Source organism: Rhinoderma darwinii, chromosome 2 (genome assembly GCF_050947455.1).
Source record: "Rhinoderma darwinii isolate aRhiDar2 chromosome 2, aRhiDar2.hap1, whole genome shotgun sequence".
In the NCBI taxonomy this organism is placed as follows: domain Eukaryota; kingdom Metazoa; phylum Chordata; class Amphibia; order Anura; family Rhinodermatidae; genus Rhinoderma; species Rhinoderma darwinii.
Window position 1 is genome coordinate 344,748,872 of NC_134688.1, and position 72,089 is coordinate 344,820,960.

The following is a 72,089-nucleotide window of genomic DNA, read 5'->3' on the forward strand; positions in this document are numbered from 1 at the left end:
TTGACCCTTTTTATTGGCAGATGCCTGCCGGGGTTCTTCCATACATAGATGTAAAAGCAACAAAGCAATGGCTTTTGACAAGCACTCCAAAAATTGACCCTTTTTATTGGCAGATGCCTGCCGGGATTCTTCCATACATCGATGTAAAAGCAACAAGTAATGGCTTTTGACAAGCCCTCCAAATTTGACCCTTTTTAGTGGCAGATGCCTGCCGGGGTTCTTCCATAGATAGATGTAAAAGCAACAAGCAATGGCTTTTGATAAGCCCTCCAAGAATTGACCCTTTTTATTGGCAGATGCCTGCCGGGGTTCTTCCATACATGGATGTAAAAGCAACAAGCAATGGCTTTTGACAAGCCCTCCAAAAATGTACCCTTTTTTTGGCAAATGCCTGCCGGGGTTCTTCCATACATAGATGTAAAAGCAACAAGCAATGGCTTTTGACAAGCCCTCCAAAAATTTACCCCTTTTATTGGCAGATGCCTGCCGGGGTTCTTCCATACATGAATGTAAAAGCAACAAGCAATGGCTTTTCACAAGCCCTCCAAAAATTGACCCTTTCTATTGGCAGATGCCTGCCGGGGTTCTTCCATACATGGATGTAAAAGCAACAAGCAATGGCTTTTGACAAGCCCTCCAAAAATTGACCCTTTTTTTGGCAGATGCCTGCCGGGGTTCTTCCATACATAGATGTAAAAGCAACAAGCAATGGCTTTTGACAAGCCCTCCAAAAATGGACCCTTTTTATTGGAAGATGCCTGCCGGGGTTCTTCCATACATGGATGTAAAAGCAACAAGCAATGGCTTTTGACAAGCTCTCCATAAATTGACCCTTTTTATTGGCAGATGCCTGCCGGGGTTCTTCCATACATAGATGTAAAAGCAACAAGCAATGGCTTTTGACAAGCTCTCCATAAATTGACCCTTTTTATTGGCAGATGCCTGCCGGGGTTCTTCCATACATAGATGTAAAAGCAAAAAGCAATGGCTTTTGACAAGCCCTCCAAAAATTGACCCTTTTTATTGGCAGATGCCTGCCGGGGTTCTTCCATACATAGATGTAAAAGCAACAAGCAATGGCTTTTGACAAGCCCTCCAAAAATTGACCCTTTTTAGTGGCAGATGCCTGCCGGGGTTCTTCCATACATGGATTTAAAAGCAACAAGCAATGGCTTTTGACAAGCCCTCCAAAAATGTACCCTTTTTTTGGCAAATGCCTGCCGGGGTTCTTCCATACATAGATGTAAAAGCAACAAGCAATGGCTTTTGACAAGCCCTCCAAAAATGTACCCCTTTTATTGGCAGATGCCTGCCGGGGTTCTTCCATACATGAATGAAAAAGCAACAAGCAATGGCTTTTCACAAGCTCTCCAAAAATTGACCCTTTCTACTGGCAGATGCCTGCCGGGGTTCTTCCATACATAGTTGTAAAAGCAACAAGCAATGGCTTTTGACAAGCCCTCCAAAAATTGACCCTTTTTTTGGCAGATGCCTGCCGGGGTTCTTCCATACATAGATGTAAAAGCAACAAGCAATGGCTTTTGACAAGCCCTCCAAAAATTGACCCTTTTTATTGGCAGATGCCTGCCGGGGTTCTTCCATAGATAGATGTAAAAGCAACAAGCAATGGCTTTTGACAAGCCCTCCAAAAATTGACCCTTTTTATTGGCAGATGCCTGCCGGGGTTCTTCCATACATGGATGTAAAAGCAACAAGCAATGGCTTTTGACAAGCCCTCCAAAAATTGACCCTTTTTATTAGCAGATGCCTGCCGGGGTTCTTCCATACATGGATGTAAAAGCAACAAGCAATGGCTTTTGACAAGCCCTCCAAAAATTTACCCTTTTTATTGGCAGATGCCTGCCGGGGTTCTTCCATACATGGATGTAAAAGCAACAAGCAATGGCTTTTGACAAGCCCTCCAAAAATTGACCCTTTTTATTAGCAGATGCCTGCCGGGGTTCTTCCATACATGGATGTAAAAGCAACAAGCAATGACTTTTGACAAGCCCTCCAAAAATGTACCCTTTTTTTGGCAGATGCCTGCCGGGGTTCTTCCATACATAGATGTAAAAGCAACAAGCAATGGCTTTTGACAAGCCCTCCAAAAATTGACCCTTTTTAGTGGCAGATGCCTGCCGGGGTTCTTCCATACATGGATTTAAAAGCAACAAGCAATGGCTTTTGACAAGCCCTCCAAAAATTTACCCTTTTTTTGGCAAATGCCTGCCGGGGTTCTTCCATACATAGATGTAAAAGCAACAAGCAATGGCTTTTGACAAGCCCTCCAAAAATTTACCCCTTTTATTGGCAGATGCCTGCCGGGGTTCTTCCATACATGAATGAAAAAGCAACAAGCAATGGCTTTTCACAAGCCCTCCAAAAATTGACCCTTTCTACTGGCAGATGCCTGCCGGGGTTCTTCCATACATAGTTGTAAAAGCAACAAGCAATGGCTTTTGACAAGCCCTCCAAAAATTGACCCTTTTTTTGGCAGATGCCTGCCGGGGTTCTTCCATACATAGATGTAAAAGCAACAAGCAATGGCTTTTGACAAGCCCTCCAAAAATTGACCCTTTTTATTGGCAGATGCCTGCCGGGGTTCTTCCATAGATAGATGTAAAAGCAACAAGCAATGGCTTTTGACAAGCCCTCCAAAAATTGACCCTTTTTATTGGCAGATGCCTGCCGGGGTTCTTCCATACATGGATGTAAAAGCAACAAGCAATGGCTTTTGACAAGCCCTCCAAAAATTTACCCTTTTTTTGGCAGATGCCTGCCGGGGTTCTTCCATACATAGATGTAAAAGCAACAAGCAATGGCTTTTGACAAGCCCTCCAAAAATTTACCCTTTTTATTGGCAGATGCCTGCCGGGGTTCTTCCATACATGGATGTAAAAGCAACAAGCAATGGCTTTTGACAAGCCCTCCAAAAATTGACCCTTTTTATTAGCAGATGCCTGCCGGGGTTCTTCCATACATAGATGTAAAAGCAACAAGCAATGACTTTTGACAAGCCCTCCAAAAATGTACCCTTTTTTTGGCAGATGCCTGCCGGGGTTCTTCCATACATAGATGTAAAAGCAACAAGCAATGGCTTTTGACACGCCCTCCAAAAATTTACCCCTTTTATTGGCAGATGCCTGCCGGGGTTCTTCCATACATGAATGAAAAAGCAACAAGCAAAGGCTTTTCACAAGCCCTCCAAAAATTGACCCTTTCTACTGGCAGATGCCTGCCGGGGTTCTTCCATACATGGATGTAAAAGCAACAAGCAATGGCTTTTGACAAGCCCTCCAAAAATTTACCCTTTTTTTGGCAGATGCCTGCCGGGGTTCTTCCATACATAGATGTAAAAGCAACAAGCAATGGCTTTTGACAAGCCCTCCAAAAATTGACCCTTTTTAGTGGCAGATGCCTGCCGGGGTTCTTCCATACATAGATGTAAAAGCAAAAAGCAATGGCTTTTGACAAGCCCTCCAAAAATTGACCCTTTTTATTGGCAGATGCCTGCCGGGGTTCTTCCATACATGGATGTAAAAGCAACAAGCAATGGCTTTTGACAAGCCCTCCAAAAATTGACCCTTTTTTTGGCAGATGCCTGCCGGGGTTCTTCCATAAATTAATGTAAAAGCAACAAGCAATGGCTTTTCACAAGCCCTCCAAAAATTGACCCTTTTTATTGGCAGATGCCTGCCGGGGTTCTTCCATACATGGATGTAAAAGCAACAAGCAATGGCTTTTGACAAGCCCTCCAAAAATTGACCCTTTTTATTGGCAGATGCCTGCCGGGGTTCTTCCATACATGGATGTAAAAGCAACAAGCAATGGCTTTTGACAAGCCCTCCAAAAATGTACCCTTTTTTTGGCAGATGCCTGCCGGGGTTCTTCCATACATAGATGTAAAAGCAACAAGCAATGGATTTTGAGAAGCCCTCCAAAAATGTACCCTTTTTTTGGCAGTTGCCTGCCGGGGTTCTACCATACATGAATGTAAAAGCAACAAGCAATGGCTTTTGACAAGCCCTCCAAAAATGTACCCTTTTTATTGGCAGATGCCTGCCGGGGTTCTTCCATACATGCATGTAAAAGCAACAAGCAATGGCTTTTGACAAGTCCTCCAAAAATGTACCCTTTTTTTTGGCAGATGCCTGCCGGGGTTCTTCCATACATGAATGTAAAAGCAACAAGCAATGGCTTTTCACAAGCCCTCCAAAAATTGACCCTTTTTATTGGCAGATGCCTGCCGGGGTTCTTCCATACATAGATGTAAAAGCAACAAGCAATGGCTTTTGACAAGCCCTCCAAAAATTGACCCTTTTTTTTGGCAGATGCCTGCCGGGGTTCTTCCATACATGGATGTAAAAGCAACAAGCAATGGCTTTTGACAAGCCCTCCAAAAATTTACCCTTTTTATTGGCAGATGCCTGCCGGGGTTCTTCCATACATAGATGTAAAAGCAACAAGCAATGGCTTTTGACAAGCCCTCCAAAAATTGACCCTTTTTATTGGCAGATGCCTGCCGGGGTTCTTCCATACATGGATGTAAAAGCAACAAGCAATGGCTTTTGACAAGCCCTCCAAAAATGTACCCTTTTTATTGGCAGATGCCTGCCGGGGTTCTTCCATACATAGATGTAAAAGCAACAAGCAATGGCTTTTGACAAGCCCTCCAAAAATTTACCCTTTTTATTGGCAGATGCCTGCCGGGGTTCTTCCATACATGGATGTAAAAGCAACAAGCAATGGCTTTTGACAAGCCCTCCAAAAATGTACCCTTTTTTTGGCAGATGCCTGCCGGGGTTCTTCCATACATGGATGTAAAAGCCACAAGCAATGGCTTTTGACAAGCCCTCCAAAAATTGACCCTTTTTATTGGCAGATGCCTGCCGGGGTTCTTCCATACATAGATGTAAAAGCAACAAGCAATGGCTTTTGACAAGCCCTCCAAAAATTGACCCTTTTTTTTGGCAGATGCCTGCCGGGGTTCTTCCATACATAGATGTAAAAGCAACAAGCAATGGCTTTTGACAAGCCCTCCAAAAATTGACCCTTTTTATTGGTAGATGCCTGCCGGGGTTCTTCCATACATGGATGTAAAAGCAACAAGCAATGGCTTTTGACAAGCCCTCCAAAAATTTACCCTTTTTTTGGCAAATGCCTGCCGGGGTTCTTCCATACATAGATGTAAAAGCAACAAGCAATGGCTTTTGACAAGCCCTCCAAAAATGTACCCCTTTTATTGGCAGATGCCTGCCGGGGTTCTTCCATAAATGAATGTAAAAGCAACAAGCAATGGCTTTTCACAAGCCCTCCAAAAATTGACCCTTTCTATTGGCAGATGCCTGCCGGGGTTCTTCCATACATAGTTGTAAAAGCAACAAGCAATGGCTTTTGACAAGCCCTCCAAAAATTGACCCTTTTTTTGGCAGATGCCTGCCGGGGTTCTTCCATACATAGATGTAAAAGCAACAAGCAATGGCTTTTGACAAGTCCTCCAAAAATTGACCCTTTTTATTGGCAGATGCCTGCCGGGGTTCTTCCATACATAGATGTAAAAGCAACAAGCAATGGCTTTTGACAAGCCCTCCAAAAATTGACCCTTTTTAGTGGCAGATGCCTGCCGGGGTTCTTCCATACATGGATGTAAAAGCAACAAGCAATGGCTTTTGACAAGCCCTCCAAAAATTGACCCTTTTTTTTTGGCAGATGCCTGCCGGGGTTCTTCCATACATAGATGTAAAAGCAACAAGCAATGGCTTTTGACAAGCCCTCCAAAACTTGACCCTTTTTAGTGGCAGATGCCTGCCGGGGTTCTTCCATACATGGATGTAAAAGCAACAAGCAATGGCTTTTGACAAGCCCTCCAAAAATGTACCCTTTTTTTGGCAGATGCCTGCCGGGGTTCTACCATACATGAATGTAAAAGCAACAAGCAATGGCTTTTCACAAGCCCTCCAAAAATTTACCCTTTCTTTTGGCAGATGCCTGCCGGGGTTCTTCCATACATAGTTGTAAAAGCAACAAGCAATGGCTTTTGACAAGCCCTCCAAAAATTGACCCTTTTTTTGGCAGATGCCTGCCGGGGTTCTTCCATACATAGATGTAAAAGCAACAAGCAATGGCTTTTGACAAGCCCTCCAAAAATTGACCCTTTTTTTTGGCAAATGCCTGCCGGGGTTCTTCCATACATAGATGTAAAAGCAACAAGCAATGGCTTTTCACAAGCCCTCCAAAAATTGACCCTTTCTTTTGGCAGATGCCTGCCGGGGTTCTTCCATACATAGTTGTAAAAGCAACAAGCAATGGCTTTTCACAAGCCCTCCAAAAATGTACCCTTTTTTTGGCAGATGCCTGCCGGGGTTCTTCCATACATAGATGTAAAAGCAACAAGCAATGGCTTTTGACAAGCCCTCCAAAAATGTACCCCTTTTATTGGCAGATGCCTGCCGGGGTTCTTCCATAAATGAATGTAAAAGCAACAAGCAATGGCTTTTCACAAGCCCTCCAAAAATTGACCCTTTCTATTGGCAGATGCCTGCCGGGGTTCTTCCATACATAGTTGTAAAAGCAACAAGCAATGGCTTTTGACAAGCCCTCCAAAAATTGACCCTTTTTTTGGCAGATGCCTGCCGGGGTTCTTCCATACATAGATGTAAAAGCAACAAGCAATGGCTTTTGACAAGCCCTCCAAAAATTGACCCTTTTTAGTGGCAGATGCCTGCCGGGGTTCTTCCATACATGGATGTAAAAGCAACAAGCAATGGCTTTTGACAAGCCCTCCAAAAATTGACCCTTTTTTTTTGGCAGATGCCTGCCGGGGTTCTTCCATACATAGATGTAAAAGCAACAAGCAATGGCTTTTGACAAGCCCTCCAAAACTTGACCCTTTTTAGTGGCAGATGCCTGCCGGGGTTCTTCCATACATAGATGTAAAAGCAACAAGCAATGGCTTTTGACAAGCCCTCCAAAAATTGACCCTTTTTATTGGCAGATGCCTGCCGGGGTTCTTCCATACATGGATGTAAAAGCAACAAGCAATGGCTTTTGACAAGCCCTCCAAAAATGTACCCTTTTTTTGGCAGATGCCTGCCGGGGTTCTACCATACATGAATGTAAAAGCAACAAGCAATGGCTTTTCACAAGCCCTCCAAAAATTTACCCTTTCTTTTGGCAGATGCCTGCCGGGGTTCTTCCATACATAGTTGTAAAAGCAACAAGCAATGGCTTTTGACAAGCCCTCCAAAAATTGACCCTTTTTTTGGCAGATGCCTGCCGGGGTTCTTCCATACATAGATGTAAAAGCAACAAGCAATGGCTTTTGACAAGCCCTCCAAAAATTGACCCTTTTTTTTGGCAAATGCCTGCCGGGGTTCTTCCATACATAGATGTAAAAGCAACAAGCAATGGCTTTTCACAAGCCCTCCAAAAATTGACCCTTTCTTTTGGCAGATGCCTGCCGGGGTTCTTCCATACATAGTTGTAAAAGCAACAAGCAATGGCTTTTCACAAGCCCTCCAAAAATGTACCCTTTTTTTGGCAGATGCCTGCCGGGGTTCTTCCATACATAGATGTAAAAGCAACAAGCAATGGCTTTTGACAAGCCCTCCAAAAATTGACCCTTTTTAGTGGCAGATGCCTGCCGGGGTTCTTCCATACATGGATGTAAAAGCAACAAGCAATGGCTTTTGACAAGCCCTCCAAAAATTGACCCTTTTTAGTGGCAGATGCCTGCCGGGGTTCTTCCATAGATAGATGTAAAAGCAACAAGCAATGGCTTTTGACAAGCCCTCCAAAAATGGACCCTTTTTATTGGCAGATGCCTGCCGGGGTTCTTCCATACATGGATGTAAAAGCTACAAGCAATGGCTTTTGACAAGCCCTCCAAAAATTTACCCTTTTTTTGGCAAATGCCTGCCGGGGTTCTTCCATACATAGATGTAAAAGCAACAAGCAATGGCTTTTGACAAGCCCTCCAAAAATGTACCCCCTTTATTGGCAGATGCCTGCCGGGGTTCTTCCATACATGAATGTAAAAGCAACAAGCAATGGCTTTTGACAAGCCCTCCAAAAATTTACCCTTTTTTTGGCAGATGCCTGCCGGGGTTCTACCATACATAGATGTAAAAGCAACAAGCAATGGCTTTTGACAAGCCCTCCAAAAATGTACCCTTTTTTTTGGCAGATGCCTGCCGGGGTTCTTCCATACATGAATGTAAAAGCAACAAGCAATGGCTTTTCACAAGCCCTCCAAAAATTGACCCTTTTTATTGGCACATGCCTGCCTGGGTTCTTCCATACATGAATGTAAAAGCAACAAGCAATGGCTTTTGACAAGCCCTCCAAAAATTGACCCTTTTTATTGGCAGATGCCTGCCGGGGTTCTTCCATACATAGATGTAAAAGCAACAAGCAATGGCTTTTGACAAGCCCTCCAAAAATTGACCCTTTTTTTTGGCAGATGCCTGCCGGGGTTCTTCCATACATGGATGTAAAAGCAACAAGCAATGGCTTTTGACAAGCCCTCCAAAAATTGACCGTTTTTATTGGCAGATGCCTGCCGGGGTTCTTCCATACATGGATGTAAAAGCAACAAGCAATGGCTTTTGACAAGCCCTCCAAAAATGTACCCTTTTTTTGGCAGATGCCTGCCGGGGTTCTTCCATACATGGATGTAAAAGCAACAAGCAATGGCTTTTCACAAGCCCTCCAAAAATTGACCCTTTCTATTGGCAGATGCCTGTCGGGGTTCTTCCATACAAAGATGTAAAAGCAACAAGCATTGGCTTTTGACAAGCCCTCCAAAAATTGACCCTTTTTATTGGCAGATGCCTGCCGGGGTTCTTCCATACATGGATGTAAAAGCAACAAGCAATGGCTTTTGACAAGCTCTCCAAAAACTGTCCCTTTTTATTGGAAGATGCCTGCCGGGGTTCTTCCATACATAGATGTAAAAGCAACAAGCAATGGCTTTTGACAAGCCCTCCAAAAATTTACCCTTTTTAGTGGCAGATGCCTGCCGGGGTTCTTCCATACATGGATGTAAAAGCAACAAGCAATGGCTTTTGACAAGCCCTCCAAAAATGTACCCTTTTTTTGGCAGATGCCTGCCGGGGTTCTTCCATACATAGATGTAAAAGCAACAAGCAATGGCTTTTGACAAGCCCTCCAAAAATGTACCCCTTTTATTGGCAGATGCCTGCCGGGGTTCTTCCATACATGAATGTAAAAGCAACAAGCAATGGCTATTCACAAGCCCTCCAAAAATTGACCCTTTCTATTGGCAGATGCCTGCCGGGGTTCTTCCATACATGGATGTAAAAGCAACAAGCAATGGCTTTTGACAAGCCCTCCAAAAATTGACCCTTTTTATTGGCAGATGCCTGCCGGGGTTCTTCCATACATGGATGTAAAAGCAACAAGCAATGGCTTTTGACAAGCCCTCCAAAAATTGACCCTTTTTATTGGCAGATGCCTGCCGGGGTTCTTCCATACATGGATGTAAAAGCAACAAGCAATGGCTTTTGACAAACCCTCCAAAAATTTACCCTTTTTATTGGCAGATGCCTGCCGGGGTTCTTCCATACATGGATGTAAAAGCAATAAGCAATGGCTTTTGACAAGCCCTCCAAAAATTGACCCTTTTTAGCGGCAGATGCCTGCCGGGGTTCTTCCATACATGAATGTAAAAGCAACAAGCAATGGCTTTTGACAAGCCCTCCAAAAATTGACCCTTTTTATTGGCAGATGCCTGCCGGGGTTCTTCCATACATGGATGTAAAAGCAACAAGCAATGGCTTTTGACAAGCCCTCCAAAAATTGACCCTTTTTTTGGCAGATGCCTGCCGGGGTTCTACCATACATGAATGTAAAAGCAACAAGCAATGGCTTTTGACAAGCCCTCCAAAAATTGACCCTTTTTATTGGCAGATGCCTGCCGGGGTTCTTCCATACATGGATGTAAAAGCAACAAGCAATGACTTTTGACAAGCCCTCCAAAAATTGACCCTTTTTTTTGGCAGATGCCTGCCGGGGTTCTTCCATACATGAATGTAAAAGCAACAAGCAATGGCTTTTCACAAGCCCTCCAAAAATTGACCCTTTTTATTGGTAGATGCCTGCCGGGGTTCTTCCATACATGGATGTAAAAGCAACAAGCAATGGCTTTTGACAAGCTCTCCAAAAACTGTCCCTTTTTATTGGAAGATGCCTGCCGGGGTTCTTCCATACATAGATGTAAAAGCAACAAGCAATTGCTTTTGACAAGCCCTCCAAAAATTGACCCTTTTTATTGGCAGATGCCTGCCGGGGTTCTTCCATACATAGATGTAAAAGCAACAAGCAATGGCTTTTGACAAGCCCTCCAAAAATGTACCCTTTTTTTGGCAGATGCCTGCCGGGGTTCTTCCATACATAGATGTAAAAGCAACAAGCAATGGCTTTTGACAAGCCCTCCAAAAATTGACCCTTTTTATTGGCAGATGCCTGCCGGGGTTCTTCCATACATGGATGTAAAAGCAACAAGCAATGGCTTTTGACAAGCCCTCCAAAAATGTACCCTTTTTTTGGCAGATGCCTGCCGGGGTTCTTCCATACATAGATTTATAAGCAACAAGCAATGGCTTTTGACAAGCCCTCCAAAAATGTACCCTTTTTAGTGGCAGATGCCTGCCGGGGTTCTTCCATACATGGATGTAAAAGCAACAAGCAATGGCTTTTGACAAGCCCTCCAAAAATTGACCCTTTTTAGTGCCAGATGCCTGCCGGGGTTCTTCCATAGATAGATGTAAAAGCAACAAGCAATGGCTTTTTACAAGCCCTCCAAAAATTGACCCTTTTTATTGGTAGATGCCTGCCGGGGTTCTTCCATACATGGATGTAAAAGCAACAAGCAATGGCTTTTGACAAGCCCTCCAAAAATTTACCCTTTTTTTGGCAAATGCCTGCCGGGGTTCTTCCATACATAGATGTAAAAGCAACAAGCAATGGCTTTTGACAAGCCCTCCAAAAATTTACCCTTTTTAGTGGCAGATGCCTGCCGGGGTTCTTCCATACATAGATGTAAAAGCAACAAGCAATTGCTTTTGACAAGCCCTCCAAAAATTGACCCTTTTTTTTGGCAGATGCCTGCCGGGGTTCTTCCATACATAGATGTAAAAGCAACAAGCAATGGCTTTTGACAAGCCCTCCAAAAATTGACCCCTTTTAGTGGCAGATGCCTGCCGGGGTTCTTCCATACATGGATGTAAAAGCAACAAGCAATGGCTTTTGACAAGCCCCCCAAAAATGTACCCTTTTTAGTGGCAGATGCCTGCCGGGGTTCTTCCATACATGGATGTAAAAGCAACAAGCAATGGCTTTTGACAAGCCCTCCAAAAATTGACCCTTTTTTTGGCAGATGCCTGCCGGGGTTCTTCCATACATAGATGTAAAAGCAACAAGCAATGGCTTTTGACAAGCCCTCCAAAAATTGACCCTTTTTATTGACAGATGCCTGCCGGGGTTCTTCCATAAATTAATGTAAAAGCAACAAGCAATGGCTTTTCACAAGCCCTCCAAAAATTTACCCTTTTTATTGGCAGATGCCTGCCGGGGTTCTTCCATACATGGATGTAAAAGCAACAAGCAATGGCTTTTGACAAGCCCTCCAAAAATTGACCCTTTTTAGTGGCAGATGCCTGCCGGGGTTCTTCCATACATGGATGTAAAAGCAACAAGCAATGGCTTTGACAAGCCCTCCAAAAATGTACCCTTTTTTTGGCAGATGCCTGCCGGGGTTCTTCCATACATAGATGTAAAAGCAAAAAGCAATGGCTTTTGACAAGCCCTCCAAAAATTGACCCTTTTTATTGGCAGATGCCTGCCGGGGTTCTTCCATACATGGATGTAAAAGCAACAAGCAATGGCTTTTGACAAGCCCTCCAAAAATTTACCCTTTTTTTGGCAGATGCCTGCCGGGGTTCTTCCATACATAGATTTAAAAGCAACAAGCAATGGCTTTTGACAAGCCCTCCAAAAATTGACCCTTTTTATTGGCAGATGCCTGCCGGGGTTCTTCCATAAATTAATGTAAAAGCAACAAGCAATGGCTTTTCACAAGCCCTCCAAAAATGTACCCTTTTTATTGGCAGATGCCTGCCGGGGTTCTTCCATACATAGATGTAAATGCAACAAGCAATGGCTTTTGACAAGCCCTCCAAAAATTGACCCTTTTTAGTGGCAGATGCCTGCCGGGGTTCTTCCATACATGGATGTAAAAGCAACAAGCAATGGCTTTTGACAAGCCCTCCAAAAATTGACCCTTTTTTTTGGCAGATGCCTGCCGGGGTTCTTCCATACATAGATGTAAAAGCAACAAGCAATGGCTTTTGACAAGCCCTCCAAAAATTGACCCTTTTTAGTGGCAGATGCCTGCCGGGGTTCTTCCATACATGAATGTAAAAGCAACAAGCAATGGCTTTTGACAAGCCCTCCAAAAATTGACCCTTTTTATTGGCAGATGCCTGCCGGGGTTCTACCATACATGGATGTAAATGCAACAAGCAATGGCTTTTGACAAGCCCTCCAAAAATTGACCCTTTTTAGTGGCAGATGCCTGCCGGGGTTCTTCCATACATAGATGTAAAAGCAACAAGCAATGGCTTTTGACAAGCCCTCCAAAAATTGACCCTTTTTTTGGCAGATGCCTGCCGGGGTTCTTCCATACATAGATGTAAAAGCAACAAGCAATGGCTTTTGACAAGCCCTCCAAAAATTGACCCTTTTTAGTGGCAGATGCCTGCCGGGGTTCTTCCATACATGAATGTAAAAGCAACAAGCAATGGCTTTTGACAAGCCCTCCAAAAATTGACCCTTTTTATTGGCAGATGCCTGCCGGGGTTCTACCATACATGGATGTAAATGCAACAAGCAATGGCTTTTGACAAGCCCTCCAAAAATTGACCCTTTTTAGTGGCAGATGCCTGCCGGGGTTCTTCCATACATAGATGTAAAAGCAAAAAGCAATGGCTTTTGACAAGCCCTCCAAAAATTGACCCTTTTTATTGGCAGATGCCTGCCGGGGTTCTTCCATACATGAATGTAAAAGCAACAAGCAATGGCTTTTGACAAGCCCTCCAAAAATTGACCCTTTTTATTGGCAGATGCCTGCCGGGGTTCTTCCATACATGGATGTAAAAGCAACAAGCAATGGCTTTTGACAAGCCCTCAAAAAATTTACCCCTTTTATTGGCAGATGCCTGCCGGGGTTCTTCCATACATGAATGTAAAAGCAACAAGCAATGGCTTTTCACAAGCCCTCCAAAAATTTACCCTTTCTATTGGCAGATGCCTGCCGGGGTTCTTCCATACATAGATGTAAAAGCAATAAGCAATGGGTTTTGACAAGCCCTCCAAAAATTTTACCCTTTTTAGTGGCAGATGCCTGCCGGGGTTCTTCCATACATAGATGTAAAAGCAAAAAGCAATGGCTTTTGAAAAGCCCTCCAAAAATTGACCCTTTTTATTGGCAGATGCCTGCCGGGGTTCTTCCATACATAGATGTAAAAGCAACAAGCAATAGCTTTTGACAAGCCCTCCAAAAATTGTCCCTTTTTATTGGCGGATGCCTGCCGGGGTTCTTCCATACATAGATGTAAAAGCAACAAGCAATGGCTTTTGACAAGCCCTCCAAAAATTGACCCTTTTTATTGGCAGATGCCTGCCGGGGTTCTTCCATACATGGATGTAAAAGCAACAAGCAATGGCTTTTGACAAGCCCTCCAAAAATTGACCCTTTTTTTGGCAGATGCCTGCCGGGGTTCTTCCATACATAGATGTAAAAGCAACAAGCAATGACTTTTGACAAGCCCTCCAAAAATGGACCCTTTTTAGTGGCAGATGCCTGCCGGGGTTCTTCCATACATGAATGTAAAAGCAACAAGCAATGGCTTTTGACAAGCCCTCCAAAAATTGACCCTTTTTTTTGGCAGATGCCTGCCGGGGTTCTTCCATACATAGATGTAAAAGCAACAAGCAATGGCTTTTGACAAGCCCTCCAAAAATTGACCCTTTTTATTGGCAGATTCCTGTCGGGGTTCTTCCATACATGGATGTAAAAGCAACAAGCAATGGCTTTTGACAAGCCCTCCAAAAATTGACCCTTTTTATTGGCAGATGCCTGCCGGGGTTCTTCCATACATAGATGTAAAAGCAACAAGCAATGGCTTTTGACAAGCCCTCCAAAAATTGACCCTTTTCAGTGGCAGATGCCTGCCGGGGTTCTTCCATACATGGATGTAAAAGCAACAAGCAATGGCTTTTGACAAGCCCTCCAAAAATTTACCCTTTTTTTTGGCAGATGCCTGCCGGGGTTCTTCCATACATAGATGTAAAAGCAAAAAGCAATGGCTTTTGACAAGCCCTCCAAAAATTGACCCTTTTTATTGGCAGATGCCTGCCGGGGGTTCTTCCATACATGGATGTAAAAGCAACAAGCAATGGCTTTTGACAAGCCATCCAAAAATTTACCCTTTTTTTTGGCAGATGCCTGCCGGGGTTCTTCCATACATAGGTGTAAAAGCAACAAGCAATGGCTTTTGACAAGCCCTCCAAAAATTGACCCTTTTTTTTGGCAGATGCCTGCCGGGGGTTCTTCCATACATGAATGTAAAAGCAACAAGCAATGGCTTTTGACAAGCCCTCCAAAAATTGACCCTTTTTTGGGCAGATGCCTGCCGGGGTTCTTCCATACATGAATGTAAAAGCAACAAGCAATGGCTTTTGACAAGCCCTCCAAAAATTGACCCTTTTTTTTGGCAGATGCCTGCCGGGGTTCTTCCATACATGGATGTAAAAGCAACAAGCAATGGCTTTTGACAAGCCCTCCAAAAATTGACCCTTTTTTTGGCAGATGCCTGCCGGGGTTCTTCCATACATGAATGTAAAAGCAACAAGCAATGGCTTTTGACAAGCCCTCCAAAAATTGACCCTTTTTATTGGCAGATGCCTGTCGGGGTTCTTCCATACATAGATGTAAAAGCAACAAGCAATGGCTTTTGACAAGCCCTCCAAAAATTGACCCTTTATTTGGCAGATGCCTGCCGGGGTTCTTCCATACATAGATGTAAAAGCAACAAGCAATGACTTTTGACAAGCCCTCCAAAAATTGACCCTTTTTAGTGGCAGATGCCTGCCGGGGTTCTTCCATACATGGATGTAAAAGCAACAAGCAATGGCTTTTGACAAGCCCTCCAAAAATTTACCCTTTTTTTTGGCAGATGCCTGCCGGGGTTCTTCCATACATAGATGTAAAAGCAAAAAGCAATGGCTTTTGACAAGCCCTCCAAAAATTGACCCTTTTTATTGGCAGATGCCTGCCGGGGTTCTTCCATACATGGATGTAAAAGCAACAAGCAATGGCTTTTGACAAGCCATCCAAAAATTGACCCTTTTTTTTGGCAGATGCCTGCCGGGGTTCTTCCATACATAGATGTAAAAGCAACAAGCAATGGCTTTTGACAAGCCCTCCAAAAATTGACCCTTTTTTTTGGCAGATGCCTGCCGGGGTTCTTCCATACATAGATTTAAAAGCAACAAGCAATGGCTTTTGACAAGCCCTCCAAAAATTGACCCTTTTTATTGGCAGGTGCCTGTCGGGGTTCTTCCATACATGGATGTAAAAGCAACAAGCAATGGTTTTTGACAAGCCCTCCAAAAATTGACCCTTTTAATTGGCAGATGCCTGCCGGGGTTCTTCCATACATGGATGTAAAAGCAACAAGCAATGGCTTTTGACAAGCCCTCCAAAAATTGACCCTGTTTTTGGCAGATGCCTGCCGGGGTTCTTCCATACATGGATGTAAAAGCAACAAGCAATGGCTTTTGACAAGCCCTCCAAAAATTGACCCTTTTTATTGGCATATGCCTGCCGGGGGTTCTTCCATACATGGATGTAAAAGCAACAAGCAATGGCTTTTGACAAGCCCTCCAAAAATTGACCCTTTTTATTGGCATATGCCTGCCGGGGTTCTTCCATACATGGATGTAAAAGCAACAAGCAATGGCTTTTGACAAGCCCTCCAAAAATTGACCCTTTTTAATGGCAGATGCCTGCCGGGGTTCTTCCATACATGGACGTAAAAGCAACAAGCAATGGCTTTTGACAAGCCCTCCAAAAATTGACCCTTTTTATTGGCAGATGCCTGCCGGGGGTTCTTCCATACATGAATGTAAAAGCAACAAGCAATGGCTTTTGACAAGCCCTCCAAAAATTGACCCTTTTTATTGGCAGATGCCTGCCGGGGTTCTTCCATACATGGATGTAAAAGCAACAAGCAATGGCTTTTGACAAGCCCTCCAAAAATTGACCCTTTTTATTGGCAGATGCCTGCCGGGGTTCTTCCATACATGGATGTAAAAGCAACAAGCAATGGCTTTTGACAAGCCCTCCAAAAATTGACCCTTTTTATTGGCAGATGCCTGCCGGGGTTCTTCCATACATGGATGTAAAAGCAACAAGCAATGGCTTTTGACAAGCCCTCCAAAAATTGACCCTTTTTTTGGCAGATGCCTGCCGGGGTTCTTCCATACATAGATGTAAAAGCAACAAGCAATGGCTTTTGACAAGCCCTCCAAAAATTGACCCTTTTTATTGGCAGATGCCTGCCGGGGTTCTTCCATACATGGATGTAAAAGCAACAAGCAATGGCTTTTCACAAGCCCTCCTAAAATTTACCCTTTTTATTGGTAGATGCCTGCCGGGGTTCTTCCATACATGGAGGTAAAAGCAACAAGTAATGGCTTTTGACAAGCCCTCCCAAAATTGACCCTTTTTATTGGCAGATGCCTGCCGGGGTTCTTCCATACATAGATGTAAAAGCAAAAAGCAATGGCTTTTGACAAGCCCTCCAAAAATTGACCCTTTTTATTGGCAGATGCCTGCCGGGGTTCTTCCATACATGGATGTAAAAGCAACAAGCAATGGCTTTTGACAAGCCATCCAAAAATTGACCCTTTTTTTTGGCAGATGCCTGCCGGGGTTCTTCCATACATAGATGTAAAAGCAACAAGCAATGGCTTTTGACAAGCCCTCCAAAAATTGACCCTTTTTTTTGGCAGATGCCTGCCGGGGTTCTTCCATACATGAATGTAAAAGCAACAAGCAATGGCTTTTGACAAGCCCTCCAAAAATTGACCCTTTTTTTTGGCAGATGCCTGCCGGGGTTCTTCCATACATGAATGTAAAAGCAACAAGCAATGGCTTTTGACAAGCCCTCCAAAAATTGACCCTTTTATTGGCAGATGCCTGCCGGGGTTCTTCCATACATAGATGTAAAAGCAACAAGCAATGGCTTTTGACAAGCCCTCCAAAAATGTACCCTTTTTATTGGCAGATGCCTGTCGGGGTTCTTCCATACATAGATGTAAAAGCAACAAGCAATGGCTTTTGACAAGCCCTCCAAAAATTGACCCTTTTTATTGGCAGATGCCTGTCGGGGTTCTTCCATACATGGATGTAAAAGCAACAAGCAATGGCTTTTGACAAGCCCTCCAAAAATTGACCCTTTTTTTGGCAGATGTGTGCCGGGGTTCTTCCATACATGAATGTAAAAGCCATAAGCAATGGCTTTTGACAAGCCCTCCAAAAATGTACCCTTTTTATTGGCAGATGCCTGCCGGGGTTCTTCCATACATGAATGTAAAAGCAACTAGCAATGGCTTTTGACAAGCCCTCCAAAAATGTACCCTTTTTATTGGCAGATGCCTGCCGGGGTTCTTCCATACATGGATGTAAAACCAACAAGCAATGGCTTTTGACAAGCCCTCCAAAAATTGACCCTGTTTTTGGCAGATGCCTGCCGGGGTTCTTCCATACATGGATGTAAAAGCAACAAGCAATGGCTTTTGACAAGCCCTCCAAAAATTGACCCTTTTTAATGGCAGATGCCTGCCGGGGTTCTTCCATACATGAATGTAAAAGCAACAAGCAATGGCTTTTGACAAGCCCTCCAAAAATTGACCCTTTTTATTGGCAGATGCCTGCCGGGGTTCTTCCATACATGGATGTAAAAGCAACAAGCAATGGCTTTTGACAAGCCCTCCAAAAATTGACCCTGTTTTTGGCAGATGCCTGCCGGGGTTCTTCCATACATAGATGTAAAAGCAACAAGCAATGGCTTTTGACAAGCCCTCCAAAAATTGACCCTTTTTATTGGCAGATGCCTGCCGGGGTTCTTCCATACATGGATGTAAAAGCAACAAGCAATGGCATTTGACAAGCCCTCCAAAAATTGACCCTTTTTTTGGCAGATGCCTGCCGGGGTTCTTCCATACATGGATGTAAAAGCAACAAGCAATGGCTTTTCACAAGCCCTCCAAAAATGTACCCTTTTTATTGGTAGATGCCTGCCGGGGTTCTTCCATACATGGAGGTAAAAGCAACAAGCAATGGCTTTTGACAAGCCCTCCAAAAATTTACCCTTTTTTTTGGCAGATGCATGCCGGGGTTCTTCCATACATGGAGGTAAAAGCAACAAGCAATGGCTTTTGACAAGCCCTCCAAAAATTGACCCTTTTTATTGGCAGATGCCTGCCGGGGTTCTTCCATACATAGATGTAAAAGCAAAAAGCAATGGCTTTTGACAAGCCCTCCAAAAATTTACCCTTTTTATTGGTAGATGCCTGCCGGGGTTCTTCCATACATGGAGGTAAAAGCAACAAGCAATGGCTTTTGACAAGCCCTCCAAAAATTGACCCTTTTTTTTGGCAGATGCCTGCCGGGGTTCTTCCATACATAGATGTAAAAGCAACAAGCAATGGCTTTTGACAAGCCCTCCAAAAATTGACCCTTTTTTTGGCAGATGTGTGCCGGGGTTCTTCCATACATAGATGTAAAAGCAACAAGCAATGGCTTTTGACAAGCCCTCCAAAAATTGACCCTTTTTTTTGGCAGATGCCTGCCGGGGTTCTTCCATACATGGATGTAAAAGCAACAAGCAATGGCTTTTGACAAGCCCCCCAAAAATTGACCCTTTTTTTGGCAGATGCCTGCCGGGGTTCTTCCATACATAGATGTAAAAGCAACAAGCAATGGCTTTTGACAAGCCCTCCAAAAATTGACCCTTTTTATTGGCAGATGCCTGCCGGGGTTCTTCCATACATGGATGTAAAAGCAACAAGCAATGGCTTTTGACAAGCCCTCCAAAAATTTACCCTTTTTATTGGCAGATGCCTGCCGGGGTTCTTCCATACATGGATGTAAAAGCAACAAGCAATGGCTTTTCACAAGCCCTCCAAAAATTTACCCTTTTTATTGGTAGATGCCTGCCGGGGTTCTTCCATACATAGATGTAAAAGCAACAAGCAATGGCTTTTGACAAGCCCTCCAAAAATGTACCCTTTTTAGTGGCAGATGCCTGCCGGGGTTCTTCCATACATGAATGTAAAAGCCACAAGCAATGGCTTTTGACAAGCCCTCCAAAAATGTACCCTTTTTATTGGCAGATGCCTGCCGGGGTTCTTCCATACATGAATGTAAAAGCAACTAGCAATGGCTTTTGACAAGCCCTCCAAAAATTTACCCTGTTTTTGGCAGATGCCTGCCGGGGTTCTTCCATACATGGATGTAAAAGCAACAAGCAATGGCTTTTGACAAGCCCTCCAAAAATTGACCCTTTTTATTGGCAGATGCCTGCCGGGGTTCTTCCATACATGGATGTAAAAGCAACAAGCAATGGCTTTTGACAAGCCCTCCAAAAATTGACCCTTTTTATTGGCAGATGCCTGCCGGGGTTCTTCCATACATGGATGTAAAAGCAACAAGCAATGGCTTTTGACAAGCCCTCCAAAAATTGACCCTTTTTAATGGCATATGCCTGCCGGGGTTCTTCCATACATGGATGTAAAAGCAACAAGCAATGGCTTTTGACAAGCCCTCCAAAAATTGACCCTTTTTATTGGCAGATGCCTGCCGGGGTTCTTCCATACATGGATGTAAAAGCAACAAGCAATGGCTTTTGACAAGCCCTCCAAAAATTGACCCTTTTTATTGGCAGATGCCTGCCGGGGTTCTTCCATACATGGATGTAAAAGCAACAAGCAATGGCTTTTGACAAGCCCTCCAAAAATTGACCCTTTTTATTGGCAGATGCCTGCCGGGGTTCTTCCATACATGGATGTAAAAGCAACAAGCAATGGCTTTTGACAAGCCCTCCAAAAATTGACCCTTTTTATTGGCAGATGCCTGCCGGGGTTCTTCCATACATGGATGTAAAAGCAACAAGCAATGGCTTTTGACAAGCCCTCCAAAAATTGACCCTTTTTATTGGCAGATGCCTGCCGGGGTTCTTCCATACATAGATGTAAAAGCAACAAGCAATGGCTTTTGACAAGCCCTCCAAAAATTGACCCTTTTTATTGGCAGATGCCTGCCGGGGTTCTTCCATACATAGATGTAAAAGCAACAAGCAATGGCTTTTGACAAGCCCTCCAAAAATTGACCCTTTTTTTGGCAGATGCCTGCCGGGGTTCTTCCATACATGAATGTAAAAGCAACAAGCAATGGCTTTTGACAAGCCCTCCAAAAATTGACCCTTTTTTTTGGCAGATGCCTGCCGGGGTTCTTCCATACATGGATGTAAAAGCAACAAGCAATGGCTTTTGACAAGCCCTCCAAAAAATTACCCTTTTTATTGGCATATGCCTGCCGGGGTTCTTCCATACATGGATGTAAAAGCAACAAGCAATGGCTTTTGACAAGCCCTCCAAAAATTGACCCTTTTTAATGGCAGATGCCTGCCGGGGTTCTTCCATACATGAATGTAAAAGCAACAAGCAATGGCTTTTGACAAGCCCTCCAAAAATTGACCCTTTTTATTGGCAGATGCCTGCCGGGGTCCTTCCATACATGGATGTAAAAGCAACAAGCAATGGCTTTTGACAAGCCCTCCAAAAATTGACCCTTTTTATTGGCAGATGCCTGCCGGGGTTCTTCCATACATGGATGTAAAAGCAACAAGCAATGGCTTTTGACAAGCCCTCCAAAAATTGACCCTTTTTATTGGCAGATGCCTGCCGGGGTTCTTCCATACATGGATGTAAAAGCAACAAGCAATGGCTTTTGACAAGCCCTCCAAAAATTGACCCTTTTTTTGGCAGATGCCTGCCGGGGTTCTTCCATACATAGATGTAAAAGCAACAAGCAATGGCTTTTGACAAGCCCTCCAAAAATTGACCCTTTTTATTGGCAGATGCCTGTCGGGGTTGTTCCATACATAGATGTAAAAGCAACAAGCAATGGCTTTTGACAAGCCCTCCAAAAATTGACCCTTTTTTTGGCAGATGCCTGCCGGGGTTCTTCCATACATAGATGTAAAAGCAACAAGCAATGACTTTTGACAAGCCCTCCAAAAATTGACCCTTTTTAGTGGCAGATGCCTGCCGGGGTTCTTCCATACATGGATGTAAAAGCAACAAGCAATGGCTTTTGACAAGCCCTCCAAAAATGTATCCTTTTTTTTGGCAGATGCCTGCCGGGGTTCTTCCATACATAGATGTAAAAGCAAAAAGCAATGGCTTTTGACAAGCCCTCCAAAAATTTACCCTTTTTATTGGCAGATGCCTGCCGGGGTTCTTTCATACATGGATGTAAAAGCAACAAGCAATGGCTTTTGACAAGCCATCCAAAAATTGACCCTTTTTTTTGGCAGATGCCTGCCGGGGTTCTTCCATACATAGATGTAAAAGCAACAAGCAATGGCTTTTGACAAGCCCTCCAAAAATTGACCCTTTTTTTTGCCAGATGCCTGCCGGGGTTCTTCCATACATGAATGTAAAAGCAACAAGCAATGGCTTTTGACAAGCTCTCCAAAAATTGACCCTTTTTTTGGCAGATGCCTGCCGGGGTTCTTCCATACATAGATGTAAAAGCAACAAGCAATGGCTTTTGACAAGCCCTCCAAAAATTGACCCTTTTTTTGGCAGATGCCTGCCGGGGTTCTTCCATACATAGATGTAAAAGCAACAAGCAATGGCTTTTGACAAGCCCTCCAAAAATGTACCCTTTTTTTTGGCAGATGCCTGCCGGGGTTCTTCCATACATAGATGTAAAAGCAAAAAGCAATGGCTTTTGACAAGCCCTCCAAAAATTGACCCTTTTTATTGGCAGATGCCTGCCGGGGTTCTTCCATACATAGATGTAAAAGCAACAAGCAATGGCTTTTGACAAGCCCTCCAAAAATTTACCCTTTTTATTGGCAGATGCCTGCCGGGGTTCTTCCATACATGAATGTAAAAGCAACAAGCAATGGCTTTTGACAAGCCCTCCAAAAATTGACCCTTTTTATTGGCAGATGCCTGCCGGGGTTCTTCCATACATAGATGTAAAAGCAACAAGCAATGGCTTTTGACAAGCCCTTCAAAAATTGACCCTTTTTATTGGCAGATGCCTGCCGGTGTTCTTCCATACATGAATGTAAAAGCAACAAGCAATGGCTTTTGACAAGCCCTCCAAAACTTGACCCTTTTTATTGGCAGATGCCTGCCGGGGTTCTTCCATACATGAATGTAAAAGCAACAAGCAATGGCTTTTCACAAGCCCTCCAAAAATTGACCCTTTTTATTGGCAAGGGTGAGTAGTAGCAGCACATTAAAAGACACTGGACAACAGTCACAGGACAAAGCCCTGTGGTGGGGCAGGCCTGCTTGTAGCAGACGGGCGGCAGTGGAGGTGTATTGGTGGTAGTAGAGGTAGCCAACACAGACAGCAAGGGTGGTAGACTGGTAGTAGCAGCAGCACATTAAAAAAAGAGACTGGACAGTCACAGGAGGACAAAGCCCTGTGGTGGGGCAGGCCTCAGGCCTGCTTGTAGCAGACGGCAGTGGAGGTGTATTGGTGGAAGTAGAGGTAGCCAACACAGACAGCAAGGGTGGTAGTAGTAGTAGCAGCACATTAAAAAAAGAGACTGGACAACAGTCACAGGACAAAGCCCTGTGGTGGGGCAGGCCTGCTTGTAGCAGACGGCACTGGGGGTGGATTGGTGGTAGAAGTAGTAGCAGCACCAACAGCGAAACATTAAAAAAAGAGTGGACAGGACAGAATCCCGTAGTAGCAGGCGGCAGTAATAGGCGGCAGCGGCAGCAGCAGCAATGTCAGATCTAATCAGTGGCATCAGGCACAGGGGTTTTAAAATCCTCACCCATCCACGCTTGATTCATTTTCAGAAACGTGAGATTTTCCAAGCTGTTGGCGGACAATCTAGGAGCGGCCGCACTGTCGCCCTGAAAGACTAAAGGGAGGCCGCCATGACGGGATAGGAGGGAGTGTCAGGAAGGAGTTAATAGGTGGTAGTAAACGGTTGTTAGGGGAGGGAAGAGGAGTGACTGGGAGGGGAGGGGGGAGTGAGTAGCGCGGCTTCCAGCTGTTTTCCTCAGATCGAGACAGACAGCGTAGGAAGCAACAGCAGCAGAAGTCGGCTGCAATCTTACCTGGCTGATGTCTTCCTTTGAGGGACTCGTGGAGCGGCTCCGGGTGGCGGCTGATGGTCAGGAGGCAGGGTGGTTTGAAGAGGCAGTGATGAGCCTATTAGGGATGGCTGTGCCGCCGACATCTGGGCTCCGGCGCTCACATAGCGCGGTGTCCGGGGAGAGGGGAGGGGTGGCTTCTGCACTGTCGTCCCCTGCAATGTCATCCCCTGCTGTGATAGAGTTAGCACTGGGCAGCCCTCTGCTGTTCAGCCCCCCGGCTAGTGGGGGGATTATCCCTGAGTCTGGTCAGTCTGATGCCGTGCCTGCTCACAGGTCACGGCATGCCCGCCCTCCAGCTAGATTAAGCCCTGAGGAAATCCGGCGGGCACGGCGCCGCAGGGGAAGCCCCTCCAGGGTCACTGCAGGCCGGTCTCCAGGGAGAGCTGCATCCCCTAAAGGACCCCGGTCTGGCAGAAATCCCCAGCCGCGGCGGTGCTTGGCGGTAAGGGGGGGTTGGCTCCTGGCTTCCCAAATACCCCCCGCCGTCTGGCGTATTGCAGGTACCTGGGATGTCGGCAGCCCCGCCTGGTGATGCGCCAATCAGGGGGCTGGCTGTTGCTGGGTCTTCTACAAGGGGGACGGTGAGTCCGGTGGGCCGTGGCGTGCAGTCCGAAGTTTGGATACCGTGGACCGGGCAGCAGGCGGCTGGCCCTTTCAGCAACAGGGCCTAGAGGGAAGACGGCCCTTCGTGACAATCTGTGCAAGGATCTCCGTGCTCAAATTGTGGATGTGGGCAGCGGTCGCAGACGGTGGTTGCGTTTGAAGAAGGAGCGGTGGAGGAGCTTCAGCGTGTTCAAGTTCGTCCGGCTGGCGGGATCACAGCGCCTGAGCAGCCAGGTGGGTGTTTCTCTTCTGTCTCTTTTGCTAATACTTACATGGCGGGGGGTGCGTCGGGCAATAGGGATGTCGGCGGGTCGGCCGGGGTAAGTGGTAGTAGTTTCAGGGATCTAGTGGGTTGCTTGCGCGAGCTGGTAAATAAATTGTACGGGTCGCGGGCCCCGGGGGCGGCGGGAGTGGCTCCGGTCGCGGTTTGGGGGGGGTGGCGGCGCCGGCGGTTATCGGACAGCCTCAAGACAGGGTGCCTGTAGGTAGTTCAGGGGGGGCTGTGGCGGTGTCGGTGCAAACGGATGGGTCGCAAGAGGGTGACAGGGTGCGGTTGGATGATAGGGCAAGGGGGGAGGTTTATGTATGCTTTGAGGGCCCGTTGGGGGCGCATTTGAAACAGGAGGTGCCTCGAGCGTATATGGAAGGATGAATATGTGGAGATTTTTTCTCTTCTTCCTTTGGCAAAATTTAATTTGGATAAAGGAAAAAGGGATGAGAGTAAGAAAGAGGAGGAGGAACGGCGGCGATATAGGCTCATTCCGCAAACGTTTGTGAATTGGTTGCAGGCTTTTGCGATATTGGCTAGCGTTGTGGGGGAGAAGGCTACGGAGCATTGTCCTGCTCTTTTTTGCTATATGGATGCCATCGGTGAGGCGCATCGGGTGTACGGCGGGGTGGCTTGGCTGCGGTATGATGAGCAATTCCGGCAGAGGAAGGCGGTGCGGCCCAGCATTAGATGGGATCAAAAAGACATTGCGTTTGTGGTTAAGGGTGACGGCTCCAGTTAAGACGGGACAATCCTTTCCAGGGAGCGGGGGGTCTGCAGGGCAGGTCGGTCAGTCCGGTCAAGGGGCTGGTTCTAAGCTCGGTTTTTGCTGGCAGTTCAACGACGGCCAATGTAAATTTGGGGCAACATGCAAGTTTAAACACGTGTGTTCCCATTGCAGCGGGTCGTCCCGTGGCGCGTCAAAATGTATGCGAAAAGGAAAAAAGGGAAGTGGAACAGGGGGTACAGCTGGTCAAGGGGGTGATGCCGGTGAAGTTGGAAAAGCTGGCCCCCTTTCTAAGTAGGTATCCGGATAGGGCTGGGGCGCAGTTGCTTGCAGACGGTTTTAGTGTGGGTTTTGTGATTCCTCCCCCTCCTTATGTTGTTCCGGTCACTCGTCGCAATCTTCGGTCTGCTTATCAACACTCTAGGGTGGTGTCGGATAAGCTGCGTAAAGAAGTGATTTTGGGCCGCATGGCGGGAACTTTTGTAGAACTCCCGGTACTGGATCTTGTTGTTTCCCCGTTGGGTGTGGTGGCTAAGCGTGAGCCGAACAAGTTTCGCTTAATACATCATCTTTCTTTTCCCCGGGGGGCTTCAGTGAACGATGGGATTGATCCGGAGTTGTGTTCAGATGTGTATGCGTCGTTTGATAAGGCGGTACTTTTGGTTCGGGAGGCGGGGGAAGGTGCCTTGTTAGCTAAAACAGACATTGAGGCAGCGTTTCGGCTATTGCCGGTTCATGCCAAGAGTCAAAGGTTGTTGGGCTGTTTTTGGGAAGGGGAATTTTTTGTGGATCGTTGTCTGCCTATGGGTTGCTCCCTATCTTGCGCCTATTTTGAGGCTTTCAGTTCGTTTTTAGAGTGGGTAGTTCGGGAAGTTGCAGGTGTACGATCTGTCATTCATTACCTGGATGATTTTCTGTGTGTTGGCCCGGGTGATTCTGGTGTGTGCGCTAATGTTTTGTATGCTTTGCAGGGCGTGATGCGAGAGTTTGGTGTCCCTTTGGCTCCGGAAAAAACAGAGGGGCCGGTCACGGTTATTCGTTTTTTGGGCATTGAAATTGACTTGGTGTTGATGGAATGTAGGCTCCCGGAGGACAAATTGACGGCTCTGCGGGCGGAGGTTCAGGCGTTGTCTCGGCTTAAGAAGGTTACGTTACGCAGTTTGCAGTCGGTTTTGGGGAAGTTGAATTTCGTGTGCCGGATATTGCCCATGGGCAGGGTTTTTAGTAGGCGTTTGGCGGCGGCAACTGCGGGGGTGGTGGCCCCACATCATTTTGTGAGGTTGAGCGGTGAACATTGGGCTTATTTGTTAGTATGGCATCGGTTTTTGGGGCAATACAACGGTCGGTCTCTTTGGATGGCTGGGGCTCTGGATTCCGTGGACTTGGATTTGTTTACGGACGCCGCGGGAGGGGGCGGCTTTGGGGCCTATTGTGGAGGACAGTGGTGTGCTAGGGGGTGGCCTGATAGCTGGGTGGAGCACGGTCTGACAAAAAGCTATTTCCCATCGTGGTCGCTGTGACCATTTGGGGGGATAGGCTCAGGGACAAGAACATCCGTTTCAACTGTGATAATATGGGGGTTGTTTTGGCTATCAATAATATCTCGGCGTCGTCTCCTCCGGTGGTTCAACTGTTGCGGCATTTTGTGTTCGTTTGTTTATCATTGAATGCTTGGGTGGTGGCGGTGCATGTGCCGGGGGTGGACAATTGTGTTGCTGATGCCCTTTCTCGCTCGCAGTGGGATCGTTTTCGCCAGCTGGCGCCGGCAGCAGATCGGATCGGCAAGGTGTGCCCGGATCATCTGTGGGATTTGGTCTCTCTGCAGCCGAAACATTGATTGAGCGATCTTTGACGAGTTCTACGTGGGCAGCATATCGGGCTGGCTGGGCTCAATGGGAGCGTTGGTTGGGGGCACTAGGTGACGTCCGGTCTGACTGGGACAGATTGGTGGCTTTGTTGTATTGGCTGGGGGACGCGTATGACTCAGGTGTGTCAGTGGCTAAAGTGAACAAGTTTGTGTCTGCAGTGGCGTTCGGTCTGAAGTTGAATGGGTTCTCGGATGTGACAAAAGAATTTCTAGCGGTGCAAGCGTTAAAAGGGTTGCGAAGGGGGAGAGCGTCGGTTGACAGGCGGCGGCCAGTTTCGTTCCGGATTCTTTGTTTGTTGGGTACGGCGGTGGAGGGGGTGTGTACTTCGGGTTTCGAGGCTCGATTGTTTCGCTTAGCTTTTTCGTTAGCTTTTTTTGGGGCTTTCAGAGTGGGTGAATTTGTGTCGCCGAGCGTGTCGCGTGCGGGAGGCATTTGTCAGGATGATGTGGAGCTTTTTGCGGAGATCGTGCTGCGCAGGTCTAAAACTGACCAGACAGGCAGGGGAAGGCGGGTGGTCTTGTTTGCAACTGAGGGTTCGGTGATGTGTCCGGTACTTTGCATTTCTGCCTTGGGGATACGGGTGGGGGTACCGGGGGTTCCCTTATTGAGACATGAGGATGGGTCTTTTTTATCTAGGTTTCAGTTTGGGGCGGTGTTCAAGCGCTGTCTACTGGCAAGTGGGATACGGGCGACGGATTACTCTTCCCATTCTTTTCGCATTGGCGCAGCGACTGAAGAGGTGAGATGGGAGTTGGATGAGGCGGGGGTTAGGCGCATTGGGAGATGGGAGTCTAACCGTTTCCGCTCTTACGTTCGGCCTCAATCGCTGTAAGTCTGTTAGAAGATGGCTTGGGTATGTTCTGCCTGGGTTGATGAAGTGTGATAGGTGGTGGTAAGTGGTATGTGTTTTCTTTTACAGGTTCACGCCCGTGTCTGGTTTGGATCTTGGGGCATTCCTTTGTTTATTGGGGCGCACTGAGGGCGGACGTTCGCCCGGATGGACGCCAACTGAGGATTCCGCGGGATGATGCTGTGCTGCATTGGTTAGGTTTTCGAGGGATGGTTTGGTCTAGGGTGTTGCAGGAATTTCAGGTGTACACACAGCTAGATAGGGTTCCTGAGATATTAGTGTTGCATGTTGGGGGGAACGATTTAGGTGTTCGCCCTTTTCGGGATTTAGTTAGGGACATTAAGCACGATTTGTTGTGCTTATGGGCATTACACCCGAGGATTCTTATAGTTTGGTCGGATATTGTGCCCAGAAGGACCTGGCGTTTGGCCCGATCCGTGGAGAGGCTGAATAAAGCCAGGATAAAGGTCAATAGGGCGGTGTCGGCATTTGTGGCAAAAAATGGAGGTGTGGTGGTCAGGCACAGGGACCTGGAATCGGGTGTGGGGTGTTACTGGAGGCAGGATGGGGTGCATTTGAATGAGGTGGGGATGGATTTGTGGAGTTTGGCCCTGGCAGACGGGATTGAAAGAGATGTGTTGGTGTGGAGGAGCTCATGGGCTTGAGGTGGTCAAGGCACATGTCGCAGTGGCGGGGGGGAGTCCTTGAGGTTGGTCAGTAAAACTGGTGGGGGGGTCGCATCAGGGGTATGCGTCCCCCAAAATATGTGGAAGGCTTCTTAGGGTGTTACCCCTTTGAAGCGCTTTATGGGCAAAGCCATCTGCAGGAGAGAGCGGTGCCTTCGAGCCGAGTTACGGCTGGAGGTAAAAGCAAGTGGTGGTGGCAGATGGCTATTTTTCTAAGTGGCGGTAACCTCAAGGGCTTCCCCTCGTCATGTTATTGATGTTATTTATATTGACCCTGTTAAGGGTCTGTTATGTGTATTTCGGAAGAATTCCAATTTTGGGGAATTCTGGGTTATTTAATGTTTGGTTATAAAAATTTTATTTTCATAAAATTTGTATTAATAAACAGCTGCTGTGGCCATTAAAATCCAATCTGGTGTGGTGTGTTTATCCCTAAAAGAGTAAGGAAGTTTTATGGAGCACTCGACTCTACTTATCCAAGTCATGTTCGCTTAGGGGTGACGAAGCCCCCTGCCGCGCTGAATACCCTCTCTGACGCTACACTGGAGTGTGGACAAGACAGTACACCCATGGCAAACTGGGCCAGTTCTTGCCAATGATCCAATCTGCTGACCCAGAAGTCCATGGGGTCTGGGATCAGCATTTCTGACGGAGAAAGGGCACAGTCCAGGTACAAGTGAACCTGGTTGTTTAGGTGCTGCACCTGGTGATGGTGAACATCCCTTTGGTGACTACGATGTGTGTCAGGTCGGGGTATTGGATGTAAAAATGTTGTCATCATATTTTCCAAACTGAATTGGCTGCTACTGCTACTGCTGCTGCCGCTGCTGCCGCGGCTGCCGCCTATTGCAGAGGTAGCTCTGCCAGAGGCGGTGGAACGATGAGACAGTGGGGAGCGGAGAGTGGCCCCCCGGTCAGACATGCTTGCAGCAGGTGTTTGCCGTTTGAAAGCCGTGACAAGCTGGCTGCATAGCTTCTCTCGATAATAAGCCAATTTTGCCTCCCTCTCGGAAGGCGCAAAAAACTCCCCCATTCTGGATTATAACAAGGGTCTAAAAGTGTGCCTATCCAGTACTCATCTCTTTGCTTCATGCTAACAATACGACAGTCAGCGCACAAGTAACGAAGCATACAGCTCGCCATCCTGGCCAGCGTTTCAGAGGGCCCGGTTGGTTCCATCTCCGCCCCATACTGCCATGGTTGTCCATCATCAAGGTCGTCGTCAGACTCGTCATCACCACCATCACTGTCATGTTGTGCGGCTGCCTCGTCCCCTATCCCTTCCTGTGATTCCATCTCCAAATCCAGCTCCTCTTCAGGTCCTGTTTCCTCATCCTCATCCTCCTCCTCCTCCTCCTCAACATCCATAGCCAGATGTGATCCTTCCTCCATCCTTTGCTGAATCATCGCTGTGAGCGTTTGCTCCATAATGAATATCAGCGGCATAACATCGTTCATTCCGCTAGCGTCGCGGCTCACAAATCGTGTGGCCTCTTCAAAGGGCCTCAAAACGCGACATGCGTCTCTAACCAGCTGCCAGTGCCTGAGCTCGAAATTACACTGGCTCCAAACGCTGCCCGTCTGCTGCATCAGGAAATCATTCACGGCTTTCCGCTGTTCGTACAGACGGTCCAACATGTGCAGGGTGGAATTCCAGCGTGTTGGAACGTCGCAAATCAGGCTGTGTTCTGGGAGATTGTTTTGACGCTGCAAGTCCAGGAGGGCGTGCTTAAATGCATACGAACATCTAAAGCGAACGCAAACCCTCCTGGACATGGCCAGCACACCCTTCAAACCAACATATGACTTTAAGAAGCGTGTTATGACCAGATTGATCACATGTGCCATGCAAGGAGCGTGTGTCAGGTGACCTAGACGCAGTGCAGCCACAACGTTCTTGCCGTTATCAGAGACAACATTGCCCATTGTGAGTTTCAGAGGAGACAGCCAGCGTGCGATTTCCTCCTTGATGCACAGCAGCAGCTCCTGCCCTGTGTGGCTTTTCTCGCCCAGGCTCAGCAGGTGTAAGACAGCGTTGTGGCGCTTCACCTTGCACCTATGAAAAGAGGAGGGAGGAGGAGTGGAAGATACGCTGTGTCCTGTCGGGGACGGGAAGACCTCCAAGGAGGAAGGCAAGGAGGAGGAGTAGGAGGAGGAGGATGGTAGGCGCCTGGTGTCCGGAGTTGAACCAGAAAGATACAAGCGTGGAGGTGGTAATGCCTGGCATTGCTGCGGTGGTGCATCGGACTGCAAAATATTGACCCAGTGGGCCGTGAAAGACATGTACTGTCCCTGTGCATAGTTGCTGCTCCACGTGTCGACGGTGGCATGTACCCTGCTGCACACAGATAATTGGAAGGACTGGCACACCTTTTCCTCCACATGCTTGTGCAAGGCAGGGACAGCTGTTTTGGAGAAGTAATGTCGGCTAGGTATTCACCACCTAGGCTGAGCGCACGCCATCAATTGCTTGAAGCCGGTGTAGTCGACCAGGTGGTATGGCAGCGACTGCACCACCAACAACTTAGCCAGGTGTGAATTAAGCCACACGACAAGTGGATGACTGGGTATATATTGTTGCTTATTGGACAACGATTCCGTAATGGATAACTGATGGGACGTAGGAGGAGCACTAGATGACAGTGATGATGATGATGACAACGACATGGTGGATAAGGCCTGGCTGCTACTTAGATGACAGGGACTCGGAGCAGCAGCGGCAGAGGGGTCTTCATTAGATGTACATGATAATGGTGGGGCATGTCGATTGTCCCACATGGCCTTGTGATGCCGCTCCATGTGTTTACGTAGAGCGGTAGTTCCTACATTGCTGCCCTGCCCACGCCTTACTTTCTGCTTGCAGATACGGCACTGTGCCATGTTTTCGTCCTCCGGGAAGGTACAGAAAAATTGCCACAATGCAGAGTACCGTAAAGAGGTAGTACCATGTCCACCACCACCACAACCACCACCACCACCCGAGCTTGCCCCTTGTCTGGCAGGCTTTTTTCGGGAGCCTACACCAGCATCAGTGTCGCCGTCACCGGCTCCTGAGCTGACCCTACCGCTGCAACGTTTTGCAGATTGACTTCTGCCCTTACCTCGGCTTGGCTGTTTATCATGGCCAGTGTCGCCGCTACTACCCTCCTCCTCTGACGCCGTCATCACCTCGTCACCTGGTTCCCACGTCCTGTCTAAAACAACATCATCATCATAGCCTTCCTCATCATCCCCGCCACTTCTGTCACTGTGTTGTGAATGTGATGTGACATCATGGCGGGCTCCATGCCCCCCCTCATTACTGCGTCTGCCACCACGGCTACCACCACCAACACCCCCACTACCGCAGCTATGCGTCTCGGACACCGCTTCCACCTCCACCACCGCCGCAACACACTCCGTTGGCTGACTCGTGGAAAACAAATCATCATCATCACTATGTTGTTCAGTATCTTCCTTCGCACCCGAGGAGATGTCTCTTAGGACTCTCAGGAAAGATGGCTTCCCGCTAGGAAGGGGGAGCGAAGACATAGATGATGGAATGGAAACACTAGAAATACCTATATTACTACTGTCACTGTGCCAAGGAACTGTAGAGGATCTGGAATCCAACGAAACCTGGCTTGAAGCCAGATCGTCAGAGTCTGCCTGCTGAGATGACCGCGAGCCAGCCAACCAGTCCACAATGGCCGTATTGTCTAAAGAAACCCGCCCACCGGAGGAGATGGACAAGTCTGACTTGGTGCTACTACTACCAGCAGGCACATGGCAGCTGCTACTAGTGGAACTGGGCACATGTATTGTGCCACAAATGCTGGTACTGGGTCTGGCACCAACAGATCCAACAACTGGAAGAGGAGACGGCATGGGTGTTTTCCTCTACCCCGTCCTTTCACAACCTTTTTTTTCCCAGACATATCAGAGCCCCTTCTAAAAGCGTATTCACACACTGACACTGGCTTGGCAAATGGCAATGAATGAGAATTTCTATCAGCCTCGCTGCAGTGCACTCAGGGAATGCTGGGCCTTGTAGTACTACTAGGCTGCCTGTATTGCAAGTTGGATTGTTTGTTATGTTAACGGCCGGGGATGAGCCCCTTCTAAAAGCGTATTCACACACTGACACTGGCTTGGCAAATGGCAATGAATGAGAATTTCTATCAGCCTCGCTGCAGTGCACTCAGGAAATGCTGGGCCTTGTAGTACTACTAGGCTGCCTGTATTGCAAGTTGGATTGTTTGTTATGTTAACGCCCGGGGATGAGCCCCTTCTAAAAGCGTATTCACACACTTACACTGGCTTGGCAAATGGCAATGAATGAGAATTTCTATCAGCCTCGCTGCAGTGCACTCAGGGAATGCTGGGCGTTGTAGTACTACTAGGCTGCCTGTATTGCAAGTTGGATTGTTTGTTATGTTAACGGCCGGGGATGAGCCCCTTCTAAAAGCGTATTCACACACTGACACTGGCTTGGCAAATGGCAATGAATGAGAATTTCTATTAGCCACTGTGCACTGACTCAGGGAATGCTGGGTGTTGTAGTACTACAAAGCCTGCCTGTATTGCAAGTTGGATGCAATGGGGATGAGCCCCTTATAAAAGCGTATTCACACACTGGCTGAGTAGTGAGTAGTGGATGAGCCCCTTAGATTTCTGGATTCCTGCCTTTTAGATTCCTAAAGCTTTCCCTTACTGCACAGAGATGCTATCCCTACAGCTCCTGTCTGTAAAATGGCCGCTGAGCTCCGTGCATAGACTTTTATTGCAGGCTTGAGCCCGCCCCTATGCTGCCTCCCGATTTGCTGGGAGAGCCGTTTGCAAGGCATTATGGGGTAGCCTGATGTCAGGTGATCTTGTGAAATCCTCCATTTTAGATGTAACATGTGGCAGGCGCCAAAACGTAGCCGGGTTCGGTCAAAACGGGTTCGGCCGAACCCGGTGAAGTTCGGATTCGCTGCGAACCGAACTTTTCGGGAAGTTCGGACGGAAACCGGGTTCGGTTGTCCCGGTTCGCTCATCTCTAGTCACAATCAGTTAAAGTTAAAGCTTTATAGTTGGGGACGTTAAGGAAGCGGCGATACCAAATACGTGTACTTTTTTAATGTATTAAATTTTTTCCTATAATAAAACTTTTATTATGGGAAAAAAGGCTTTTTTTTGTTTATGTAACGTGAAACTATTTTTTTTTTTATTCAACATTTTTAATAACTTTTTCAAATATTTCTTTCTACTAGGGGACTTGAAAGCCTGAAGACCTGATCGCTATTCTAATACACTGCACTATATACATAGTGCAGTGTATTAGACCTGTCCGTCATAAACTGACAGCAAGCTTATTAGGTCCCGCATCTAAGCTGGTCCTAATAGGCTTCTGTACTTGGCAAGCAGTAGGCTATTGTTAGGCCTACAGTTGCCATAGCAAACATCGCCACCCCCGCAATTGCGTCACAGGGATCCAGATAGCGTACAAACCAACCAAATGCTGCGGTTGCAATTGACCGCACCATTTAGGGAGTTAATCGGCGGAGATCAGACCTCAGTCTGGTCCCTGCCGCTACAGGAGAGTTTCAGCCCATTGGTTATGGTGCAGGCTCAGCTCGATGTGTGCTGTACGTAGAATTTATGGTCCAAATCCTTCATCTGCCACGATGAGAAATGGGGCAGGAGGTCCAGTAGATCCAGGCAGTTGTCTCGGTTCTGGAACGGAGAGCTGTTTGGACTGAAGCCGTTCACCCATTCTGGAAGCCCTGAAGATGCCAGCATCTGTAGAGCTCCCATAGGCCCCTATATCTACAATTACAAACTGGTAGTTGCTGTCAGCCAAGGCGAACAGCATCACCAATAAATACTGCTTGTAATTGAAATCTAGGTACCATGAGTGAGGTGGCTTCTTCACACTAATGTGTTTACCATCCAGTGCGCCAACACAGTTGGCAAACTGTGATTGTTGGTAAAAGCCCACGGCAATCCGAAACCAGTCTTGTGCCTTGGGCTGTGGCATCATCGTCGCTCTCAGTCGCTGCCAGATGACTTCGCAGGTCAGACAGATGATCTGTGAAATGGTGGAACACCCAAGTAGAAATTCAAAATGCAGTGATGCAAATGAGTTCCCTGTTGCCAGGAATCTGTGAAAAAAATATTTCGAATAATTAGTGCTAGCAGTACCAGGGTGACATGGTGGCAATGGGCAAAGGCTACAACCAGGGTTATATAGTACTTGTAGCAGAGTGACATGGCGGCAATGGGCACAGGGGCAACTACGGTTATATACTACTTGTAGCATTATGACATGGCGGCAATGTGCACAGGGGACAACTACAATTATATACATACTACTTGTAGCAGGGAGACATGGCGGCAATGGGCACAGGGGACAACTACGGTTATACTACCTGTAGCAAGGTGACATGGCAGCAATGGACAAAAGGGACATTTGGTGTTCTTACCTGAGAGAAACGATGAGCCGTTCCTCCGAGATGCACCGTCGGTCAAAGCTGGAAATCGACATGTAGCAGAAGTTGTGAAACTTGTCCGGGTGCTGCCGCAGGTCTGCATACAGGGTATGGAAATGCACCTTTCTGGGCTGTTGGGAGACAATGGGGTGAACCCAGTACCTCCTCCTCCTCTTCGGTTCTTCTTCCAGCATAGCTTACTGTCCGAATCGCCGAGAGACGAGCCAGTCCAGAAGAGCATGAGAGCATGAACCACACGTGGGTAGTGCATCCTTGCAACGAAAGAAATGCCAGAAACCAAAGTTATATCAGCCGAGGATTCCAACAGAGCTCTCACAAAGCACAAATGCCAGAGAAAATGGTGCCAGAGCGATCATGTGACCTTTTCAAGGGGTTGCGACATAGTGGTGACATCATTTGTAGACTCCCATTTCTTTTTTTTGCGGATCCGTAAATGCGGATGTACTAAGGATGCATGACGGTACGTATTTGCGGACAGCGTGCCTATATGCGAATGAGTCGCAGATGACTTTGGATGACTAGGGATCCGTATTTGAGTAGAATAAAAGCCATTACAGTCGTGTGCATGAGGCCTTAGAGTCCATGCTGTTTAGTTTACAGATTATTGCTTAGGCTGGATACAATTGTAGCATATTACTATCCATGAGAAGTATTTGGCTTCTTTGGGTTTTCACTCCGTGTTTTCATCCCATTACAGCAAAAGTTAAAACAGAAATTTTAGCACAAAGGATATTATAAAGTTGTATAACATTTTTTATTTTACAGTGATCAAGGTTTATTTGCAGAGAACCCCTTTAATACTTACACCCATATTGTCCAAGATTCATATCCCTACATCAAGAGAATTAGAAATTCTACAAGTTTCAGTGTACCAACTATTCCTGTCCAATAGTGGAATGAGATGAACTGGACTTTACTAAATATATCACGCCATGAATTATTACTTATGTTACCTATAACCTCATATTTAACCCCTGACTTTTACAGTTATTTTTGGTTTTTCATTTTCGCTCTTTCCTCCCCAACTTCCAGAAGCCATAAGTTTTTATTTTTTGGTCCAAAAAAAACGTATGAGGGATTGTTTTTTGAAGGACAAGTTGTACTTTTTCACGGCACCATTTATTGTACCATATTATATACTGGGAAACGTAAAGAAAATATTTGCTTAATCGTATTGTCTCCGCTTGTAAAGGGAGTCTAATATTACATTTTAGGAAACTGATGCTTAACCCCTTCGCGCTCAGCGACGTACTATTCCTTCGTGCTAAGTGCATCGTTCGCGCTCAGCGCTGGAATAGTATGTCACGGGAGGAACGGCCATTTCGGCCGTCTTCCCGACACATACAGGAGCTGTAACAGCTGCTTTCTCGTACAGCAGTCGCCGCAGCTCCTTCTGCGGAGACTGATCGCTGTGTCCCCGCTGATTAACCCCTTGAAAGCCGCTTTCAATAGCGATAGCGGCTTCTTAGGGGTTAAGCTGCTACATCGGCCCGCTACACGATAGCGGCCGGCGATGGTGGCTATAGCAACCGGACACCTAACAATGGCATCCAGCTATGCCATTTATGGAAGCCTTGCTGTCAGTGAGTAGCTAACAGCTGTAATACACTGAACTACGCATATAGTGCAGTGTATTAGAATAGGGATCAGGGCCTCCTGCCCTCAAGTACACTAGTGGGACAAAGTAATAAAGTTAAAAAAAGTTAAAAAAAGGTTTTGTAAAAATAAGAAAATAAACGTTTTAAAAGTAACAAAAGTAAAAATCCCCCTTTTTCCCTTATCAGTCTTTTATTATTAATAAAAATAAATAAATAAACAAATAAACTATACATAATTGATATCGCCGCATCCGTAACGGCCTGAACTACAAAAGTATTTAGTTATTTATCCCGCGCGGTGAACGCCGTAAAAGAAAATAATAATAAACCATACCAGAATCACAGTTTTTTGGTCACTTCACTTCTCAAAAAATGGAATAAAAAGAGATCAAAAAGTCGCATGTACCTAAAAATGGTACTGATCTAAACTACCGTTCGTTACGCAAAAACAAGTCCTCACACGGCTTTCCTGATGGAAAAAAAAGACAAAAACTGTATGGCTCCTAGAATAAGGCAACACAAAAAGTAAATGATTGTTAATAAAAATTATTTTATTGTGCAAACACCATAAGGCATAAAAAAAACCTATAAACATTTGGTATCGCCGTAATCGTATCGCCATGCTGAATAAAGTGAATATGTCGTTTATAGCGCACGGTGAACGCTGTAAAAAAAATAGAATAAAAAACAATAGAAGAATTGCTGTTTTTTAGTCACCACGCCTCTTAAAAGTAGAACAAAAACTGATCAAAAAGTCACATGCACCCCATGAAAACTACAATGAATTCCTCAAGGGGTCTAGTTTCCAAAATAGTGTCACTTTTGGGGGCTTTCCACTGTTTTGGCACCACAAGACCTCTTCAAACCGGACATGGTGCCTAATAAAAAGGAGGCCTCATAATCCTCTAGGTGCTCCTTTGCTTCGGAGGCCGGTGCTTCAGTCCATTACCACACTAGGACCACATCTGGGATATTTCTCAAAACTGGAGAATCTGGGCAATAAGTATTGAGTAGTGTTTCTCGGGGTAAAACCTTCTGTTTTACAGAAAAAAAAAAGGAATAAAAACAATTTTCTTACAAAAAAACTGAAATATGTAAATTGCACCTCTACTTTGCTTTAAATTCCTGTGAAACACCTAAAAGGTTAATAAACTTTCTGAATGCTGTTTTGAATATTTTGAGGGGCCTAGTTTCTAAAATGGGGTGTTTTATAGGGGTTTCTAATATATAGGCCCCCCCAAAGCCACTTCAGAACTAAACTGGTAACTAAAAAAAAAAGAGGCTTTTTCTTATACCACACCCCGATGTACCGTATGGCCGTGTCCAGGATGCGTTATGAGGCAATACTTCGCTTCTTACATTATACTGATAATGAGCAGCGCCCACCCTGAGATGACCCCAGTTTTGACCGTTTGTATAAACGGAGACCCCTATTAGACCATTTTAGTGCCCGGTTTTCCAAAGCATACACCCCCGAGAATTGTATTTCTATTGATGAGTCCCTGGTCCATTTTAAAGGGAGGCTTCAATTCCACCAGTACCTGCCGTGTAAGAGGGCAAGGTATGGCGTGAAGATGTATAAGTTGTGCGAGAGTGCATCAGGGTATACTTACAAGGACAGCAGTATTCAGCCCTTAGAATGCCCCCCCCCTTACTGGGAGTTAACGCAAAAATTGGGTGGGATTTGGTGCACCCACTGCTGGACCAGGTTTACCACCTCTAACTGGATAATTTTTATACCAGCATCCTACTCTTCAAGTGCCTCGCTTCCAGAAGTACTGTGGCATGCGGCACTGCTAGAAGAAATCGCAGAGGCCTCCTGTGAAGGATTTGCCTGACACAGCTTCTGTGTCGACGCCCGTGGTTAATAAGCCTGCATCTGTGTCTAGGTCTGCTAGAGTGACTCGATCTGCTACAACTCTGGCTGGTAGGCTGAGGAGTGGGAGAGCCTATCGCAGCCTGGCCAGACGGTTCTAGCTCCCGCCCTTGGTCTACTTATAACTTCATTTGATGCTTGTCCTTTGCCTGTGATTCTCTTGTTTCCTGGCTCTGCTGTTCCTGCTGTTACCATTGACCTCTGCTTCATATTGACCCTGGCTTGACTGACTATTCTCCTGCTCTGCAATTGTTACCACGTACCCTCCTGGTTTGACTCGGCTCATCCACTACTCTGTTGCTCACGGTTTTGCCGTGGGCAACTGCCCCACTTCCCTTTGCTTTTGTGTACCCTTGTCTTGTTTGTCTGTCGTGCATATATTGAGCGTATGGACCGTCGCCCATTTGTACGCCGTCGCCTAGGACGGGCTGTGAAAGTAGGCAGGGTCTGAGTGGCGGGTAGATTAGGGCTCACCTGTCTGTCTCCCTATCCTGACATTACAACTCCCTAAGACACTGCTTGGGCAAACAAGAAGGGGTGGAAGCAGGGCACATTCTAGCAGCAACATATTGTGTGTTAAGTACAAGGACAAGAGAGATGTCGTTGTATTGACAACAATACATGGCCACACCAGTGCCCATGTACCTGTACGAGGTACCAGTACAGAGAACCCCAAACCAGACTGCATCCTGGACTACAATAGGTACATAGGAGGGGTGGATTTGTCAGATCAAGTCCTGAAGCCCTACAGTGCCATGCGGTGTGGTATAAGAAGCTGGCCGCGCACATCATTCAGATTGCATTGTACAATGCGTACGTATTACATCGATGTAAAGGCCAGACGGGAACTTTCCTGGAATTTCAAGAGGTGGTTATCAAGAACCTAATCTTTAGGGACCATGAAGGGGGGGCACCAAGTACTTCTGGAAGCGAGCCCACACGCATCGTACCAGGGCAACACTTTCCAGGAGAAGTTCCCCAAACTGGCAAGAAGGGAAAAAGTCAAAAGAAGTGCAAAGTCTGCTATAAGAGGGGGATAAGGTAAGACACAATATATCAATATGACACGTGTCCCGAAAAACCAGGGCTCTGTATGAAAGTGTTTTAAAATTTATCATACATCCCTTGATTTTCAATCTACCCCAGTTTTACTTACCATGATGCACGCCGCACAGCTTATCCCCCTCATCTTTACACTCTGGGCCCTGCTGTGTGCCCAGGCAGCTGTTAACATCCACATGTAGGGTATTGCCGTACCCGTGAGAACCCACATTACAGTTTATGGGATGTATGTCTCCGGTGGCGCATGCTGGGCACAATATATCGGACACTGAAATGGCATATATGTATAGAAAATTGCAAATCTCACTCTGCACTATCTGCTGCGCATTATCTTTTACACAATACCTGTGGGGTCAAAATGCTCACTACACCTCTAGATGAATGCCTTAAGGGGTGTAGTTTTTAAAACGGGGTCACTTCTCGGGGGTTTCAACTGTACTGGTACCTCAGGGGCTTCTGCATACATGACTTAGTACCAGAGAATCCCCAGTAGGCCAAATGGTAGTCCTTTCCTTCTTAGCCCTCCCATGGGCCCAGTTTATCACACATTTTTTTTAATTCACAGCCCATTTCAAATAAATTCAGAGAATAAACTGTGGGGTCTAAATGGTCACAAAACCCATAAATGAATTCCTTGAGGGGTTTAGTTTCCAAAATGGGGTCACCTCTGGTGGGTTTCCATTGCTTTGATACCTCTGGGGCCAGGGGCGTAGCTAAAGGCTCATGGGCCCGGGTGCAAGAATTCAGCTTGGGCCCCCCTACTCCTCCCCAGCACCACCATCATCATCAGACCCCTGCGCGCTCCTATGCCCAGATGCCTTGCCCAACAGCCCCCATAGTATAATGCCCCCACACAGTTAATGCTCCCATAGCTGCCCCCACACAGTATAATGCCCCATAACGTATACTGCCCCCCCATAATAGCCCCATACCGTATAATGCTCCCCATATCAGCCCCCCATACAGTATAATGCCCCCCCACAATATCAGCCCCCCCATACAGTATAATGCCCCCATATGTGCATAATTACTTACCTATCCCCATTCCCACGTTGAGTGGAGGATCCTTCGCCTCCTCCGGTGTGTACTATGAGTGACTCAGCGCAGGCAGGCACGATGATGTCGCTACATCCCGCCTGCCTGTGTCGAGCCACTCACGGCACAGGGAATGCTGGATCAAGGAGATGTCAGCTCCTTGCTCCAGCATTGATTGGAACCGGGACCTCGGTGAGTGACTCACGAACCCCCAGGGGGACGCGACCCACAGTGTAGGGATGTCACGATACCAAAATTTGAACTTCGATACCGATATTTCGTTTACTTTGCCAACAGTAATAAAAATAAAAAAAAGTTCTTCCATTTTCTGATGTGAGGCAGGAGGTGTGATTATGAATTTTGAATGTGCCTCACATTAATAGTAATTAACCCCATTATGTTTCTCAGTCATAATGGGTTAATATGTAAGGTACATGATGGAGTTAATTACTATTAATGTGAGGCACATGGAGGTTAAATTCATCATCGCACCTTGTGCCTCATAATTAGGCCCCATGCACACGACCGTAAATAACCTCCGTTCACTTTCATTGAGCGCGGACACATTTCCGTAGCGCTACGGATGGTTGTCCGTGCCGTAGAAATGTTCCGAAAATTATGGAAGATGTCCGTCCTTTTGCATTTTGCGGGCCGTTCTCACATACTTTGTATGGGAGCACGGCCCGAAAATGCGGGTGGCAGTGGGCGGCCGGCCGTGCCCGCAATCGCGGGCCGTGATTGCGGGCACGGTCGTGTGAATGGGGCCTAAGTGATAGAAAGCAATTTTTATTTTATTTTTTTACAGAGTACACATCATAAATGATGCAAAAAAATTGTTGTGCAGGTTATTACGGCTGCGCCAATACCGATTATGTGTATGTTTTATGTATTGAGACTTATTTTAATGTTTATTATAAAAAAGGTGTATGTGTATTTTTTTTATTTAACATTACTTTGTTTTTACTTTATTTTAAAACTTCAATGTACTGGCATATAGCTATATGCTAGTACATTAGCCTGTGTACTGATAGTACACAGGCAGTTGTTAGGACATACCTCAGTATGCCCTAACAACAGGAAATATGGTAGGACAGCCCTGGGGTCCTTCAATAGACCCTGGGCTGTCTGCCCATATATGGGATGTCCCTTAATCGCGTCACAGGAATTCCCTGTGACGCGATCCAGGGGCATCCCCCCTTCTCATTTTCCCCTGAATGCTGCTGTCAGCTTTGATCGCAGCATTCAGGAGAATAGCGGCGGAGATGAGCGGTTTCTCTGATCTCCGCCGTTATAGAGCAGGGCTGCGGCTGTGTAATACAGCCATTGCCCCTGCTCCTACTAATGAGCGGCGGTTCAGGCATTGAGGACAGAACATGGGGGTGTTTTGTAGCGCGCCCACCATGTTCTGTCTTCAGTGCCGACGCTCATTAGTGCAGCGCCGGCCGCATCACATCATCTTGACGGCGCGCAGATGTCAGGACTCAGGAGCGGGGCAGTGACTGTATTACACAGCCGCAGCCCCGCTCTCATACACTCGTACTATACTGTATTGTGTTGTATTGTGCAGTTTGCGGTGGAGGAGGGGGGGGCTGTGATTTAACGCCCCCCCCTCTCCACTGCAAACAACACAATACATTACAAGGCATCACAACACATTACATTACAATACATAACGTTACAACACAATACATTACATTACAATATACATTACATTACACTGCAGCTTACCTGGAGTCCTCCGCACCGCCTCTTCTGCTCTGTCTGGAAGCCGTGTCACGTGACAACACGGTCACATGGTACACTAAGTGTACCATGTGACCGTAACCAGGAAGTGCCGGCTTCACGGACAGAAGATTCAGTTAGAAAACATGCTGTATGGCAACGGGGGCCCGTGGGCCCCCCAGGCTTAGGGGCCCGGTCGCAATTGCGACCGCTGCAAACCCTATAGCTACGCCACTGTCTGGGGCTCTGCAAATTTGACATGGCACCCGAAAACCAATCCAGCAAAATCTGGACTCCAAAGAACACATAGCGCTTCTTTCCTTCTGAGACCTCCCATGGGCCCAAACGGCATTTTATCACCACAAATGGGATATTACCGCACTCAGGACAAATTGGGCAACAAAATGGGGCATTTTGTTCCATGCGAAAATAAGAAATTTTGATCAAAATGACATCTTATTGGAAAAAATGTCATCTTTTTAATTTCACAGCCCAATTCAAAGACGCTCTGTGAAGAAACTGTGGGGTGAAAATGGTAACAACAACCATTAGTGAATTCCTTGAGGGGTGCAGTTTCCAAAATGGGGTCACTTTTAAGGGATTCCTACTTTTTTGCCACCTCAACACCTCTTCAAACCTGGCATGCTGCCTAAAATATATTCTAATAAAAATGAGGCCCCAAAATGCACTAGGTGCTTCTTTGCTTCTGGGGCTTGAGTTTTAGTCCAAGAGCACACTAGAGCCACATGTGGGACATTTCTAAAAACGGCAGAATCTGTAAAATACATATTTAGTAGTGTTTCTCTGGTAAAACCTTCTGTGTTACAGAAAAAAATAGAATAAAGTTAAATTCAGCAAGAAAAATGAAATTTGCAAATTTCACCTCCACTTTGCTTTAATTCCTGTGAAATGCCTAAAGGGTTAAAAAAAAACTTTCTAAATGCTGTTTTGAATACTTTGAGGGGTCTAGTTTTTAAAATGGGGAGTTTTGTGGGTGTTTCTAATACATAGGTGCCTCAAAGCCACTTCAGAACTGAACAGGTACCTTAAAAAAAAGGCTTTTGAAATTTTCTTAAAAATATGAGAAATTGCTGTTTATGTTCTAAGCCTTGTAACGTCCAAGAAAAATCAAAGAATGTTCAAAAAATGATGCCAATCTAAAGTAGAATTATGGGAAATGTGAACTAGTAACTATTTTGGGTGGTATAACCATCTGTTTTACAAGCAGATGCATTTTTTACTTTAGAAAAATTCTATCTTTTCTAAATTTTCTCTAAATTTTGCAATTTTTCACTAATAAACATTGAACATATCAACAAAATTCTACAGCTAATATAAAGCCCAATGTCTCACGAGAAAACAGTCTCAGAATCGCTTGGATAGGTTTAAGCATTCCGACGTTGAAAAATGTCAAAAGAAATAGCGCAGACCCTAGTAGCTGGCAGGAATGGATTATATACAAAAGCAAATTGGTGTGCAAGAGCAGTAATGATCCCAATTTCCCAGCTGCTATTAAGTTGTTGAACTTATTAAAATGTAACTTTTAGGGTATGGGCACACACACTAATTACGTCCGTAATTGACGGACGTATTTCGGCCGCAAGTACCGGACCGAACGCAGTGCAGGGAGCCGGGCTCCTAGCATCATACTTATGTACGATGCTAGGAGTCCCTGCCTCGCTGCAGGACAACTGTCCCATACTGAAAACATGATTACAGTACGGGACAGTTGTCCTGCAGCGAGGCAGGGACTCCTAGCATCGTACATAAGTATGATGCTAGGAGCCCGGCTCCCTGCACTGTGTTCGGTCCTGTACTTGCGGCCGAAATACGTCCGTCAATTACGGACGTAATCAGTGTGTGTGCACATACCCTTATTATTTGAATTTAGAAATGAAGCGCAGCAGAGAGAAGAAAGACGTACAACATTGAGGTGAGTTAAAAGGATTATTAAAAGAGCGCTACCCCCCCCCCCCCCACATGTTTCGCTGCTTCAGACCATTAGCCCCGAATTTATCCCCTGAGGATGCTGCTGAAGCAGCGAAACATGTCGGGGGGGCTAGCGCTCTTTTAATAATCCTAGTCGGCACAAGCTACTGCATCTTACCCTGTGTGACAAAGACGGGACCCCATACGGCGCTGCTACTCAGGAAGGATACAGTGGTAGTTATAAATGATACTTTATTGTAGGCTACGCGTTTCAATGCCGCACCGGCATCTTCCTCAGGCCACACACATTGCAGTCTGAACAACAGCCCTTTAAATACACCACGCGGGAGAAAAATCCGCCAATGTAAACAGGGTTAAAGTGCAAGGTTACGTAATCACCGGGAGAAGTTCAAACTTAACAGATACAAGAAAGACATTCAATTGTATATACTGCTAATTTAAACTAAAATCGGCAGAGTTGAATTAAAATGGGGTATGGGATCTTAACATAAAAAAGGGGACAATTGCAGACAATCTATAAAACATTAATAACCATATCGATGAATTTAAACAGTTGCTAAAACATAATAAAATATACAGAAGTTTAGCGATGTATCGTACTTGCAATATTTTGCGGTAATTCACCAATTAATTAAAATGAAAACGAATTAAAGGAAAATAAACTGAATGGGTGAAAATAATAAAAACTGCTATGGAACCCATATTACTGGGAACTCAACTGAACGTGGAAAACATATAAAATGATGTATATTTTGGTAAAAAAACAACAATCAACCATTAAGTTGATCTAAATGTCATTTATATTTTTATTTTCAGTAGTTATCCTTTGGAATAAAGTGAGGACATTCCATCATAAAAGAGTATGGGTGTTGAGTAAAATTAATTTGAATAAAAGAGAGGACTATTTAAGACAATCTCAAATATTTATCTATGAATTAAGATAAAAGTTTAAAAGCTCAAAAGAATATACAGAAGTTTATGCTGTATCAAAACAGCGATATTTTGCGGTAATTCACCAATGATTTGCAATCAAAACGAATTTAGAGAAAAATGGATTCAGGAAGAGAAAATGATTAAAAATACCATAAAACCCATAACGGCCAGAACTCAACTAATCAGGGAAATTCCACCCAATGATGTTGATTTTAATAGAATCACTGCTCATCCTTTACGATGATCTTGATATTATTAACAGTGGTTAACCTTTTTAATAAATTGTGGAAAATTCACTAAAGATTTCTAACATGAACAAATATATATAAGTATTAGGTATACATGTATAAGTCAAAAGTGAGTACTATATGCTAAAAAAACACAAATTCATCTGTAATAAAAGAAGCATTAATCAAGACTAGTTTCCGTGATGTCATTCAAACCGTTTGGATGTAGGGTCAATAGTTTAAAAATCCAAACATTTTCTCTTTGCTTGAGTTTTTGGAACCGGTTGGGAACGTCACAAGGAATTTGTTCAATAGGCGTAATGGTAATTCTATTAAACTGGCAGTTATGGGAAGAAGCACAGTGTCTCGAAACACTGTGTTTTAAAAACCCCTTTAGAACATTATATCTATGTTTGTTGATTCTGCTTCTCAAACATTGGATGGTCCTCCCAATGTACTGTAAGCGGCACGAACACTCAAGGAGGTAAATTACAAAATTACTACCACAATTAAGGAAAGCCTTAATTGGGAAAATTTCTTTGGTTGTATTGGAACAGAAGGTCAGTTTTTTGTGTGAGATATTGTTACAACACAGACAACGTCCTTGGCTACACTTATAGGATCCATTCAAAACTGGTAAAACTCTTGGAATAGAAGGTTTAAGGTTATTGATAAGACTAGGGGCCAATATAATCTTCAAATTAGCTGACCGTCTAAAGGTGATATTTGGTTTGTCGGGTAGAGAATTTTTGAGGAAAGGATCATTTTTCAAGATATGCCAATGTTTGGACAAAATAGATCTCACCAATTTATGTCCACTGTTATATGATGTAATAAAATTATTTGTAAACTTAATCTTGTTGGTATTAGTTTTTCCATTTTTATTAGTGCAATCGGTAGTATCCTCTGTCTTTTTTGTTTGGTTAACACAGGACTTTTGGGTCAATTCTGCTGCTTTTAAACGTGCACCTTTAATCAGTTGTGTAGGGAAATTTTTCACCTTAAATCTACTTTCTAAAATCTCACATTCCCTTAAAAAATTAATTTCAGACGAGCAATTCTTCCTCACTCTCCTGAATTGGCCAAAGGGTCACGTTCAGTTGAGTTCCCAGTAATATGGGTTCCATAGCAGTTTTTATTATTTTCACCCATTCAGTTTATTTTCCTTTAATTCGTTTTCATTTTAATTAATTGGTGAATTACCACAAAATATTGCAAGTACGATACATCGCTAAACTTCTGTATATTTTATTATGTTTTAGCAACTGTTTAAATTCATCGATATGGATATTAATGTTTTATAGATTGTCTGCAATTGTCCCCTTTTTTATGTTAAGATCCCATACCGCATTTTAATTCAACTCTGCCGATTTTAGTTTAAATTAGCAGTATATACAATTGAATGTCTTTCTTGTATCTGTTAAGTTTGAACTTCTCCCGGTGATTACGTCACCTTGCACTTTAACCCTGTTTACATTGGCGGTTTTTTCTCCCGCGTGGTGTATTTAAAGGGCTGTTGTTCAGACTGCAATGTGTGTGGCCTGAGGAAGATGCCGGTGCGGCATTGAAACGCGTAGCCTACAATAAAGTATCATTTATAACTACCACTGTATCCTTCCTGAGTAGCAGCGCCGTATGGGGTCCCGTTTTTTCAAAGAATTTACACATTATCTATTGCGGTGGTCCTTCAGGATTGACCGGCTGGGATCTCGGCAGCAGCACTCATCCAATACTTATCTACCTACTACACGCTCCTGACCTTTCCACCTGTGGTAAGCCTCCATCTGTCAAACATAGTTTGTTTTTTCCTGGGCTTACTCACACTATGTGGCGCCGTGCTTTTCTCTTTCAATTCTCTGTGTGACAAAGAGGCTCTCTAGCAGTCTGCAGCTGCTGACTGCGCCTGCCACTTTATTCTTATGAGACCCTAATACACATTGGATCTCAAACGTTACGCTAACCGACTTGGAACCATTTTAACTCACCTCAATGTTGTACGTCTTTCTTCTCTCTGCTGCGCTTCATTTCTAAATTAAAATAATAAAAGTTACATTTTAATAAATTCAACAACTCAATAGCAGCTGGGAAATTGGGATCATTACTGCTCTTGCACACCAATGAGATTTGAAAAATGAGCTCTGAGCCCTAAGGCCCAAACTAGGCTGCGTCCTTAACCCCTTAAGGACGCAGCCGAGTTTTGGCCTTAAGGCTCAGAGCCCATTTTTCAAATCTGACATATTTCACTTTATGTGGTAATAACGTCGGAATGCTTAAACCTACCCAAGCGATTCTGAGATTGTTTTCTCGTGACACATTGGGCTTCATGTTCGTGGTAAAATTTGGTCGATATATTCAGTGTTTATTGGTGAAAAATTGCAAAATGTAGAGAAAATTTTGAAAAAATTGCATTTTTCAGAATTTAAATGCATCTGCTTGTAAAACAGACGGTTATACCACCCAAAATAGTTACTAGTTCACATTTCCCATATGTCTACTTTAGATTGGCATCGTTTTTTGAACATTTTTTTATTTTTCTTGGACGTTACAAGGCTTAGAACATAAACAGCAATTTCTCATATTTTTAAGAAAATGTCAAAAGCCTTTTTTTTAAGGTACCTCTTGAGTTCTGAAGTGGCTTTGTGGGGCCTATGTATTAGAAACCCTGATAAAACACCCCATTTTAAAAACTAGACCCCTCAAAGTATTCAAAACAGCAGTTAGAAAGTTTTTTAACCCTTCAGGCATTTCACAGGAATTAAAGCAAAGTGGAGGTGAAATTTGCAAATTTCATTTTTCTTGCTGAATTTCAATTTTATTCATTTTTTTTTCTGTAACACAGAAGGTTTTACCAGAGAAACACTACTAAATATGTATTGTCCAGATTCTGCAGTTTTTAGAAATGTCCCACATGTGGCCCTACTGCGCTCGTGGACTAAAACACAAGCCCTAGAAGCAAAGAAGCACCTAGTGGATTTTGAGTCCTCTTTTTTATTAGAATATATTTTAGGCAGCATGCCAGGTTTGAAGAGGTGTTGAGGTGTCAAAACAGTAGGAATCCCCCAATAGTGACCCCATTTTGGAAACTACACCCCTCAAGGAATTCATTTAGGGTTGTTGTTACCATTTTGACCGCACAGTTTTTTCACAGCACGTATTTGAATTGGGCTCTGAAATGAAAAAAATGTCATTTTTTCCAATAAAATGTCATTTGTGATCAAAATTTCTTATTTTCACAAGGAACAAAATACCCCATTTTGTTGCCCAATTTGTCCTTAGTGTGGCAATACCCCATTTGTGGTGATAAACTGCCGTTTGGGCCCATGGGAGGGCTCAGAAGGAAAGGAGCGCTATATGTTTGTTGGAGTCCAGATTTTGTTGGATTGGTTTTCGGGTGCCATGTCGCATTTGCAGAGCCTCAGAGGTATCAAAGCAATGGAAACCCACCAAAAGTGACCCCATTTTGGAAACTACACCCCTCAAGGAATTCATTTATGGTTGTTGTTAGCATTTTGACCACACAGTTTTTTCACAGCACCTATTTCAATTGGGCTGTGACATTAAAAAAATGACATTTTTTCCAATAAGATGTAATTTTTTACCAAAATTTCTTATTTTCACAGGGAACAAAATACTCAATTTTGTTGCCCAATTTCTCCTGAGTGCATCAATACCCCATTTGTGGCAATAAACTGCCGTTTGGGCCCATGGGAGGCCTCAGAAGGGAAGGAGCGCTGTGTGTTCTTTGGAGTACAGATTTTGCTGGTTTGGTTTTCGGGTGCCATGTCGCATTTGCAGAGCCCCAGAGGTATCAAAGCAATGGAAACCCACCAGAAGTGACCCCATTTTGGAAACTACACCCCTCAAGGAATTCATTTATGGGTAATGTGACCATTTAGACTCCATAGTTTCTTCACAGAACTAATTTGAATTGGGCTGGGAATTAAAAAAATATATATTTTTTCCAATAATATGTCATTTTAGCTCAAAAATTCTTATTTTCACAAGAAATAAAATACTCCATTCTGTTGCCCAATTTGTCCTGAGTGCGGCAATACCCCATTTGTGGTGATAAACTGCCGTTTGGGCCCATGGGAGGGCTCAGAAGGAAAGGAGCGCTGTGTGTTCTTTGGAGTCCAGATTTTGCTGGATTGGTTTTCGGGTGCCATGTCGCATTTGCAGAGCCCCAGAGGTATCAAAGCAATAGAAACCAACCACAAATGACCCCATTTTGGAAACTACACCCCTCAAGGACTTCATTTAGGGTTGTTGTTACCATTTTGACCGCACAGTTTTTTCACAGCACGTATTTGAATTGGGCTCTGAAATGAAAAAAATGTCATTTTTTCCAATAAAATGTCATTTGTGATCAAAATTTCTTATTTTCACAAGGAACAAAATACCCCATTTTGTTGCCCAATTTGTCCTTAGTGTGGCAATACCCCATTTGTGGTGATAAACTGCCGTTTGGGCCCATGGGAGGGCTCAGAAGGAAAGGAGCGCTATATGTTTGTTGGAGTCCAGATTTTGTTGGATTGGTTTTCGGGTGCCATGTCGCATTTGCAGAGCCTCAGAGGTATCAAAGCAATGGAAACCCACCAAAAGTGACCCCATTTTGGAAACTACACCCCTCAAGGAATTCATTTATGGTTGTTGTTAGCATTTTGACCACACAGTTTTTTCACAGCACCTATTTCAATTGGGCTGTGACATTAAAAAAATGACATTTTTTCCAATAAGATGTAATTTTTTACCAAAATTTCTTATTTTCACAGGGAACAAAATACTCAATTTTGTTGCCCAATTTCTCCTGAGTGCATCAATACCCCATTTGTGGCAATAAACTGCCGTTTGGGCCCATGGGAGGCCTCAGAAGGGAAGGAGCGCTGTGTGTTCTTTGGAGTACAGATTTTGCTGGTTTGGTTTTCGGGTGCCATGTCGCATTTGCAGAGCCCCAGAGGTATCAAAGCAATGGAAACCCACCAGAAGTGACCCCATTTTGGAAACTACACCCCTCAAGGAATTCATTTATGGGTAATGTGACCATTTAGACTCCATAGTTTCTTCACAGAACTAATTTGAATTGGGCTGGGAATTAAAAAAAAATATATTTTTTCCAATAATATGTCATTTTAGCTCAAAAATTCTTATTTTCACAAGAAATAAAATACTCCATTCTGTTGCCCAATTTGTCCTGAGTGCGGCAATACCCCATTTGTGGTGATAAACTGCCGTTTGGGCCCATGGGAGGGCTCAGAAGGAAAGGAGCGCTGTGTGTTCTTTGGAGTCCAGATTTTGCTGGATTGGTTTTCGGGTGCCATGTCGCATTTGCAGAGCCCCAGAGGTATCAAAGCAATAGAAACCAACCACAAATGACCCCATTTTGGAAACTACACCCCTCAAGGACTTCATTTAGGGTTGTTGTTACCATTTTGACCGCACAGTTTTTTCACAGCACGTATTTGAATTGGGCTCTGAAATGAAAAAAATGTCATTTTTTCCAATAAAATGTCATTTGTGATCAAAATTTCTTATTTTCACAAGGAACAAAATACCCCATTTTGTTGCCCAATTTGTCCTTAGTGTGGCAATACCCCATTTGTGGTGATAAACTGCCGTTTGGGCCCATGGGAGGGCTCAGAAGGAAAGGAGCGCTATATGTTTGTTGGAGTCCAGATTTTGTTGGATTGGTTTTCGGGTGCCATGTCGCATTTGCAGAGCCTCAGAGGTATCAAAGCAATGGAAACCCACCAAAAGTGACCCCATTTTGGAAACTACACCCCTCAAGGAATTCATTTATGGTTGTTGTTAGCATTTTGACCACACAGTTTTTTCACAGCACCTATTTCAATTGGGCTGTGACATTAAAAAAATGACATTTTTTCCAATAAGATGTAATTTTTTACCAAAATTTCTTATTTTCACAGGGAACAAAATACTCAATTTTGTTGCCCAATTTCTCCTGAGTGCATCAATACCCCATTTGTGGCAATAAACTGCCGTTTGGGCCCATGGGAGGCCTCAGAAGGGAAGGAGCGCTGTGTGTTCTTTGGAGTACAGATTTTGCTGGTTTGGTTTTCGGGTGCCATGTCGCATTTGCAGAGCCCCAGAGGTATCAAAGCAATGGAAACCCACCAGAAGTGACCCCATTTTGGAAACTACACCCCTCAAGGAATTCATTTATGGGTAATGTGACCATTTAGACTCCATAGTTTCTTCACAGAACTAATTTGAATTGGGCTGGGAATTAAAAAAATATATATTTTTTCCAATAATATGTCATTTTAGCTCAAAAATTCTTATTTTCACAAGAAATAAAATACTCCATTCTGTTGCCCAATTTGTCCTGAGTGCGGCAATACCCCATTTGTGGTGATAAACTGCCGTTTGGGCCCATGGGAGGGCTCAGAAGGAAAGGAGCGCTGTGTGTTCTTTGGAGTCCAGATTTTGCTGGATTGGTTTTCGGGTGCCATGTCGCATTTGCAGAGCCCCAGAGGTATCAAAGCAATAGAAACCAACCACAAATGACCCCATTTTGGAAACTACACCCCTCAAGGACTTCATTTATGGGTGTTGTGACCATTTTGACCCCATAGTTTTTTCACAGAACTTATTTGAATTGGGCTGGGAATGAAAACAAAATTATTTTTTTCAAATAATATGTAGTTTTGGCTGAAAATTTCTTATTTTCACAAGAAACAAAATACCCCATTCTGTTGCGCAATTTGTTCTGAGGGCCGCAATACCCCATTTGTTGTGATAAACTGCCATTTGGGCCCATGGGAGGGCTCAGAAGGAAAGGACCACCATTTGGCCTACTGGGGATTTTCTAGTGCGAAGTCATGTATGCAGAAGCCCCTGAGGTACCAGAACAGTTGAAACCCCCAAGAAGTGACCCCGTTTTAAAAACTACACCCTTAAGGCATTCATCTACATGTGTAGTGAGCATTTTGACCGGAGACCTACACCCCATAAACTGTAATGTGGGTTCTCCCGGATATGGCAATACCCTACATGTGGCTCTTATCAGCTGCCTGGACACACAGCAGGGCCCAGAGGGGAAAGACGAGGGGGGATAAGCTGTGTGGAGTGCATCAGGGTAAGTAAAATTGGGGTAAATTATAAACCAAGGGATGTATGATAAATTTTAAAACACTTTCATACAGAGCTCTGGTTATTCGGGACACGTGTCACATTGATATATTGTGTCCTCCCTTACCCCCTCTTATAGCAGACTTTGCACCTCTTTTGACTTTTTCCCTTCTTGCCAGTTTGGGGAACTTCTCCTGGAAAGTGTTGCCCTGGTACGATGCGTGTGGGCTCGCTTCCAGAAGTACTGGGTGCCCCCCCTTCTTGGTCCCTAAAGATTAGGTTCTTGATAATCACCTCTTGAAATTCCAGGAAAGTTCCCGTCTGGCCTGCACATCGACGTAGCATGTACGCATTGTACAATGCCATCTGTATGATGTGCCCGGCCAGCTTCTTATACCACACCGCATGGCGCTGTAGGGCTTCAGGGCTTGATCTTACAAGTCCATCCCTCCCATGTACCTATTGTAGTCCAGGATGCAGTCTGCTTTGGGGGTGGCCTTTCTTTCATATATCCTAAACCTGTAGGTATACCCTGATGCACTCTCACAGCTTATACATCTTCACGCCATACCTTGCCCTCTTACCCGGCAGGTACTGGCAGAATTGAACCCTCCCTTTAAAATGTACCAGGGACTCATCAATAGAAATACACTTCTCAGGGGTGTATGCTGGGGAAAACCGGGCACTGGAACGGTCTAATAGGGGTCTCCGTTTATACAAACGGTCAAAACTGGGGTCATCTCGGGGTGGGCACGGCTCATTATCAGTATAATGTAAGAAGCGAAGTATTGCCTCATTTATTTATTTTTTTAGGTTCCAGTTCAGTTCTGAAGTTGCTTTGAGGGGCCCATATATTAGAAACACCTATCAAACACCCCATTTTAGAAACTAGACCCCTCAAAGTATTCACAACAGCATATAGAAAGTTTATGAACCCTTTAGGTGTTTCACGGGAATTTAGAGCAAAGTAGAGGTGAAATTTACATTTTTTTTTTTGTCAGAAAATCCTCTTTATACCATTTTTTTTATAACACAAAAGGATTTATCAGAGAAACGCAACTTAATACGTATTGCCCAGATTCTGCAGTTTTGAGAAATATCCCACATGTGGCCCTAGTGCGGTAATGGACTGAAGCACCGGCCTCCGAAGCAAAGGAGCACTTAGTGGATTTTGAAGCATCTTTTTTATTAGGCACCATGTCCGGTTTGAAGAGGTCTTGTGGTGCCAAAACATTGGGAACCCCCCAAAAGTGACCCCAATTTGGAAACTAGACCCCTTGAGGAATCCATTGTAGTTTTCTTGGGGTGCATGCGGCTTTTTGATCAGATTTTATTCTATTTTTAGGTGGCGTGGTGACTAAAAAACAGCAATTGTACGATTGTTTTTTTTTTCGTTTTTTTTTACAGCGTTCACCGTGCGCTATAAATGACATATTCACTTTATTCTGCGGGGCGATACGATTACGGCGATACCAGATGTTTATAGTTTTTTTTTATGTCTTATGGCGTTTGCACAATAAAATACGTTTTGTAAAAAATCATTCACTTTTTGTGTTACCTTATTCTAAGAGCCATAACGTTTTTATTTTTCAATCAATAAAGCCGTGCGAGGACTTATTTTTTGCGTAACGAACTGTAGTTTCGATCAGTACCATTTTTCGGTACATGCGACTTTTTGATCTCTTTTTATTCCATTTTTTGGGAGGTGAAGTGACCAAAGAATTGTGATTGTGGTTCGGTTTATTATTTATTTTTTTTACGGCGTTCACCGTGCGGGATAAATAATGAAATAATTTTGTAGTTCAGGCCGTTACGGACGCGGCGATACCAATTATGTATAGTTTATTTGTTTGTTTATATATTTTTATTAATAATAAATGACTGATAAGGGAAAAAGGGGGATTTTTACTTTTATTACTTTTAAATCTTCTATTTTCTTATTTTTACACAACTTTTTTTAACTTTTTTTTTACTTTATTACTTTGTCCCACTAGGGGACATGAGGGCAGGAGGCCCTGATCGCTATTCTAATACACTGCACTACATGCGTAGTGCAGTGTATTAGAACTGTCAGCTACTCACTGACAGCAAGCATAGTGGGTCCTGACGTTGTCAGGACCCACTAGGCTTCCGTCTATGGCATCGCCGGACGCCATTGTTTGGTGTCCGGTTGCCATAGTCACCATCGCCGGCCGCTATCGCGTAGCAGGCCGGCGATGGCAGCTTAACCCCTAAAAAGCCGCGATCTCTATAGAACGCGGCTTTTAAGGGGTTAATCAGCGGGGACACAGCGATCGGTCCCCGCTGTAGGAGCTGTGACAGCTGCTGAACAAGACAGCAGCGTCACAGCTCCTGTATGTGTCGGGAGGACGGCCGAAACGGCCGTTACTCCCGAGACGTACTATTACGGCATGGAGCGCGAACGATACAGCTGCCATGACGTAATAGTACGTCAAGGAGCGGGAAGGGGTTAAGGGGTTAAGCAACTATCAAATATATCAATGTTTTACTTCTCCTGTCACTCTTTGTCCTACAGTATATAATCCAGTACATATGGCGGCACGTTCCATACACTCTGTATTGTGTACATATGATACAATGTCCTGTCACCTACCACTGGATTAAACGCGATGTCACACAAATAGCGCTGTGAAGGGTCGGTTAGGTGAAATGTATACACTGTGGTAAGTTGCAGCCGCGCACATAACAATTACCAGTCACACTTATGGATTGATGTTAAAGATTTATTTAAGGTTTTTGTAGATCAAAATATATAATGGTAAAGATGATGGTAATACAAGATCCAGCAAAAACGACGGAATATGTCACAGTATATACTGTAGTATCAGTAAGGGGTGGAAAATCTGGATTCCACAGACACAAGAAGAGATGACATATTGTCCTGTTCTGAACCTGGTCTTCTGGGTGATATTGATGCCCTGGTGACCACATTGATGTCTCTTCTGTGACAGATGTTGTAGAAATGTTAAGTCTCGCCATTGGAATTCTTGTAAGATGGCGGATTCTGCCCTTGGTTGTTATTGGTGTTGATGTTCTGTTGATATCTGCTGACTTGTTCTGGGGGGAGAAGCACACAACCCTATTAAATATTGATCATTCAGGCTGCTTGATAAATATAGAGAGGGGACACATCCAGAGGAACTTACCTTTCTATCAGCATTGATGGTGGCTCCTCCGGTGACAGGGAGCGCTATTCTCGCCAGATGTACTGCGGAATTGATGTTTATGCTGCAAGACAAATATTTGCTATTAATGTTCTATAATGTGTGTTTCTTAGCAGACACAAAATCTAGAAGACTTTTTAAGGTGATTTGAGGTAAATACATTTCTTAATTGATCCTTGGCGTCACACTACAAACCTTGAAGATGGTTGATGCAAGCAGTGGGTCTGACCTAGAGCTGCGCTCTTCAGCATGTTACGGGAACTTTCTAATGTTCCGATGTTTTATGCCCCGGAGATTGTAACTGTTCCTTAGGAGTCCTGCAAGATGCCAAGTAATGTCTTCCATCAATAGCAAAGTTCCTTGTATCCATCATTTTTGCTTAGAAGCTAATGCATCATAAAATGCAGTTGTTCCATCCATTCAGATGACAGGTTCCTTTAGGAAACTCATTGTACTATACTACATACATGCTTACAGTTGGGGAAGTTGTTCCCCAAAGCCCACAACCTTCATTCAGAAATGAAAACGTGTCTGAATACAAGGAGTTGGAATTTTAAGATTGAAAATACTTATTTACACTTTAGTTAAATTAGTTGATAAAATAAATTACAGATACAGAGGAAAACCTAAGAGATGGAAGAACATTTTCACCGCAAACATAATAGACAACTACAAAGCTCTTACCTGTAAGGACATGAACAGATGCAGCTACTTTTTTTGTCCTTTCCTCCTAATGCCCGTTACATAGATTTTACGATCAAAGCGTCCACCAGCCAAGGGGATGCTGGAATGAGAAATATATTTATGTAAGACATATGATAATGTTAGCAGGTAACCACACTTTGCTTAGTTTCACATCCTATAATCCTCCAGTACTGTTACCAAGGTGTACAGCCACCTGCCCAAAGTGTGAGCTCTGGCTATAAGGACCATGTAGTAATGACGGCTACTGAAAATATCATACCAACAACATGGAGGAAAACATGACTTACTCATCTGAACCGGGCCTGATCTTTACTTCAAAGATGCCAAAAACAGGTCGGTGGTCTGAGGTCTTCAAAACAGGGCAAGAGTCGTATCTCAGGACTCGCACATCTCCCTCACATTGGCTTTTAAACAACACCCTGTCCTGTAGAGGTCATGAAAATAACAAATATCATTAGTGAAATCATATTATAATATATTATTAAACTGCAAAACAACACAGACCTAAATGTTGGGCCTACTTTATTTATATTGCAGAATATTGAGACTTTATTGTATTTTAGGTTTGACTTGGTCACACAGATTTCATTAAATAAGTATCCTTGACCCATGCTGGGCAACGACATATTACACTGGGAAACTGTGATGACAAACTCACTACATAAAAGTAAAATTAACTGAAAGCTTTGTTCATAAGAAATTACTCTTCCAGCTATAATAATAACAATTAATTACATTGGGGGAGGGGATTCATTATATAATGGGTGCTCTGGCCCATGGATTCTATTGTCTCTCAAGCTCTGTAGACCTGGAAATAAGATATCTTACCGTATATGATGGAATTCTCTGCTTTGCTGATGTATCATAGGTGTCTGTGCCAATGTCAAACTTATATGTAGGAAGGAAATCAATGGTGTGCTCCTTGAACCCTAGAAATATGGACCCTTAAGTTGAAAGAAAAAAAAGTTGTCAGTATTAAAAAAAAAAAAGGAGCAATTGATAATTTTAGCACTATATAAGAATTTGGGGAACATATCAACCATCATGTCAGTGATTTGTATTAATCTGTGGAAGTGGTTGTGGTATTAAAGGGGTTTTCCAACTTCTGACAACTGATGACATACTCACCAGATAGGTCATCAGTACATGATCTGTGGTGGTCCGACACCCGGACCCTGCACTAATCAGCTGGTCCGGTGCCTTTGAGCACTGGACGTACATGCCGGATGCAGTTGGCACCGGCCACGGAATTGCTACCGAGCTGCAGTACTGCAACTCTGCTCCTATTCAAGTGAATAGGAGGCAGACCCGCAGTTATGCATCATGGCAGCTATGCTATGTAAGGAGCCAACTGCTTCTGGCTCCGTAAATAGCATTGTGTGCCATAACATCCGGTGCCCGCAGGCCACTGGAGCAGCTTAACGGTGCAGCGTCCAGGTGTCGGACCCGCACCGATGATATACTGATGAGCTATCCGGTGGATAGGTCATCAGTTGTCAGAAGGTGGAGAACCCCTTTAATGAAGGTTGAGGAGTGATAGAGATCTGTCTACTAGTAAATATACCATTGTTCTTGGCTTCATTCAGATGGTCGTGTTTGAGGAGACTGGATATATCTTTTCCTTCGATCTTCTGCAGAAGAGATTCCACATTTTTTCTGTCCTCTTTAAGCTGAAAATTGAGGTCTCCAAACCAAAACACCCGATCAAAGCGGCTGGTGACGTCCACTGTAGAATAAAAAAAAATAAAAAAATTATAGCACATGACTGCATTAGACTCAACTGAGACAAATTTAGAGATAAAAGGATCCATAGGTTCAACCACATAAGTAATACTCACAGGCATTGGAGTTGATTCTTTCCGGAATAATTTGAGGCAGACGGAGACCCTCAGTAATGGTTTTATAGTCCTGGATCCTCTTGTTGACTGCCCCAACTGCCAACAAAAAAATACATATTAGCAGTGGCAGATGATCATATGGGCGGCCCGAATCGCATATTATTTTCAAAAAAACACATTGCAGCGTGCCACTGCCGCTAATGGAGAGGAGGGGTGGGTGTGAGGGATTATACAGCCGCACCGTCCGCCCTGCTGCCTCTCTGAGGGGGAGGCGGCGCAACTGAAACCAGCCGCCGCCACCCCCTCCTGCACTAATTGTACCTGCGTGTATCTGTATTACTGGCCACTCACAACATAGAATGAGATTGATAGATTAGAAAAAGTTTGATCAAACTGGAACAAACCTTTTATTTTTACCAAAACATTATAAGTACAGATCTCTTCATATCATCCCATATATTTCAGTTAATTATTAAATAGCAGCAATTTTATACAAAGTAAAACTGTACATGGTCATATATTAATATTGTAAATACTTACATCTCAGATGTGAATTAATAAAAAGGAAAGATGTTCCAAAGACGGTGAAGGCAACACCCAAGGCTCCTTTAGTTTTCACATGGTGGAATAGCCTGGTTGTTACATGGGTGTGCTCTACCTCTGTATAAGAAATTAAACACAAAAAGACAGGTCAGTGGTTAAGAGTACTACATGCAACAATGGAATAGAAATTATTTCCAATTAAACTATGGAAATATTACTAGAACATAATTTCATACTTTGTAACTGTGGTGTGAACTTTTAGATCTCCAATACTCAGAAGTCAAGAATCTGAGAGCCAAGCTCTTAGGCATCTAATTCTAATAACTAAATAAGATGTTCCAGCTAATGACTACATTCAAGACTTCTTATGTAGACGTAGGAATGTGAATCTTACCTGAGCAGAACCAGATTAGTTCCCGTCGAACAAAGATGGTGAGATACAGGACTCCGAGCCCGGAGGAGTGGTATAATACATAGTGTGGTCCAAGGGTCTCCTGTAATTTTATCTCCCATTCCCGTCTACAAGAAGACACAATTTCAGATTTACATATTAATAAATGACACAAGATTAAGATACTCAACTCATCTGTATCAACACTCAATATAATAACCTCTGGTGTTGAATTTTGAAAATTAAGGAGTGATAATATAATAAGTAGAGCATTGAGAGAGAATTTGTATCAGCCGACCTGCTGTCCATCTGCAGTCATAGGCTGGTGTAAGACAACCTGAGAAGACTTACCTGTTTGGACATCCTTCCTGAACGCCAATAACATAAATGTCTTTCGTATCATCTGATGGTAACAGCAGATCCTCCACATTTTGCGGGTAATCCTGTTCAAAATATACAAACATTAATATTGTATACAAAGAGCGCCAACTCAACTGACATAGGGTAGAATATAACCTGACTATGTGATATTCAACTACAAACTAAAGAGACATGGTTACTGGCCCATTTCATCCAACTTGAGCTCGGGCATACTGATGGGTCACAATAAATATTGTACATTACTTCTCACCTTTCCCTCCATATTCCAGGTGGCAACATATAGTCTCAACCGTCTATCTGGGAAATAGCGATCCAGTTCTCTAGCGCCGATCACAGCGCTGCTGCCAAAGTTTCTGTGAAGATATGGGGAGAATTAAAGATCTAGTGACTGTTATACCACAGCTCTGGATATCTGAGCAATGTATGAGAATTATTAGTTACATACCTTTTACGGATATTTTTGGAGCGCAGGCGGGTCAGCAGGCTGAATGCGCTCTTCTTGGTGTTCTTTGACGTAATGTCACAATATTTGCTGTGACTAAGATCGCTGGATTTTTCATCTGCCATATCTTTGATGACAGAAAACTTCTGGAGCGAGATGTTAGGCTCCTCCATAGTTGGTATGTCTCCCATCAGATTTCCTTCATCAGGAATTTGGGAGACATGATATTTCTTAGATTTTTTCCAAAAAGGCATGGTTGTTTAATGCCCGGGTGCAAAACTGCACCAATGTCCTTGGTAGAAAACCAGGAGACAGTCAAGATAGAATTTGACTAATCGCCTCTAGTTCTCCGAAAATAGGACAAATCGCTAACCGTATAAGCAACACAGTAAGTAACACAGTGTCAATCCAACAGCAAGACCTAGAAAGACCAGAAAACTATAAGGGAGTCGTTACTTGTGATGAAACTAGCTGGAAAAATTAGTTATTAAATAGGGTATTCCTATAACAGAATATTGTCAATCATAAGTGTCAGAGGATCACATGACCTGGGAGCCCCTGTTGATAACATTGCATTAGGTTTGGAAGCTGAAACAATGTATTGGTTGTTAAATTGACCATATGGCATTTTAAAGGGTTGAATTTTTTTTTATATTAATTGATAACCAGAATTTAGAACCTAAGTAATTGGAGTTAGTAATAAATACTTTTTATTGTTATCTTTTTTATTGTTATTATTATTATTATTATATACATAATTATTAACCCCTTAGTGACCAACAGTACGCCTTTTTACGTTCCTCACTAATGGGCTTTAGGCTAATGCGACGCCTTTTAACGTGATCGCATTAGCCTAAAGTAGCGCCGAAATTAAAGATCGGAGCTCCGTTCTCTCAGCTACCGGAGGTAGCTGAGAGTTCGGGGCAACGACCAGAGACCATAACGAGTGGTCTCTGGTCAAGTGATCGCCGTGAATCGCTATTTCACGGCGTTCACGCTAAAGCGGCAGATAATCGCCATTTCTCTCTCCTCTCATGGAATAACTCCTTAGAGAGGAGAGAGAATGGGTAATTAGTGCGCCCCCCCTCCCACGTCCGATCCCCCCCGTCCGATTCCCCTTCATGTCCGATTCCCCCCCCCCGGTCCGATCCCCCCCCACGGTCCGATTCCCCCCCCAAAATTGCGCCCGAGTGCGCTTTGCATATCTTACCTGTGTCGTCATCTGGCACAGCAACAATCAGGGACCGTTGTGACTGGTCCCTGATCAGGTGATCTCTGTGATAAAACCTATCACAGAGATCACTGACAGTTATTTTCATAACACAGCCAGGACATGGGCTGTGTTTCTCTCTCCTCCCATTGTAGTTGTTCTGAGAGGAGAGAGAAATCAGTCTAAGTCCTGTGCTGTGAAGAAAGAAAAAGTGAAAAAAAATCATCGTTCTTATACACACACATATATATATATATAATATATCAAATCTATATTATCGTCAGCGCTAGATTAGCGTCAGCGCTAGTTTAGCGTTAGTGCTAGTTTAGCGTTAGTTCTAGTTTAGCGTTAGTGCTAGTTTAGCGTTAGTTTAGGTTTAGTGCTAGTTTAGCGTTACTTTAGGGTTAGGGCTAGTTTAGCGTTCGTGTTTAGGGCCGTTTAGAATTAATTTTACGTCTGTTATATAAAAAAAAATATATATATAAAAAAATATATATATATATAAAAAAAAATAATAATAATTTGTGTCGTTTTTAGGATTTTAGGTTTACTTTAGGGTTAGGACTTATAGGGCATATATATATATATATATATATACATACACATCTATAAAATATGTCTCAGCGTATGTACAGCGCGGAGCAAGCCTACGCCTTGCTATGTTCCAACACTCCTGAAAGCGAAACAGACACCGCTTCAGAATTTGTTCCAGACAGTGACAGTGATGATTCTAATTCCACCGCTGAACCCCATAGTCCTATGGTGGTGGATACGTCAGTCGCTGTAGAGGTGTCAAGTGCAGGGCCGAGTGTTGCAGTCCCTCCCGTGATGTGGGATCCTGCACTATCATTTTCCCCCCAAGTACCCCAATTTGAAGCGACCCCAGGAATTAGTGTCGACATCCAAAATTTTACCCCCTATAATTTTTTTAATTTATTTATATGTGATACGGTCCTAGACTTGATAGTCCAGCAGACTAATCTGTATTCTAGGCAGTTTGTTCTACAAAAGCCTGCGTCTATGTACTCCAGAATGTGGAGACCCACAAGTGTCCCAGAAATAAAAAAGTTTTTAGGCATTACCCTCAATATGGGTTTGGTTAAAAAACCCTCTGTCCGGTCCTACTGGACTTGTAGTGCTGTCCACGCTACCCCTGTATTTGCAGCAGTGATGTCCAGAAACCGCTATGAGGCCCTAATGCGATTCATGCATTTTACTGACAATTCCCAAGTCCCCCCAAGAAGCGACCCAGCCTATGATCGGCTTAATAAATTAAGGCCATTAATCACCCTTCTAAATGATTTATTTTTAAAGTTGTACACCCCTGACAAAAATTTGTCTGTAGATGAATCGCTCATGAGCTTCAAAGGGGCGTCTTTCCTTTCGTCAATTCATCCCTTTTAAACGAGCCAGATATGGGGTGAAATTGTACAAAGTGTGCGAGAGCACAACGGGTTACACCTGCGGTTTCAAAATCTATGAAGGCAGGGACTGCCAAATTCATACCCCAGGCTGCCCAGAAACTATTGGCACCTCTGGCAAAATTGTGTGGAACCTAATGGAGCCATTTCTGCACAAGGGGTACCACTTCTATACAGACAATTTTTATACCAGCGTTGCCCTTTATAAAGCCCTCCATGCTGCAAATACAGGGGCCTGTGGGAGAGTACGGAAGAACAGAGTGGGACTCCCACAACAGTTGGTGTCCAGGCGTTTGGGAAAAGGAACATCCATGGCCCTTGCAAGTCAGGAATTGCTTGCAGTGAAGTGGGCCGACAAGAAGGATGTCTACATGCTGTCCACCGTACACACGGACACCACTGTGGCAATTACGGAGAGGGGGGCTACCACTGCAAAGCAGAAACCTGTCTGTGTAACAGACTACAACAAATTTATGGGGGGTGTAGACCTTTCCGACCAGGTGCTTCAGCCTTACCTGGTGAAGCGCAAAAATCATGCCTGGTACAAAAAGGTAGCAATCTACCTCATCCAGGTTGCTACCTATAACAGTTTTGTTATTTTCAAGAAAGCCCAAGGAACGCTCACTTTCCTTCAATTTCAGGAGAAGGTCATTGAGCATCTCCTTTTTGAGTCCACTATACCGGCACAATCCTGCGAATCTGAGGATGTGCGCAGGCTTTCAGAGCGCCACTTTTTACACCCTATTCCTTCCTCTGAGACCCAAAAATATCCCCAAAAAAGGTGTCGGGTATGTAGCAAGCATGGCAGGAGGAGGGATACCCACTTTTATTGCCCCATGTGTCCATCAAAACCAGCCCTTTGTAACTACCCCTGTTTCGAAACCTTTCACATGGTTGCAAATTACTAGAATTTAACACAAAAAAAAAAAAATGGGTTGGGGGCCTTTTTAGGGAGTCAATTTCTTTATATTTTCTTTTTAGTTTGTGGGCTTTCCAAGTAGGGATTATTTCTTGTGGGAGAGGTTGTAGAGCACATTTTTTCCAGACCGTGAAACTAATTTTACCCCTTATGATTTTTTTTATTTATTTGTGGGTGATCAAGTGCTGGAATTAATTGTCCAGTACAAAATCCCACATCCACAATTTTTTTATTTTGACTGTTCTTATGACTATGTCCTGCCACATACAGCTGTTACATTCCTAATTCTGTACCGTGATACGGGCATGATCTTTTTTTTTTATTTGGAGGATCTCTAATAATTGAGCTGTTCCTTATCAATACACCATGGGCTTTGTTACGGTTCTTCTGGAAATACTGAGATCATTTTGGGGATTAGTGATCCTTTACTGTTCCTATAGATGGTTTTGGACACTGTCCTTTTATATATTCTGTAGGTGATTGGTTGTTTTGTGCACATAGCAGTTCCTACCTTGCCGGGCAGGGGTCTGTTATGGTGTACCGCGTCACTTGGCACATTCGTCCCTCATAAGGATTGATGGAGCTAAAGAGACGTTGTACAACCAGTCACTGAAAAAAAAAATCCTTGTCATGACAGCCCTGCAGGTGTTCTTCTATCTAGTGAACAGACTCGAGTTTGCAACATAGTTGGATACATTTTCCTCCATTTGTTTGAAGATATTGCCCGTCACTCCAGTACAGTTTATTTTTTCCTCTCTGACTGATTTTATATTAGGACAGAATTCTGTCCACAATGACATCATAATGGCACCAACTGCTTCTTCAGCAAGACATAGTCATAAGTACAGGCAAATACGCCTATAGCAACATGTATCCATTATGAATACACGGCTTCACTTCTATTCTGTGCCGCACAAATTTATTAATGTGGCGTATTTCTAACAAAATAACCTTCTACCACGTCTCCTCTATTTCATGTGGAAACGTAATAAAAGCTTGAAGAAAACATTATATACCCATAGTGTCTGAAATGATACCCATTATTTCCTCCTTTAAAAAATTTTTGGTCCGCATGCCCACTACACCACTAGATGAATACCTTTAGGGGTTTAGTTTTTAAAATGGGGTCATTTCTGCGTGTTTTTTTTTTTGTTCAGGCAGCTCAAAGCCTCTAAATGCATGATATGGGGCCTAGAATTTATTCAATTGTGCCCTGAAAGCCAAAGGGTGCTCCCTCTCTTTTTGGCCCAGCCACACGTCTAATAAGCAGATTGGGGCAACAATGGGAGTATTTTTGAAAACAGGATAAACCGGGTGATAGATTTTGGGGTGTGTTTCTTCATTCTCATGGTCGCTTTACAAAGAAATCGGTCTTCAAAGTGATACTTTTATATAAAAAGTGATTTTTTTTTAAATTTCACCAGCTATGCATTAAATTTAGCAAAAAACTGTGGGGTCAAAATACTCACTACACCCCTAGATAAATACCTTAAGGGGTCTAGTTTTCTAAATGGGGTCGTTTATGGGGAGTTTCTATAGTTCTGGTAGTTCAAAACCTCTCCAAATTAACAGTGGGGCCTAAAACATTTTCAAGCAAAATATGAGTCCTGAAAGCCTCCGGGTGCTCCCTCCCTTTCGGGCCCTGCCGTGTGTCCAGGCAACGCATTAGGGTCACAATGGGGGCATTTTTTAAAACAGGAGAAACAGGGTGATAGATTTTGGGGTGTGTTTCTTCATTCTCATGGTCGCTTTACAAAGAAATCGGTCTTCAAAGTGATACTTTTATATAAAAAGTGTTTTTTTTTTAAATTTCACCAGCTATGCATTAAATTTAGCAAAAAACTGTGGGGTCAAAATACTCACTACACCCCTAGATAAATACCTTAAGGGGTCTAGTTTTCTAAATGGGGTCGTTTATGGGGAGTTTCTATCGTTCTGGTAGTTCAAAACCTCTCCAAATGTACAGTGGGGCCTAAAACATTTTCAAGCAAAATATGAGTCCTGAAAGCTTCCGGGTGCTCCCTCCCTTTCGGGCCCTACCGTGTGTCCAGGCAACGCATTTGTGTCACAATGGGGGTATTTTTGAAAACAGGAGAAACAGGGTGATAGATTTTGGGGTGTATTTCTTCATTCTCATGGTCGCTTTACAAAGAAATCGGTCTTCAAAGTGATACTTTTATGAAAAAAGTTAAATTATATTTTTTTATGCCTGCTTTGCATGAATTCTTACAAAAAAACTGTGGGGTCAAAATACTTACAACACCCCTTAATAAATACCTTAAGGGGTCTAGTTTTCAAAATGGGGTCACTTGTGGGGGTTTCCACCATTCTGACACCTATGAGCCTATGAAAACCTGGCTTGGTGCAGGAAAACAAAATGTACTACAAAATTGATACAATTATTACTTAACTTGTAAGTCTTCTAAATTGCTCAAAAAATATTTTTTTTTATTCAAAAGTGCTGCCAAAATAGAGTAAAGAGATGGAAATATATATTTAATAAAAAAAATTGTACAGTATGTGTGTACATATGTGACATATTGCAGTTAAAAATAGGGAAAAATGATAATTTTTACAAAATTTCTTCAATTTTTCTATTTTTTAAGTTATTTCCGCAAATCGTATCAGTCTACTTTTACCACTAAAATAAAGTACAACATGTGACGAAAAAACATTGTCAGAATTACTTGGATATTCAAAACTTTCACAGAGTTATTCTCTGATAAAGTCACACATACCAGATTTGACAAATTTGGCTTGGTCATTAAGGTCCAAACAAGCTTGGTCACTAAGGGGTTAAGGAAAAAAAGTTTCTGTGAAGCAGGTAGCCCGAATAAGATGTTAATAAACATTATTAAAAATCAAAATAAGGGTAATAATGTTTCAGCGTTGAGGAACAGGGCATGCTTAATAATTATAGATGACTCTATGATTAGAGATTAATTCTTTGAATACTATTCAAATTTATATAAGTCCAAGGTAAAGTATAGCAAGGTACAGTTAGAGGAGCATTTGGACTCTATCCCCTGGACTCAAATATCATGCACTCAAAGGGAACATTTAGACCTCCCAGTTACTCCCAGTGCTTTAAAGGGGGAAAGGGTAATTCAGCCCCAGGTTTGGATGGGTTTCCCTTTGAGCTGTACAGAAAATACGAGGAGGAATTGCTTACAGCACTATATAGGACACTGTGCTCATCAATAAAGGTGTAATGTCCATGGTCACTGACCACGAACTCCTTCCATCCAGTCGATGCCCTTTTCTCTAGAGATGTCTGCACATGCGGCCGTCCTGTTCCATGGTGAACACCAGGGTGTGCTCGCGAGCTCAGTCCAGACTTAAGGAGCCAAAGCGCACACAGGTGGGAGATTGAGTTGCTTTTTCCCAGATCACCCTGGGCTATAAGAAGGGCTGTGCCCCTCCCTGCAGTGCTTGAGCCTTTTTGTCTACCCTAGTCTGTCTAAGCAAATGGTCTCCTAGTGTTTCCCAGTTCCCAGTGCTTCCCGTTCCTGCCACCTGTAACCTGTATCCCGTGCTGTCCTGGTCAAGTACCAGGTTGAGCTGAAGTTTGACAGCTGTCAAGGCGTTACGGTCCAGTGGGTCCACGTACCCAACGTGACAGTAGGCTCAGGACATGGACCCCGCTGGTCAATACAAGACCATGATGACGTCACAAGAGATGGGGGCGGATATGCTAGACCTCCAGTCTCAACAGGACCAACTCCTCCAGACCTTGAACATTATTGCACGTCGGCTGGAGGTGCAAGCTGCCGATCGTCTGACTAACACCTCCTGGCAGTGCTGATCCCAGATTTTCTTTGCCACTACCTGACCACTATGATGGAGACGCAAGGACCTGCCATGGATTTTTGAACCAGTGCCAGATCCACTTTAGCCTGTATGCAAGGGCATATATGTCTGATGGCGCAAGGGTCGCTTTCATCGTCTCTCTCCTCACTGGCAGGGCCCTTGCATGGGCGAATCCTATCTAGGAGAGACAAGGACCAGAGACACGTGACTTCCAAGGGTTCCTCCAGACATTTTGCACAGTGTTTGAGTAGCCTGGATGAGTCTTGTCTGCAGCCGCCGCCTGCTGAACCTACGCCAGGGAGACACCTCCGTGGTCGAGTATGCCATCCGCTTCCGCACCCTGGCGGGAGAACTGTTGTGGAACAATGAGGCCCTGGTTGCTACATTCTGGCAGAGACTGTCTCCTGAGATTAAGGACGAGCTTGCCGCCCGAGATCTACCATCTACCCTAGATGACCTCATCCTTCTGGCCACCCAGATTGATATAAGGATCCGAGAACAGCTCCAAGTAGGTCGTTGGGAGAAAGGACTCCCTAGTCCGGTCCCTACTTTGCAGCAACCCCTGCTGTCCTCAGATGCCGATTCTCCTAAGATATCTGTGGGAACGGACCAGTTTAAGCTATCTATCCAGGAGAGACAACACAGACGCATCTCGGGACTCTGTCTATATTGCTGCCTCGGAGCCCATCTTGTGCGTCTGTGTCCCCAAAAGCCCCAGAGCCTAGGGTTGGTGGGAGAGACAACCTTGGGTAAAGAAGGACTTTCATCTAAATTGTGCATTCCCGTGACCATAGTGTCCGACGAGAAAACGCATCAGGTCTCTGCGTATCTGGACTCTGGATCCACCGCTAATTTCATTCGTAGAGACCTGGTGGATCTTCTCCAATTGCCCACTACCCCTCTGGAGAGGCCGTTGATGGTTGCTTCTGTAAATCGACTACCTCTGCCAGACCCAATTATAGCTGTGACCAAGCTGCTGAGGCTCCAAGTGGGAGCCCTCCACTCCGAGCTCCTCTGGTTCTTTGTCCTGCCTAAGGCCGTCAACCCGTGCTGTTGGGTCTCCCTTGGTTTCCGACTGCATGCCCCAGTCCTGGACTGGAATTCTGGAGAGGTTTTCCAGTGGGGCCTGAGTGTCTCAATCGTTGCCTGGTACAGATTAGTTCAATTCAGCCTCCTCTGCCTCGGTCCTTGGCAGGATTGCCTGGTCATTATTTTGCATTTTTGGACGTCTTCAGCAAGAAAGGGGCTGAGATGCTGCCCCCACACCGTGCGTATGACTTTCCTATCGACCTAGTTCCTGGTGCTTCCCTTCCCCATGGTAGGGTATATCCTCTCTTTTGCCAGAGACTCTGTCCATGTCCGCCTATGTTAAAGAGAACTTAGAGAGGGGCTTCACACGGAAGTCTTCCACCCCGGCAGAAGCCGGGTTCTTCTTCGTCAAGAAAAAGGATGGTTCTCTTCGTCCTTGCATCGACTACCAGGGTCTCAACCAGATCACGGTGAAAAATAGGTATCCGTTGCCATTGATCTCTGAACTGTTTGATCGTATACGTGGTGCCAAGATTTTTTCTAAACTAGACCTGCATGGGGCTTACAACCTAATTCGGATTAGCCGGGGTGAGGAATGGAAGACTGCATTTAACACCCGTGACGGACACTATGAATATCTAGTAATGCCCTTCAGCCTGTGTAGTGCTCCTGCGGTCTTCCAGGAGTTCGTTAATGACGTCTTCCGCGACCTCCTCCAATGTTTGTGTTGTGGTCTATCTTGATGACATCTTGATTTTTTTTTTCCTGATCCAATGACTCATCAGAGACATGTCCGTCAAGTTTTGCTGCGGTTGAGGGAGAATCGCCTGTATGCCAAGTTGAAGTGCATGTTTGAGAAAGATGCTCTACCCTTCCTGGGCTACATCATCTCGAATCAAGGTCTCAAGATGGATCTTGAAAAGGTAAAGTCTGTTCTGGAATGGCCACGCCCTCAAGGCTTGAGGGCCATAGAGCGCTTCGCCAATTTCTACAGACCGTTCATTCCAAACTTCTCCTCACTGACATTTCCTATCTCTAACCTCACCAAGAAAGGCATGAACGCCAAGTTGTGGACTCCAGAAGCAGAGTTCACATTTAATAGTCTGAAGAGTGACTTCACGTCAAGCTGTATCATCCATCATCCAAATGTTTCTCGACAGTTCTCGTTGGAGGTGGACGCCTACTCTGTTGGTGCTGGAGCACTCCTGTTCAAAAAAGGTTCCAAGGGCAAGTCAATGGTATGTGGCTATTACTATAAGCTCTTCTCTTCCGCAGAACGCAACTACTCGATTGGGGATCGGGAGTTACTGGCCATCAAATTGGCTCTGGAGGAGTGGAGACATCTATTAGAGGGTGCAGTTCATCCTATCTTGATATTTACGGACCACAAGAACCTCACTTATCTCCAGACGGCCCAACGACTGAATCCTGGTCAGGCCAGGTGGTTGCTGTTCTTTACCCGGTTCTAATTTGAGCTCCACTACCATCCAGCCGATGCCTTGTCCAGGTCATTTAAGACAGAGGACACTATGGAGTCTCCACAGAGTATCATTAACCCATCCTGCATCATCCCTGTTAACCCTCTGCGAGTTAGAGACATTCCCCTAGGGAGGACTTTTGTGCGTCTGTCGGACAGAAGAAGAATCCTCCACTGGGAACACCGTTCCAAATGGGCAGGTCACGCGGGCGCCCGTAAGACCCGAGACCTGATTGCTCGTCAGTTCTGGTGGCCCACCTTGCCCAAAGACATCATGGTCTTTGTCTCCTGCACGGTGTGAGCAGCAAATAAGGTTGCCCACTCCAAACTGGCAGGCCTGCTCCAGCCGTTGCCTGTGCCCGATGCCCCCTGGCAACATATTGCTATGGACTTTGTCACGGACCTGCCTCTCTCTGCTGGTTGCAGTACGGTCTGGGTGGTGGTTGTCCGATTCTCCAAAATGGCTAATTTCATTCCACTGACCGGCCTACCGTCCGCTTCCCAACTGGCCAATCTCTTTGTCCAACACATGTTCCGTCTGCACGGCTTGCCTCTACATATTGTGTCGGATCAGGGGGTTCAGTTCACCTCTAAGTTCTGGAGAGCCCTCTGCCTACTTCTCGGTGTGAAGTTGGACTTTTCCTATGTCTACCATCCCCAGTCCAATGGTCAATTTTAGAGAATAAACCAGATTATGGAGAACTATCTACGACACTTTGTCTTCAGGCAGCATGAATACTGGGTGCAATACCCTCGTATACCTCTTCCTGTTTCCACTACGTCCCATGTGCCTGCAGCTGACCCTGCATACAGAGACTTTCTACAAATCTGGCAGCAGACTCGATCTTCTTTTCTTCTGGCAGTCGACCACATGAAGAGAAAGGCAGACACAAGAAGACGAGAGCCTCCCCAGTTCCTTCCAGGTACTAAGATCTGGCTGTCCTCTAGGAATATCCAGCTGAGGATGCCATCGTACCAGTTTGCTCCCAGGTTCCTTGGACCCTTCGACATTTTGCAACAAATCAACCCTGTTTCCTACAAGCTTCGGCTGCCTCATGCCCTCAAGATCCCCAACTCCTTACATATCTCCCTGCTGAAGCCGGTGATCTTGAACCGCTACTCCAAGACTTCCACTCCTGCAGTGGCTCCCAGTGGTACATCAGAGACTTTTGAGGTTAAGGAGATCCTGGACACTAAAAAAGTTGATTGGAAGGGGTTTGGTCTTGAAGAGAGGTCCTGGGAGCCAGAAGAGAATCTTAATTCTCCTACCCTCATTAAGAGGTTTCTCTCTCGCTCTGGCCACAAGAGGAGGGGGCGTAAGAGGGGGGATACTGTAACGTCTGTGGTCACTGACCACGATCTCCTTCCATCCAGTCGACGCCCTTCTCTCCAGAGATGTCTGCACATGCGGCCGTCCTGTTCCACAGTGATCACCAGGGTGTGCTCGCAAGCTCAGTCCTGATTTAAAGAGCCAAAGCGCACACAGGTGGGAGATTGAGCTGATTTTTCCCAGTCCACCCTGGGCTATAAGAAGGGCTGTGCCCTGCCCTGCAACCCACCAGGTTGAGCTGAAGTTGTGATGTGCTGTGTACCACGCCTGTCCTGCTACACCACGCCTGGAGCCTGCCTGCTGCCTAGTCCCAGCCGAGCCTGTCTTGCTACTGTCTGAGCTACCACAGGTACACTATACGAACTATAGACTGTGACCCGTGTCCTGTTGGCCAGCTGCCATACCGTCAAGGCGGTACGGTCCAGTGGGTCCACATACCCAACGTGACAAAAGGCATGTAAACTGCCAACTACCATGACAGAAGCAAAAATTATTTTAATATTAAAAAAAGATAAGTGCTTAGTAAAGGTGGACTCATTAAGACCAAGCTCACTGTTAAATACAAGCGTTAAACTTTTTGCAAAAGTCTTGGCAATTAGATTGGCAAAAATAATCACAACGGTAATTCATGAGGATCAAAAAGGTTTTATTCCAGGCAGAACGGTGCGGCAAAGTGTCTGACGAGTGTTTGACATCTGGGTGGGATCCCCGCTCCATCCGGTCTTTTGTCGCAGTTAAAGCGTTCAACAGGGTGGAGTGGGGATACCTTTGGGCAGTGTTGAGGAAAATAGGATTTGGCTATTTTTTTATTGGATTTTTTAGATTACTATATACCGCTCCCAGAGCTAAAATCCGGGTCAATGGGAAGAATTCAGAGTTTTTTTCTTAAAGCGGGGTATGAGGCAAGGCTGTCCCCTCCCTCACCCTGTTATTTACCTT